This window comes from Dipteris shenzhenensis, chromosome 20 (assembly GCF_047967505.1).
Source record: "Dipteris shenzhenensis isolate YYH24624 ecotype China chromosome 20, Dip_SZ_1.0, whole genome shotgun sequence".
In the NCBI taxonomy this organism is placed as follows: Eukaryota; Viridiplantae; Streptophyta; class Polypodiopsida; order Gleicheniales; family Dipteridaceae; genus Dipteris; species Dipteris shenzhenensis.
The window spans coordinates 44527729-44599817 of NC_141615.1; the positions used below are offsets into that span (position 1 = coordinate 44527729).

At 41.7% G+C, this 72089-nt stretch overlaps 1 protein-coding gene across 3 annotated transcripts; it reads right to left on the bottom strand.

Moving 5' to 3' along the window:
* Nucleotides 1-18557: 18557 nt before the first annotated feature.
* Nucleotides 18558-58560, bottom strand: LOC147889720 (G-protein coupled receptor). Of its 3 annotated transcripts, none has more exons than XM_087391608.1 (18): nucleotides 58343-58560; nucleotides 58139-58217; nucleotides 56750-56847; nucleotides 56610-56648; nucleotides 56235-56291; nucleotides 55943-56017; nucleotides 52394-52462; nucleotides 52244-52289; nucleotides 34743-34791; nucleotides 31380-31473; nucleotides 31091-31143; nucleotides 30909-31008; nucleotides 30641-30743; nucleotides 30433-30525; nucleotides 19607-19673; nucleotides 19462-19528; nucleotides 19321-19374; nucleotides 18558-19140 (listed from the first exon to the last, which is right to left on the bottom strand). In XM_087391608.1, the coding sequence occupies exons 1-18, from the start codon at nucleotides 58385-58387 to the stop codon at nucleotides 19018-19020; spliced, it is 1311 nt and encodes a 436-aa protein (XP_087247734.1). In that variant the 5' UTR covers nucleotides 58388-58560; the 3' UTR covers nucleotides 18558-19017. The 3 variants fall into 3 exon arrangements, with proteins under 3 accessions (XP_087247734.1, XP_087247733.1, XP_087247732.1); XM_087391607.1 differs by having other exon boundaries at nucleotides 30909-30993; nucleotides 56235-56306; XM_087391606.1 differs by having other exon boundaries at nucleotides 56235-56306.
* Nucleotides 58561-72089: the final 13529 nt, after the last annotated feature.

Below are 72089 nucleotides of genomic sequence, written 5' to 3' on the forward strand. Positions count from 1 at the left end.
GAAACCTCCATCTATTTCCACAAAGAGATAACATATGGTGTGGGATATGCAATGGAAATCATCCCACTAAGGAATGCCCTCGTCTTAGAGCCAGGCCAACACTCTACTATGCCCATTGTGTTCATTGGGAAAATCATGACACGTCCTAATGTCATTATCCTAGGGTGATATCTCAACCCATTTATCAACAAAGGCCGCATCTACCATTGCCTACACTGCCCAATCCATCCAATTAGGTACAATTGGCAATACAAGGAGCCACATTAGCCAATCAAGGGCAATTTAGGACGCAAAACATTCCATTGCCCCTGCCATTACTGGGACCTCAACCACCACCATCACAAATTACTCCCCTAAATCAAGTATTGGTGGAAGAGTTACCTAGTGATTGGGGATACCCCAAACCTACCTTGAGTGGAAACAACTATTCCCAAAAATCCAGTGACCATGCAAATCGGTCCAACATTATAAGTCACTACATTATACAAGATGACCAATACATTCCGGTCTACCAAACAACATCGATTCCTCAAAAAAGGAGATATATGAACAACCTAGACAAGAAACCACCCATTCAATGCCATTTGTGTCAAGGGCCACACCCAACCAATGAATGTCCATATAAGGGGAAATCTAAGCAGCGAATCACATGTGCACCAGCATCTAATACACCACCGCCATTGTGCAGTGGGTGAGGTGTGGACCATCTTTTTAAGGATTTCTCGATGAGAAGTCCATCTAAGACCACATGCCTTAACTTGTTAAGCATTAAGAGAGGCCAAGTGTCATCAATATCCTTGAATGTAATCACGAGGTTGCAAGCTAAATCCCTTAATAAAGAGCTTTGCAAACAAGCCAAAAGGGATAAAGCTAGCATGCCGAAGCCTAGAGAGGCAACTGAATTAGCACGAGCAAGCACAAAGGGTGCAACAAAGATTGGGAAGGGACAAAATAAGGTCATCATCCAAGATGGGTCGGGCCAAGATGGGTCGGATGAAGACTAGCAATATCATCTTCCTCTGGTGATACTTTCTCAAACGGTACCAACAACAAGCACTTGCATGAGGCAAATGAAGGAACAACACGGGCTTCACATGACCAAGCCACAACACCTAAGGGTCACGATGAATATCCCAACCCATGGGTGGAGAAACAATGTCTCACCGAGGCACATAAATTTGTACGCAAGTGCCAAGAGGAATGGGAGCAGAGGCTCAAGGCAAGCAAAAGCACTGATACAATTCATCCGACATGAGATAAACACTTGAGCCTCAAAAGCCTTTCAAATACCTGAAATGGTAGATGAAGAACATGCCGATGGTAGATCCACAAGAACTTGCTCCTAAAAATGGAGTAGCTTCACAAGAACCTACTGCTGCAATCAAGGATCTTATAGAACTTCAAGCAACATTGGTGCCAATGGGATGACAATTGCTCGCCAACAAAGATCTCTATTAATGCCTTAGTGACTCTCCTTCAAAGTGTCTATCAGACTTACATGAGGTCCCGAATAGCTATACAATTCATATTCCTCTAGTAGTCTACAAAAAGATGTTCTTACTACGTCTGAGTCACAATTGGTCAATATGTCATTGCATTCACCTTCTAATATACTCATAGATACTAAGGCCATTAAGGTGAATAGGAACTCAGTTCCAAGTGCTAGGTCTAGGTGTGTCCATAAAGATCAATAAAGTTATAACATGTGGAAGTCCTATCTCTCTACTCACATGTGGATGTCCTAGGTGAAAATAGGACTAGATGAAAATAGGTGGTCCTCAGCACATCACACTCAGCAAATCACAACTACATCAGAGTCCAAGGGCTCCTTGGTCGAGAGGAGCTACGAACACTAGGGAACGTCAATACACCAATCAGCATCAACAACAAATCCCATCAACAAAGCCAAAACAGAACATGGCACGGACTTATGCCTAAGTCATCAGGGTCTTGAATTTGAGTTCAAAAATGGAACGACAAGTGGTTCTCCACAAGCATCTCTCGAGGATGCATTCAACTCCAAGGTGAAGGTGATTACACCAATATGGGTTTGGATGAGTTCCTCAAAGCTTTTTTCACATTCCTTTATTAACATCACCATTAACTATCTAACTTCTACTCATCCTCTCTTCTTTATTTTTATTTTCTTTTAGAAGCCTTTCCTAGAATCCCCCTTTTATAAACCTCTTCAACCATTGTCCTCATTTTAGGGGTTTGTATGGTGTATTATCAGACTCCTCTCGATTTGATGACTCATACAAATAAAGCTCCAGATAGTGCCACAACGTTATTGGGCTCAAATACTTTCAAGCAAAGCCCTCAATGAAATATAATCCATAAAATAGATTTAAAAGGAGCTTCAATGCAGAGCAGCAAGACAAAATATCATGCACAACTCCGGACATTCAAACATGGCATATCAAAGACATAGTCTAATGAGAATCCATTAGAAGTCCCACTCAAATCAAATATGGGACTTAAGAGGAGCATGAGAATGCACTTTACTAACTCTGCTAACACTAATACCACTAGGAGCTTACATCAATCCCTACTAACACCTTCTTCCTAATAACTTACCCCTTAGAATTTTCCTTTTCTTTTTCTTATTCCTTCTTTGAATGGTCACAAGTACTCAACTCGACCCACTCACACCCTAAGGTACTAGTTCCAGAAGAATCACTCACCCATACTTCTAGCAATCATTCCATAACAAGGAGCCACTACATCCCTCTATTGTAGTGGACCAAAAGAAGATTCAACTTAGTACACTAGAAAGACTACTTTGCATGATCTCCATTAACAACACTCCAATAACCATGAACGTTGCACAATCTAGAGGACTAGATCGAGATAAGAAAGGAGGGCATGTTAACCAATTGGTTAACAATATGCCACTGCTAGTTAGTGATGTGATTTGATGGACATTGGCAAGTCCATAGAGCCAGGATTGTGTCTTGGAGCTAGATGGGCCCAAGAGGATGGTAAAAGAATGAGAAGAGAGTGTGATATAAAGAGATTAGGATTAGCCCTTCCTTCAAAAGATGAATTGTATAAAAGGCCAAATGATTGACTTTGGTCTTCATTGTTGTATGCACAACTTTGGAATACAAGCTCCCTCTTCTCTTCAAGAGTGTCTTTAGGCATTCTCTTGTTTCCCTTGTAGTGCCTTTGTGTTTGCCACTCCATCCCCCTTCACTCTCTCCTTCCTTCCTCATCCCTCCCCTCTCCCCCCTCTTCTCCTCTTCTCCCTCTCCTCTCCCTTCTCCCCCTTTCCTCTTTCTCTCGTGGAAACACATTGCAACAATCCAAGAGCCGCTTGAGTGACACATGCGGATGGCTCATGATTCGAATTACTCTCACAAGGAGTAGCTTGGAGTGCAGGTTCCATCGGCATTCCTTCAAGATCCCCACGACACGTGAGTCATCGTTGAGACTACACATTATTTCAAATGGTGCTCTTCTAGTCACCAAATGAGGTAGACAAACTATAAGAAATGAAGATATTTGTCCGAAGTCTCAAGTTGACTTCCCAACATAAGCTTTTTGCATTTCCTTTATAGGAATATTTGTAAGTTTAATTTATCCATTAGGTTTTGGACAAAAAGTCTAACCTAGTTCCAAGATTCTGAAATAATGCAACCCAAATGCTACCATAAATTTAGAATCTAGATCAGATTCTATATCTTTAGCAAGCCATGATGCACAAAAATCTGCTTGATTCGAATATGTATAGCTTATTGACCTATTAGAGTCTTTTTACATGGTACAAAGTATGCATGTTTACTAAGGTGGTCAGCTATAGACCAATCATATCATTTTAACTTGTAATAGTAGGCATTCTAATAATAAGGTCCATGGATATTTGCTCCCAGAAATTCCTAAGAAATATATTGGAAAAGTCAAATGAAGAGAGAGATTGAGTAAGAATAGATAAACAAAACACAACCAAAGTTATATTCAAAAAGTCAAACGAAGAGAGAGATTAGTCCTCTACTTTTATTCTCATACCAAGAGAGCAATTAGAGAGCAAGTGATACATTTGAGTACTAGACATTGGAATTTAGGCTAGGGTAGATATAGGAACTCAAGCATGGCATTTCTCTTGCCTTCAAGAGTGGGTGCACTCATGTTCTTGAGATAAATTAATAACCCCTAATGTATTGGGACACCAAATGTGTGCTTGTAGGTTTTTCTTTTGAAGAAAAAAAGTTTTTATAGTATGTCTCCAAAAACATGAGATGATCCTTTTACATTGATACATTTCAGAAATCTATCCACCAATACATTTCAGAAATGAAAACAACTATAGACTAAGGGTTTGTTATTTAGCTTTGAAGTCTTGATTATGCCTTGCCATCTCAATAGATAGCCCATTTGCCTTCTTTTCTAGCCACCTTCACCTTTACAAGTTTGAGGCTTTGCTCTTAGCTGAGTTTTTGTGAGCTCCTCTACAATCCAAACTAGAAGTACTTTCAACATGTTGAGTTGTCTAAAAATCTGTGCTCTTTCCTCACTTGTGTTGAAAGTGAGAATTTGTGAGCTCCTTCCTAAATAATGTCAAAATTTGCTTCTCCCCACTTAATTCACAGTAGAGCTGTGCTGAGTTTTTCAAAGGTCTCACTACCATTCGAGTTATTTGGTAGTCCTCCAATCTTGATTTTCTTTGAGTTGAGCTGCCTTTCAGCTTGCTCCTCTACTTCTTTATGAACCTGTGTGCCTTCATTTCTCCTTCAAATTTCTCTTTAATCTCCCCTTAATCTCTTTATGCAACTTTTCCATCTAAGTAGGGACTAGCTCCTCATCTAAAACTATGTTAGGAGTTGGATTGTGGAGTTTGAACTCCTCAGTCTTCACTCTCTCTTCTTATTGTTGAAGTCTATCTTTCAACGCACTATTATCCTTCCTGAGAAGGAGAATGTGTTGTTGGAGAAGAAGTATGACTTCATTCTTCCTAGTTTTAGGCAGAGGTGATGCTACTATTGCAGCATAGGAAGGCTATTTCTATGATTTTCTATTACTCATGCAAAACAAATAATTATATGCTGCCAAAGAGCACCCCTTTTGTAATGCTAAATGTCGCACAAATAGAGCAAAGTCTCACATTGACATGGAAAACAAAATTGTAGCCTATCTTCTAAGGAATAAAATTTCTTGTTATTATGAGGTGATCTGAGAAAACCTTAAAAGGCTATGCTTGTGAAAAAGCCACTCTAGAGCAACAGGCTTGGTAGAACTTTGTGTGAATGACATGCATAGCCCTACAAACAAAAAAGGTAACATTCATAGAAGACCTATAGAGCATTTCCCTCTCTTCATTGGTAAAACTTTGTGTGAATGACATGCATAGCTCTACCAGGCAGCCTGCTCTAAATGACATGCATAGCCCTATAGACAAAAAATGTGAGATGGTAATCGAAAGGATTGAGGGCTATCAAGAAAGAAAAGTCAAGGTACTTAAGAAGATGTGAAAAAAATGAAGCATGTGAATAAAGAGGAGGGAGCATATGGCAAGAGACTCTACAATGACAAATCTAGACATAGTTAAATGAGAAAACATGAACCTCAAGTTTTGAGTCCAAATTCTAGAAGCCTAATTGATCAAGCCTCAAACAAGGTCTCATATCTAGAGAAAAACTAATAGAAGTCTAGGCCAAGTTTTCAAATAAAATGTCTACAATCTTTGAAGGCAGTTGTTATAAAGGAATAGATTGCAAGTGGAGTTGGAGGAGCTTTTACAACCCTTGACAAAGCCGACAAAGCCCTCTGGCCCAACCTGCTGCACCTCCTCATCCTCCTGCTTCAACACATCTGGGATGCGACCCCCCCTCTGTGGGAGACGGGGCTGCTCCAAATGAAGCACAATCGGCAAGTGGTCTGAGAGGGTAGTCCCTGTAAGAATGCCCTTGGAACCACCTCTATGCATGGCCCAATCTCCAACGTAGAACCTATCCAGCCTCTCAAGGAATCCATCATGCCATTGCTGGCCAAAGGAGAAACTAAGACTACCAGGGGTCTTAGAGAACTCAGCCTCCCTCCAAGGGTCCCTGCCGTAGACCAAAAAGATAAACTGCTCCCAAGTACTCTTCTCCGCCATGGGCATCTTGGAGAAAGAAGCACCCCCTTGTTTATCTTCTCCAAACTCAATATTATTGAAGTCCCCTCCAATAATCCACAAGCCTACATCCGAGAGACAATCGGTCAAGCGCCTCCAGAAGGCCGGACGCTGCTGTCTACAAGCTGGGGCATACACGTTCAAGATCCCAATCCTGGAATCTCCTATCAATAATCCCATCCAAACTGCTCTACCTGTAATGAGCTCCCCCTAGTCATACACCTCTGATGCAACCGCCTGCAAGACTGAAATGCAAACCCTCCCACTCCTTCCCACTGCGGGAGACCAGATCTCCGGACCTCTCCAAGGAAGGAGCTGGCGTCTACGTCTGATGTCCGAGGCAGAAAACATATGCTCCTGTACCAATATGAAATCCATTGCCCTGCCAACCACTGCTCTCTGTAACTCCTGGCAAAGTAACAAGTTCTAGAGTTACTGACATGCCCGATCATGGAGTCCGTGCACGTTCTAACTCACCATATTCTAACTCATGGGGAGGCGCGTGGAGGGGGAGGGGGGGGAGGGGAGGGGGAACAAGGTTCTCCAGTGCGAAGGAGCCTACACTACAACCTCTGACTTCTGTGACTTCGCTAGTGGTTTGGGAGGGGAGTAGTCCAAATCCACTCGGCACCGAACTAGTGGCATAACTGGCTCGATGCCTACCTTGATGGCCCACTGCATCAAGGAGGCCTCGACTCCAAGCATATCCGTGCACTGCTATGGCGTCTAGTTTGATGCCTACTTAAGTTGAACCTCAGGACCTAGGCGAAGCACACAAATAGTTGCTCCCAAATCCCATTTGTCTGCAGAAAAACCCAACTGAAAAGTGGCGGTCTTCCCATGGGAGATCCACAATTCCCTCCCCTGCGAGCCTAGCCACTCCTCCATCATGCTGAACATCTGCTGCCCCATCATCAGATCAAATAGAAATCCCCAGAAGGGACAAGTGCGAGAGTCGTACACTCCTATGGAAACCCTTTTTGGGACTGTAAAATCAGGTTTGCCACCTCCAAAGCAAGTGGGTATCTGTCTGGAATGTCTAGGTAGTTCCACGGTCCTAGCCTCCACAACTCTCTAGAGAGAGAATGACCAGGGCGAAGCTTAGGACCTAAAAGCTGAGAAAAGGGCCCTGATGACCCTGACTATGAGGAGGCTGAGCCAGGGCTGGGCCGCGTCGAAGAGTGCGCAGGCATCCCCTTGCCTGTAGGGCCGAGACGAGGAAGGACGGGAGACAGACAAGGGGGAGGAGGCTGCTATAAGGGGATGGCAAGAAGGAGAGGCGGGGGGATGGGAGGTGAGAGTAATAGCAGCTGGGGGGAGGGGGGGTAGGGAGGCAGGATCAGGGGGGGCGGTGGGAGGAGCGACCTCAGGAGGACGGGACGGGGGAGACAGAGGAACCTTCAGAGCCGACTCTGCTGGGACTCCAGACTCCTGTTGAACGGGAACCTGGGTACTCTGCTCTGCTGTAACCTGCGAGTCCGAGAGGAGATCGAAAAAGGTCTCCTCCTCCATTTGTGTCCGGTTCGAGGACTCCGTTGGCACCTTCCCCTTCCCCTTCCATGTGTCCTGGAAAGAAGAAGTCTACGCCTTCTTGCGCTCTTTAAGTCTAGCTCTCCTTCTTTTGGTTTTTCGAGCTGATTTGAAGGGCTTCTTTTTCTCCACCTTGGTCCAAGTCCCTTGGGAGGGCTCGACCCAAGGTGTCTGAGTCTGTTGCTGCCTCGCCTGCTACTGGGGCCTAGCCGATGGCAGCGCTAAGCCTCCCTATGCTCCTGTCTCTAGTGAGAAGCCCAGCCCACTAAAAAAACCCGTACTAGGTGACCCATCTGTCTGCACTGAAGACACTACTCGGGCAAGCCAGAGATCTCCACACGCTGTCGAACTTGCCTCCATCTAACGTCTTCAAGAGGATCTCCTTTGGGAGGGACTCTAGATGCGCTCTGCGATAACTTAGAGGCATGAGACCCCGTCGTCTGCCAGTACTGAAGCTGTTGTCTGTGGCGGAGATGCTAGAACTGTGCCAAAACAATTCCCGATGGAAGGAAGAATAGATCGGAAGCCTCAAGAAGCAAAGCATCATTGGAAATCATGGCACGTGATGAGTCGAATCCATGTCCTCGACTATGAAGCCAAAGGAGGATATGAGGGCCTAGTAGGATAGGGCTCTGCTCGACAAGGGAAGCCGTGGTGTTGGGGAGTTCAGCTGCATGAGGAAGACTCCTCTCCCATAGATTGTGACCTCCTGAATGTGGTCTGCCCCTGGGGCCAAGCTCTCCTGAAGCCAATTCCTAACTTGTTTCCTTGACGAGGTGAGCCCAACACTGCGACCCACCAAGGCCCTATCTTGCAAAGCCTCTTGACCTGTTGCTTCTCTTCTGGAGAGAGCATAATCCTAACCACAGTGGGGGTCGAAGGTGCTGCCATGTGAGCCCTTCTTGCCAAACCAAGGGTCACTGTGAAGGTCAGTTCTCCCGAGAAACAAACAGCTGCCTGAAAAGGAAGAAAGGCTCCAAGTAGTGCTGGAGCTGTGAAGCATAAGCTGCACCAAGGTCTTCGTTGGGCTGCTCCTAAAAAGAACACCAAATTGGAGCCTTGTACTTAGGCAAGCAGTTTCTTTCCCTTCCTATCTCACTGCTCTGTAGCGATGTGAGCTTTACTGTGCTTCCCTGGATGCACAAAAGAAATCAATCAATCAAAGCTTCTTTCCTTGTGTCTGTCTGCCTGGCTGTGTCATCGGAGTCTCTTCTTCCAGGATGGATTTTATTCTGTGAGACAGATTGCGCATCTTTCCTTCTGCTCTCCTCTGCAGGTCGCTAAGCCTTCTTCTTGCTAGCTGCTGTTTCCTTTTGCCCCATGGGCCTCGCCTCGACTTCACAACACCCTTGCCTGAGCTCTTTTTATGACCCTTTCCTCTTGCCAGATGGTACCTTGTGTGAAGGGCGCGTGCATCGCCTGCACTTCTGTTCTGGTAATCAAATTTTCATCGTTTGTCCAACGGGGGAGTAGAGACAGCGATAGCCCCCACAGTTGTCGAGAGGAAAATACGATTCAAGATTCGCCAGCCACACTCCCATCGGATGTAGCTCGGGTTCCTTCCCGCTTTTGCGAAGTCTTGATTCGATCTCCCGACTCTCTTCAATCCGTAGACACGGAGCAGCAGGGCACCCCGGCGCAGCAGCCTGAGTACGATCGGGGCATGATTCAAGTAAATCAGAACAGCAAGACGCCGGGCCGTATGAAGAGGGACGAATGGAGCAAGGGCGTTGTGGTGACGTTGTGCGTTCGAGACTACCAGCACAGAATTGTCATGTGCGATCAAGATCTGTGTCCACTAACAACGAAAAATAGAAAGCAGTATAAAGTAGGCATTCTTGGGAGAGTCCATACAAGAGTACTATCTTAATAGATGATGACCCATATAATGGTTGTGTAAACCATCCTAGATATTGCATAGTTCCAAACACATTCGCATATGCCAACCCCATGCCAACTAGAACATTCTTGGGAATCTAGTTACTCAAACGTAGAAGCGTGCTCGAACCTCTAGGAGGGTTTGTCAAGCATTTAGAAGGCATTGCACTGAGAAGAGTAATATCTTAATAGATGATGACCCATATAATGGTTGTGTAAACCATCCTAGAAATTGCATACTTCCAAACACATCACATATGCCAACTAGAATAATAATGTCTTGCACTTTGATCGCTTGCCTTTCTTACACGGATTACTTGACATCAATATGCACAAGGAATCACCCACAATACCAACCATCTAGCATGGCAAAACACAAGTTCAATTAGGTGTCCCCAACTAAACCACACAATATATCCTCTAGACTAAACCATCTAGCATGACAAAACAAAAGTTCCATTAACTGTCCCTAACTAAAACCGCACAACATATCCCCACAGAACATATCCACTAGAACTTATGTTAGTTCTATGGAGTACTTTTCCATAGTAGAAGACTATAACACCCTAACCAAGTCATGTAAGAAATATAGTTTTCATAACAGTCCCTCAGTCAAAAACAATTTTGCATAGGCCTTCTTGAAAATCAATGTTATAGCAATCTTCCCATAATTTTTATTGATGGATTTAGCTTCTACTTAATTTTTATAGTAATTCATGGCTCTTATGATGCACTCTTGTGGGAGTGTAGTGAAAAATTGGACCAAACAGTCTACACTCTAGTTCTCAAATGGGAAAATCACCATGGTGGGTAAATGGGCCCTTCTAACTATGTTGTGACTCTTTGGAAGGTGTCACACTTCTTGATAAATTAGAAATAATCAAAATATAGATAATTTTTTAAATGTTCGATTGTGATTTTGCAAACTTCTCTTATTGATATGATAGAGAACTAGTTAAATCTAGAAAATCAATGGAATTCCATCCATTAAAAAAAACATGAAACAAAAATTGATTTATATGTACCTATTCTCAAAGTTGTTGGGTAACAAATCACTAGGTTCTCCTCCAAGGTAATGTGTCCTACTTCTGTCCTCAAGAAGATGAGGCCTTGCCATAACATCTCAAGCCCTTTCATCAAGGCCTTCTTACCTTGGCAAGACCATGACCTACATTTACAAATTGCTTCTGTTGTTGATCATATGCCTCTAAAATGGATTGGCCTAACTATTCTCTAGCTATATCACATGTGCTCTATTATTTTGTCATATTTTTTGCAAGTGAACACCATCTTGACAAGTTTAAATTTTGTCAAAAGCAATTTATATTGGTAATTATTTTACTCTTTTGAATATCGTAATCAATCTACTCTTTATTATCTTTCTAGCTTTTGGATTCCATACTAGTTTTTCTTATATGTACAACATACCTTACAAAATAATTTGTAATCTTTGTAGTGGTTTATAGTACGGATTGTAGAATCCCGTAGGATAGAATAGATGCATCTTGTAAGAGGTGTGAGAGCACAATGAAAGAAAGATGTAGTTCTCTATTATAGATTGTGAGAGAGAGGTCTCTCTCTTATAGAAAGGGGGAGAAGGTAATACCTTCCCTACATAAGTGGCAATCAGCCCCTACATCAGTGGGAATCATTCCTACATCAGTGGGATTGCCTTTGTCTTACATCATCACTTAGGTCACACACTAGACACATCATAGCACTTGATGTGCCTTTACAACACACATGTGACTCCCCTAGATGCACACATGCACCATAGAGCAAGCCCTTGATCATACTTATCCCAACATACCCCCCCTCAAGGTGTTGCCTCTTGCAGTGTCAAGGATACATCTAGTCTCATAGTTTCACATGCCATCTCATGGTGGTCAAGGATAAATCTATGGCTAGGATCTCATGCTAGCAAGGGTTCCCAAGGGTGTGAGGATCACAGAAATGGGATAGACATATCACATGGTCTACATCATATGGTGACCAGAGGTGATTTACAAAAGACATAACATATTCTTTTTGGAGTACTACTCCAGGCAGAGAACTTCAAAATTTGACCAAGTGATGATAAACAAAAAAGACAAAGTGCCTAAAAAGCATGGTCTTCATTTTCTTCATTTGCTAATGGAGTTCTTCCTTCATCCAGATTTGGTTTGTTGTTGAAGTAGTCCTTCTTCATAAGAAATGCTTGATTCTCTTTGTTGTTCTTCATGGAATAACACATTCCCTTTTCCAATTGTAGGCAAAGGAACAATATATATGTGAAGCACTTCCCTTTATCAATGTGGTGAAAGTATGAGCCACTTAATCCCAAAGCTATGATAGCAAGAGCCTTCTTGTCTTTGATCAACCAATTAGCTTTTTCTTTTGTAGACTTCTTTCCATTCACAACATTCCATATCTTCTTTTTCATAAGCATAAACTCAGCTTTTGTTTGCCAAGTATGGAAACTTGTTCATTAAACTTATCAGAAAAGGTCTTAGCTTCCATGGCAAGGTCTTACCTGAGGGCAGTTTCTAGTGCCTTACAAGTGAAAATATGAGCAATAAAAAATATTCCTTCAAAGTACAAGCATTTAGTGTAGCAAATGCTTGCAACCAAATTCCATACTATAAAACATAATGGAAATGATGCTTTCACTTGCATGCTTCATAGAGGTGGCTAAATGAAAGTATTCCATGCAAATCCAGGTATAACAACTTGAAGGAAAGCTATAGCCATAGTTGTACTGATGCTATTCAACACTTTAAAACATCAGAAATGCTAAAGTAGCATCTAATGTAGCATCAAACTCACAACATTGTCAAAACTGTCCAAAACAAAGAGACCAAAACTTGGAGGGTGCAATTCTCACACTTCATAGCTCTATTCAAGGGGATTTTTATGCAGGAAGAAGGGCCTTATACCAGAGAAGGGCTACTAGTAAGGAGGGGTGAAATGTTGTGCCAGGTCGCCCTATAGATACTTGAGAAAACCGACTAGTTTTTTGGTGTTTTCTCCTCCATCTCTTGTCCAAACGAGCTCAGATTTCAACAGCAGCTTGCCCTCAGTGTTGTCCAGCACGAGCTCAAAGGAATTTGCAGATAGGTAAGTACAGAGGCGACATTGCATGAAAGTTCGTCAAGGAGTGTGAGTGTTAGCGTTGCATGTACAGTTGAAATTTCTCTAAATGCTTGCAGCTGGAAGTTTGCCCATATGTGAGGAGTTTGCAACTCAAAGGGTTTGGGCAATGGTCGCTTGAATGCAGAGAACAGAGCTCTCAAAGATTTGGGAAAGGAGGAGGAAAATGGAGGAGATGAAGAAGTTTTGAGAAACTAGTAGTTTTATGCTAGAGATAGCATCTAATGCTAGACTAGGTTAGATCTAGAACCTAAAGCTGTGATACCAAGTGTAGAATCCCGTAGGATAGAATAGATGCATCTTGCAAGAGGTGTGAGAGCACAATGAAAGAGAGATGCAGTTCTCTATTATAGATTATGAGAGAGAGGTCTCTCTCTTATAGAAAGGGGGAGAAGGTAATACCTTCCCTACATAAGTGGCAATCAGCCCCTACATCAGTGGGAATCAATCCCTACATCAGTGGGATTGCCTTTGTCTTACATCATCACTTAGGTCACACACTAGACACATCATAGCACTTGATGTGCCTTTACAACACACACAAACACACATGTGACTCCCCTAGATGCACACATGCACCATAGAGCAAGCCCTTGATCATACTTATCCCAACATGGATGTCTATTTACAAATCTTGATCTCTCCTATTAGTAAAGACAATTATAATTGTATGACAAAGTAGAGGTCAAAATGCCTTGGTAAAGATATCATCCACATTCACATACGTTAGCAAGAAGTGTGGCCTAATGTGTTATGCACATGCTTGGGGTCTAAGTTTCTCTTAATGCATTTTTCATTGGGAGCCCATGTAGGCCAATAATTGTATTATATGTTGTTATATGTTTCTTTTTTCGAAGCAAAAGCCTAGAATAAAGGATATGCCTACACATAAATGTTATCAATGAAATTATACATTTAGGTGTCTTAGATTAAGTACCAAAATCCTCCCTAATGAATATCAATAGCCCTCCTCAGTATATTTTTGCAAAGAAGATTGCACGATATACATAGTAAATGCGACAAATATCTCATTATCTATGAAAGAGTCATCACATGTACACAATGTTCTTCACCAAATACCTACATGTAGATTTGGCACTTGTCCGTCACTTCATATTGGTGGAATATATATCACTCTGATAAGAGCTTGTGGCCATGAGAATTCAAAGAGGCATTTTGCTTAGTGATGTCAACTACAACCCATTAACTTGACAACGCATATTTCAATTTACATCAAGCAATTGAAAAAGACAAGTTTAAAATTTTTCATAACCATGCTACATGTGAGACAATGCTAGAAATGGATACTTAATTTGAAGCATGGTACTTGGGCTAGCTCATTTATAGCTCCACTGTGCTCATAATGAATTCACCAAGTCTATTTTGGTAAGATCCAATTCATCCTAAAGGGAGGGCTTAAACATCCCATAGATTGCACTATGTCACTTAGAATCCCCATTACACCTCAGTTATAGTAATATTATATTGACTAGATTATTGTATATCCATGGGACATTTTACTCTAGAAGGCAACCTATGGTGAAACATGGTGGTTCAGCTACTCCAACTCTTCGTCTCCTAAGAGAGATGCTTGTTAAAAGTAGACTTCACTTCAATGTCTCTGGGAGCACCCTTACTAAGCCAATGCTCATTGACAACTTAGGATCTTCTCATGGCATACATTTAATATGTTATTCCAAGAGTTCCTAGCTCAAAAGTACTAGCAAATTATGGCTTTTGCTAAACTATGGTCTTGTATGATTATCATAAGTTACTACTAGTAAACCATTAATTTTGAAAAAGCTCTAGATGTGCATTTTTGCATAGGGTTTCCTCATGTTTCCACTCTTAAACTCAAGGATTCAAATATGCTGAGTGCTCACATAGAAGTTATTCGTAAACATAAGCTATAAAAAAAATATAGTCGCTTAAAGAAGTAAATTTCAACTTACTCAAAGATAAAGAGAAGCTCGACTAACTTATATTTATTTATGAAGAAAAGAAACAACTATGAAAAATCAAATATTTATGCAAATGTATTGAAAGACAACAACAAAGCGTGGGTTTGAAGGTGAGGAATGGCATATCACTTGTCCCCTCTCCTCTACTTGACTCTAAAGCCATGCCTAAGGGATCATAGTGTTGATCTCTATCACCACATGCTCTACATGTGCCATTGGAAAGCACCCTTACACATTGTCTTCCTAAGCACCTACACGCGTTGAATGGAGCCTTTAACTTGATCAATGATTGTGGAATATCATCCTATATCATCTCCTATCTATGGATGGAATAGAATAGGATGTCAATGCTTTATCTAGATGGAACCTTTATCTTAACTTGATCAATGAATATGGAATACCATCCTATGCCATCTCGTATCTTTGAACAGAGTTGAGTAGGATGTCATCTTCTATATTTTGTTAGGCCCAAGGCCTTGGTGAACTCTTTGAATCTCTTAGATCTCGGAAAGAGTCTATGCATAAATATAGGCGTGTTGTGAACATCGAGGTCGCCCTGGCTATTTGGATCTTCAACAAATATATGGGTTCTTTAAAACCCATCTACCTAAGTCTATGAAGAGGCATGGTGGTGATCAAATATTAAGATTGTGTCTTGACCTCTTTATCTAAAGTGTCCTTGTGATGTGTTGACTTGAGGATTCTCTTGTGCTGACAGCAAGCTTATATAGTTGGCATTTTGTCACCAATCTCTTTGAGCGCAATCGATTATTCAAGTCTATGTAGCTTTGTAGTGTGTGAGTCATACAAACCCGGTTTGCTTGACGTATGCAGTTTATTTTTCATATTTGCTTCATAAAATGCATCTAGTTTATTTGAGCTTTCGCTTCATTTGAATACATCAATCAGTGCTCGAATTCTCCCAGCGACTATGATTTCTACAAGTGGGATCAAAGTAGTGTCGATTAGAGCCCATGAGAATATGGAGTCTGTGTTAGACTCAAACAATCTAGATGCCGAGAAGTTCACGAGTAAAAACTTTCCAACCTGGCAATTGGCAGTTCCTTCAGTCTACATGGAATGTGGATTGTGGGGTATTATGCCAAGAACGGAGAAGAAACTCCAGCAACCAAGGGAGTGATAAAATTCATATCTATGATCAGAAGAATGAGAAAGCAATTGGTATTCTTAGTCAAGCCTTAGGTAAGGATCGGACTAATTTCATTGCAATTTGTTTCGAAGAAGATGTTTGGTTCAAAGACGAAGAATTACAAAGTCAAGTTAAAGCTAGAGTTGTTTGCTTTAAAATGAGGAAGACATTTGAATCAAATGCCTTGTGGCGACAACTAGGAGTCAAAGTAGGAGATGATGATTTAAAGTCTATCCTTATATTTAGTTTACTCACAGAACACACAGACACTGTAAAGAAGTTCTATGAAGTTCTATGAGTAATATGTTGTCAACTCTTCTTGACGAGGAATGTAGACAGAAGATGAAAGACAAGGAGGCCCTTCTAGCTAAAACTTAACCAAGCATCATATCGCTATAAGAAGGTCTATGATGAAATGCTAAAGAAGAATGTCAGGATGGTTCATCAACATGAGTTCGTCATGGAGCAAGCCTTTCTAGCAAGAGACGTCTTGGAGCACATCAATGAAGCATAAGAGATTGTGCTCTTCAGTGATGATGATCATTATGACCATACCATTTTGTTTAAACTTGTCCATTGTGATCGAGTTAGAGTCCGCTCTCTAAGTTTCCTTTAAATACGGAGGGTCTACACTTGAGGTGGCGCCGTATGTGGGCAACTTGCTATTTCTACAAATTTCAACCCCTTCCTCATTTTAGTAGGGGGTTGTTATGGGTAGTTACACTTTGAATCTTGTAGGGGTTGGAGGCCACTTGAGTGACCATGCAACTAGACCTACATGGCAAGAATCCATGTATAGTAATAGGCATGTTGTGGAGAACTTGAGATCATCCTAGCTATTATGATTTCAATGAAATATATAGGTTCTTTTGGAGATGTCTACTCTAGTCTATGGAAAGGGAAGCTGATGATTAGAGGTTAGCAGCTACATATCATTGGCTATAACAAGATATTGATTCTTCTCTACATCTAGAATGCCCTAGTGATTGTGTGGACAAAAGGATTCAATTGTGCTGGTAGTAGGATTATATACTCGGCATTTTGTTGTTGGCAGGGTGAGCACAATAGATTATTCAACTATGTGTAGCTTTGTATAGTGTGAGTCTTGTAATAGCTCAACAAAGCCTCAAATAATGTTAAAAAAATTTGGGGTTTTCATATTTACATAATCACATGTTCTCTTTGGTATTATCGGTATGATCAATCTTTTGAGTTTGAAGCTCTACATCTACTTCCCAATAGTCGAACCTATGTTGCATCATCATGATAATCGTGTGTGTTTGTGAGTCTCCTCAACAGCTTCAAGAGTTTGTTAGCTCCAAAACGGTGGACCTACATTAGTCCCACATTGCCATGGGGCTCAATCTCGCCCCTTACAAGAAGCTTTAAGAAATAGATTATGAAGCTCAACTGTGAAATAGTGATTCTATGCTCATAACCTAGAGATAACCATACAACTTATGGACGTATATGGCCTTCTCATTCTGTAGTGCTTTATTTAGTCTACTTTTCCACATTCTTGGGATTTTTATTCCATAGGTTGCTTTGGCAATTTTGTTTTAGTTGTGAATAAAATCAAGTTTTGCTTAGGTTAGGTGGCTTTGGACTTGAGACTAAGATTCATGAACCAAGGTGTTTCTGTTACACTTAAAGAACTCTTTTTCACAAAGAAAAAACAATTGGAACTACAAAGGAATTAATATACACCACAAACAAGCAAGAGCTTGATGCTTTGAAATGAAGATGCAAACTAAGTGCTATGACAACTCATTTCTTGCAAAATGCAAGTCTTATTGTAGCAAAATATCTTCATCGTGCTTTGATTTGACTAGGCTTGGAAGGCATCTATTTCTGTATGCTCCATGAGTATGATTGTACAAAGGATATTCTATTTCACTATCTTTAGTAGACCGAGCACATGCAATCTAAAATCATTAAGAATTTATTTTTCTGTCCACATGAGAAAGAGGAATGCAGCTTCTATGTCGTGTTTAAGTCTAAACATCTCTTAAATGAGTGCTTGTCTTATATTACGACAATGTGCTACCATACAACAATGAAGACCAAAGCCAACCATTTGGTCTTTTATACAAGTCACCTTTTGAAGGGAGGGCCAATTTTCCTCTTAGCACTCTCTCTTTCTTTACATTTAAAAGCCTCTTAGGCCAGTAGGGTACCAAGGCATCTTTGCTATCCTTTCCATCTCTCCCCTACTGTTCCACTCTTGTGTGTCGGGAATAGCACTTATGTTAACCATATAAGAGTGCTAAATAGTGGTTGTGTTAGCCTCGAGTCTCCGAGGCCAAAGCTATTTGGGGCTCAAACCCCATGTGTAAGGCTCAAAACTTGGAGTGACGAGGCCGATCTTGAGCTACTTGCGGCTTGACCCCCGTGAGGCAAATAACCACTCGATGTATCATGACTTCTCTTTGTAGCATTCTACATTATAGAAACTGTTTATTGTATTCCTTAGCTTCCTCTGCCTCCAAACAATGTTTATAAGATAATCTCATATCAGTTACTATTTGAATCGGGCACTTCAACACCGAAGTATCCCCTGAACCTTTGTGTGCCTTTGATAGTAACTATTAACGCTGAACTCAAGAGAAGACGATTTACAAATGAGAAGGTACAAGTTGCAACAGAATGAATTACATTCAGAATCTTTAGAGAGTTCTCTATTCAACGGGGAGAAAGAAAGATGCATTTATTATAACTCGCAACTTCTATGGCAACTAATAGATAACAGCAACCCCAACATTTCTCATCCAAGAACATGTGGTAAGTGCTTGCCTGATTGAAAAGTAAATACAAAACCGCAGTGTGCAATAAAGATTTTTGTCTTTTGCCAAAACACACACCCCTTGATATGTACACCTCATCATGGTTGTAACCTTCAACTGCCATTAAGATAACTGGTCATCTTACATAAACAATAAAGTACAACAAAGGAGTATGATTGGAAGTCTCCTTTTCTTAATTTGAAGGACATTGACGATAGGATTTGAAATGATAGGCATTTTGGCGCTCACACTTCATAGATTCTTCCCTAGGTTTCCATACTGCTTTAGGAGAAACTACCATGTCCCTTACATAAACTTAGAAACTTGTCAAACCCTTCTGTATTAACCTGTCTTTCAGATGGACGAGAAAAACCTACATGAGTTCAGAGAATGTAAACTTTGAACTCAGATGAGTCCTGTTATGCTTCTGGATCTATCATTCAGGAATTACCCAGGTCATACTTACAGTGTGCCTTACTTGAGAAGAAATTTGGCTGACCCATGATTGGAACCGGAAGCTCCATCACAGGTCGGATGGCTTCCAACTAAATCAATGCCATCGTTAAGTAAATGATAGGAGATTCCATTACCGCGAACCTGCAGGTATTAAACATGTAGTGTAGAACAATATTGCTTTATTTCTGTCTCATTGGCACTAAGCATATTCCAGTTTAAAAAGAAAGGCCAATTTTGCTATCTGATGGACAGGCAATGCCCCTTGAGGAGCACTACTACAAAAGAAAGAAAAGAGCATTAAAAACTTTTCTTGCAACTCACTTTCATAACGCAGGCAGTCAAAATGCCCAGTCCAGGAAGCATTTGTAAACCATGCTGCACAAGCAACAGACGTTATTTCAATTTTCATCCTTATATCATGCGAGTTTCAATCTTTCATGAGACTTCCATGGCCTTATTTACCTTATGCTGAACCTTTTTGTTGTAGAAAATTCCAGCACAGTAAACTGTGGTTACTAGAACCATTGTACTGCAAAAGCAATTTTGAAAATTTAAGGACAGAAACAATTTGCATTTTAAACTTTTCAAACGAACCTATAATGCTTACATGCAACTAAGGAGACCGAGGTTTTTCCAACCACTTGATGCATTGTTCTTTGCTTTCCCTTCATCTTCTGCATAAGCCCACACATTTAAGTAAGATTAGTAAATCTCTAATAGCACAGAAACAGCTTATTACCTAAATATCTATTGGAGTATGATGTTGGAACATGAAGTCAAAGTGAGTGTTCTAGGTGTGTTTTTCTAGTCTAGTGAGTCCTAGACATGCCACGTGTCATATTGGGAGTTATCCCATATACAATTTGGCTTTCTAGAGTCTAGTGTCATGTGAGTATTTTGGTTATCATTGCTTTGTACTTTACATTTCCTTTCATTGCTTTCTAGTTCTTCCATTCCGTTCCTCCTACCATGTGCCTTCATGTGGTATCAGAGCCATGCTCCTAGCCCTGTCTCTCCTTCCCCTTCCAAGAGGTTGAGGTGAGGGAAGCCAATGAAGTTACTCTCTCTCCTCCTTGTTGGAAAGCTGCCTCTTCTCTTCTCCTCCACCCGAGCCTCATCATGAAGATCGAGATGCCGACTTGGAGGAGCTGTCCAAGAGGTTCATGGGCTGCTCATCACCATTGACTGCTTGAAGATATCTCAGAAAGCTGATTCTTGCTCGTAATTTGCTGGTGCTGTTTATAAGACCTCAGAGCGGTGCGACGTTCATATTCGACTCTGAAGGCGGAATTTTGACTTGAATCTTCAGCAAAGTTGTAGAGGACTTTGAACTCTATATTTTAGCCTTTATTTAATCCCAGTTTTCTGTCAAACGTTATGGCTTCTTCAAGTTCTGACAAAATTTGAGTTCGTGACGGAATTCATGCTGCTTGTTGCTATTATAAGTGACGTATCTTTTGAAGAAGTTCTATTCCAGTTCTCAGATGTTGCTGCAGCCCCATTTGATATAGAGTGACTCTCATGTATCATCAATCTCTTCGCATTGCTGGAATCCTTCTCTGCCTGCTACCTTTTCTCTGCCCGCCATCTGCCTCAAATTCCGCCGCCATTCTCTGTCCCAACCTGCTCCCCGACAACTGAAGTTGCTACCCCAAGGCCCGAGGTATTCCACTACGCTCTTCAACTTGCTGGTCTTGCACTGGTATGGCATCTTCCAAATCAAGTGTTACCATTGAGAAGTTCTCCAGGAAGAACTTTGCAACATGGCAAGCCAAAATGCGGCTTCTACTTATGAGAGATAATCTATGGCCGATTGTGAATGGGAAACAAGGGAGCCCGACGATGATGAAGAGAAGCTTCTCCGATGACAAGCTCAAAATGAGAGGGACCTTATTGAGACAGATCAAACAGGAGCCATAGGAGACAAAGATAGATTGATCACGACGACATGTCACAGATTTCTACGCATTTTAGCCAACCCAAGGACATAGTGATGTGGAGGAGGAGCTAGGTGATATGAGGACAGAGCAGATCAGTAGGAAGAGACGATCCAGATCTGTGGAGCCACAGATATAGAGACCACACACAGTGTAGAGGTCGACCGAAGCATGCACAATGGAGGTCCATCCTATCTCATAGGAGACCATTAGAATTGAGGTGTCACTCTTGATATGGCTCACCAGATACAGAGATCACAACGACCACACCCACCACTGAAGCGAGAGACAACTTGACATAGATAGATACGTGATATCTTCGCATCCCACTACAGAGCTGCCATGGCACTAGGATCGTAGATGACACTCGATCACATCTCCTGTCATCTCAAGATTTTTGAATTTTTATTCAGAGTACTAGCTTTAAGCTTCTTAGTATAGCACTCAGTAAAGGCCCTAGCAAGCCCTTTGCCTCACCCATACTACAGAGTCGCTTGTATGAGTTGCTTTTTTTGTTTTACCTTATCTCATAGGCCTGCAAGGCCTCCCAAAGATGTTGATACATTTTTCTTTCTTCTCTCTTAATGCAGTACTGAAAGAAAGGCATTTGCTACCGTGGACCATCTCTGGCTACAAACAACACATACAAATATGGGAGGTACAAGCAAACAGTTCACAGATATGGTATGCTAAAGGAGAACTATCAAATAGTCAAACTGTTAGAGGTAGAGCAGAATTATTTTGCATAATGCCTACACACGAATGTGTAGAAGACACGGGGGAAGCAGGCCCTGGAAACTGCTGTTATAGCTTATTTGACAGGATCACCACCTAAAGCTACCTCTGATGTTCTTACTCACCTCAATGAAATCTACTGGTTTTGATTGAGAAGATTGATAGCTTAGAGGCCACCAATGTGGCACTACTAGCTGAGAAAGCACTTGTGGATAAAAAAGTAGCTGAGATTAAGAAACAAGGGGGATGTATACATGATGAATGGAGGAAGGAAAAAAACAAGAGAGATGAATGGGAGAAGGAAAGGTTGAATGACAATCAGAAAAAACCAGTCTCCAAGACAAGATCCATGCTATGGGAGCTGAGTTGCAGCAGCTCAGAGACATGAAGGATGCACCGGAGGGGGGCTACATAGCAATGAATGATCTGAAATTGTAAAATGAACAACTCAAGAAAGAAATGGCAACCATGAAGGCCACCATGAAGGTTAAGCATGTTGAATTTATACACCACCTTACCGAGAGGAATGCAGAGATGTTGGAATGGAAACAAGTAGTCAAAAAGGGATCATCAGCCTCCAAGAAGGACTGTATCTCTGATTGTTGGGGTAAGTATGATCAAGGGCTTGCTCTATGGTGCATGTGTGCATCTAGGGGAGTCACATGTGTGTTTGTGTGTGTTATAAAGGCACATCAAGTGCTATGATGTGTCTAGTGTGTGACCTAAGTGATGATGTAAGACAAAGGCAATCCCACTGATGTAGGGATTGATTCCCACTGATGTAGGGGCTGATTGCCACTATGTAGAGAAGGTATTACCTTCTCCCCCTTTCTATAAGAGAGAGTCCTCTCTCTCACAATCATAATAGAGAACAACATATTGCTTTCATTGTGCTCTCACACCTCTTGCAAGATGCATCTATTCTATCCTACGGGATTCTACAATTGGTATCGGAGCTTTAGGTTCTAGATCTAGTCTAGCCTAGCATTAAATGCTTTCTCTAGCCTAAGCCCTAGTTAGGTGCCACATCATCATCTTCTTCCTCACCTCCATCTTCCACCTTCCCTTCCAAAATCGACTTTGGAAGTGAGAGTTCTCTTCAAGCTCGCATTCTCAGCTTCTCATCTTTCAGGAGAGTCTTCCCAAGGTCAGGGCGAATCTGCAGAACAAGCCATACGTGCTATCTTGCCATTTTCGGGGCGGCATTGTCTCAGGAAGCTGCGTCGACCTTCTTCCTGGTTCTCACTGTGGAGAGCAACATTGTCAAATTCCTTCCAGAGGGAGCTCGGCGATATCACGACCTTGCTGCTCATCAAGTCTGAGCTCATTTGGAGCAAGATTCAGGTCGATTTCGTCAAAAAAACAGTCCACGGTTCTTCTACAATGCTGGCCAACGTGCTTATCTTTTGCGCGATTCCTCTCTGAGGGTGAAGCTCTACATGTTTTCCTTCCTCTCCACTGCAAAACCCCTCTGAGTTTCGGCCTCTACATGACGAATTGGAGCAGATTTTCGAGCTGCCTCTTTAGCCATGAAAGCTTGACTATGCAAGTCTAAGTTTGACTTTGGGCAGTCAAAGTTTGATTGGTAGTTTGACCAAGATTTATTTTCAGTCTGCTATGCTCATTTTCTAGCATCTTCTTGGTCATCTTTTGTTTAGACATCTTGCATAAATGTTGTTCTGACTAATTGCCTCATGCTTTGACATTCACTTAAGTCACATAGAGAAACCCAAGTCAAAGTATTCAAGTTGTTACTCTTTGAAGGATTATTTTTATAGCTCATATTTCACTTGTAAGGCACTAGACACTGCCCTCGGGTAAGACCTTGCCATGGAAGCTAAGACCTTTTTTGAGAAGTTGGTTGGAACTAGTTTCCATACTTGGCAAACAAAAGCCAAGCTTATGCTTATGAAAAAGAAGATATGGAATGTTGTGAATGGAAAGAAGTCTACAAAAGAAAAAGCTAAAGACAAGAAGGACTACAACAACAACAAAGCAATTATGCCTGAAGGAAGAACTCCATCAGCATATAAAGAAAATGAAGACTATGCTTTTTAGGCACTTTGTCTTTTTTGTTTATCATCACTTGGTCAAATTTTGAGGTTCTTTGCCTGGAGTAGTACTCCAAAAAGAATATGTTATGTAAATCACCTCTGGTCACCATATGATGTAGGCCATGTGATATGTGTTTCGACTATCCCATTTCTGTGAACCTCACACCCTTGGGAACCCTTGCTAGCATGAGATCCTAGCCATAGATTAATTCTTGACCACCATGAGATGGCTTGAGAAACTATGAGACTAGATGTATCCTTGACACTGCAAGAGGCAACCCCTTGAAGGGGGGTTTGTTGGAGTAAGTATGATCAAGGGCTTGCTCTATGGTGCATGTGTGCATCTAGGGGAGTTACATGTGTGTTTGTGTGTGTTGTAAAGACACATCAAGTGCTATGATGTGTCTAGTGTGTGACCTAAGTGATGATGTAAGACAAAGGCAATCCCACTAATGTAGGGATTGATTCCCACTGATGTAGGGGCTGATTGCCACTATGTAGGGAAGGTATTACCTTCTCCCCCTTTCTATAAGAGAGAGTCCTCTCTCTCACAATCATAATAGAGAACAACATATTGCTTTCATTGTGCTCTCACACCTCTTGCAAGATGCATCTATTCTATCCTACGGGATTCTACACTGATGCCTTGGAGGAAGAAAAGAGACGAACAGCGAGTCTTTAAATGTCTTGGTTAGAGGCCTTATATGGGAGATACTCCAATGACAGATACTTAAGCTTTGTTCACCAAGATGGTTGTCAACCTCACATGTGAGATATCTTGGAGAGTGGGCAAGGTTGAGGTGCCGACAAGGCCATTGGTGATGAGACTCTGGTCCAAGTCCATCTTCATGAGTATGAGTGTAACATTGAAAGGATGATGATGACCTCACACTCCTACAACAAGAGCACCGGATGGAGGGGATGGTACGTGTGATGGCAGCTTGACAAGCAAGGAAATAAGCTGCCTACAGAGATGGTAAAGTAATTCGAGAGAGAGAGAGAGAGTAAAAAGGGAAAAAAGGAAACAAAGGAAAGAAAGAACCGGAGATAGAACCAGCACAGCTTGGGAAAGCAAGGAACTTGGAGGATGCACCATAGGTCACAAGATATCACTGACACCTACTAGAGATGAGAGCAGTGCATGATTTGATCATATATAACAATCTTCAAAGATGGCAATTATCCCGAGGGTTGACCTGCTTCCCACATGGAGGGGGAATGAGTACAGTGAATTACCTAATGGGCTCCCCAACCTTGGTCTCACATGTACATGATCTTGCTGTGCCTCCTCCCCCACTTGGCGCTAACCACTCCTATCTTGCATTCAGCATATCGACCACCACGCAAGCCATAGGACAGGACACGCTGGCCACTACCGGTGTTCAGATACACTTTGACCATGCCCTTGATGCGGGTTATATAAGCCACTTGTCTCGTGAGCTACTGATCTCCCTTAGAGATGATGTAAACCTCGCCCATGTCTTAGACACACTGGTATCACTGGTTCATGATGTCGTCTAGCCAGATCATTTCCCACGACTCAGTTTTTCCCCTAGCTAGGAAGATGCCCTAGAACCCATGGTTTGATGACGAGTGCCACGAGATGAGATCTCACCTCATACGTGAGCGGGCTTTGGAGCACCTAAAGATGCTAGAGACATAAGGGATATCATGTCTGTTGACATGCCGTAAGAGATGGGACTTTCTCTCACATAGGATGGATGAGATGATCAGATCTTTTGGAGGAGGGGATCCCACTATTGCTTGGGAAATTCTCTTTGAACGTAAGCCACCCATCCCTATCACAGATCCGGACATTTGGCACATGTATGCAATCTCGCTCTACGACCTCCTGATCCAGGCTCGCCACATCCATCTTATTCACTACAGAGAATATGCGAGCTTCGGCTCCACAACCAAAAAGCCCAAGAGCACGAGGGGCTGCGGACTGCGTATTTTGCACATGCAAGAGGTTTTGGCTCTTATCTTAGTGCAGATGTTCAATCATGCACTATGCCATGGCTTCCCCCCTTGCTTGGAGTACCACCGCCATTGTGCCGATACACAAAGTAGGGGATCCCATGGACATGGGGAACTACCACACCCTCATGATTGGCCACACACTGGCCAATATATATGGACCAATACTAAAGAGAGGATCAGTTCCTAAACAAACACGTATGGACAACGGGCTTTGGGACAGGCTGGTTTCTGGAGGCAGATTCTACCCTTGGCCACATCTTCACCTTACGGGCCAGTATTGAGGAGGCGAGATCGAGATCCCGAAAAAGTCTATGCTTGTTTTGTAGACTTTCGGAAGGCCTTTTTGACACAGTTCCACGAGTTCGCACGATTAGGAGACCATAGGAGATGTAGATCCCAAGAGACATGATTTGGGGGGTGATAAGCTTGTATGAGTCAGTCAGAGGAAGAAAAAGCGTCCCTGGAGGCCTGTTAGATTGGATTGAGAGCACGATTGGAGTGAAGCAAGAATGCCCCTCTCACGGACACTCTTTGGGCTGTACATTGATGAGATCACAACTTTCATTGATTGCCTAGGAGGGGAGGGATCCTTGCTTGCTGACCTGATGATATAGATATTGTTGTATGCAGATGACATAGTTCTCATTTCCTTTTCAGTGGCAAGCCTACAGAGACACCCAAAGGCTTAGAGGTGTTTTGTAGAGAGAGAGACCTACAGTCAACCTTGGCAAGACCAAGGTTATAATATTCAACACCTCACAAGTACTTCATCTACATAGCTTCACTTACTAAGAAGATCCAGTTGAGATCATGCAGTCATGCAACTATCTAGGAGTAGTCTTCGTGGGACCAGTTTTCATGATGACTCGTGTTATGAGACTCAAGTTTCCGAGACCCTAGACTGCACCATTTGGAACTGTAATGGTACCTTATGGTCACACCTCTTACACAGGACGAGACATAGTCTTTTACACGGAGACACACCAGAGCCCAGAGCGTCCACTACCGGGAGTAGGTATGACCAGGACCTCATCGGACCAACACGGGCTTGTTACACCATATGGATACGCGCTCCTTGATTTGGGCAGAATGCATGATCTCATCATCTATAACGGGCTCGACCTATGGCCCTCCTCAGGTGGTTTTACTTGCTTCCCACACGGGGGGGGCACTAGTGTAGTAGATTACATCATGGGATCCCCTACCTTCACTTCATGTATCACTAACTTCACCGTAGCACCACTCCCTCCAAGAGCTGATCACACATACATATTCTTCACTATCGCCACCCCACGCTTAGCCACACCACACACACCACATAAGAAGCACGACACCTACCACGACATACACTTTGATCACAGCCTCTCACCGGCCTACTCTAGACACCTAAACAGACTCCTAACCTACATCAATCACATACCACTCAAAGGACCGTGCTGCCCTGATTAGTCGCACACTCCACGAGGCTGCCCTCCAAATCTTTCCCCACACCACACGGTCCACTAGACCACCACCTCTTGGTTCTGTACCCTATAACAATTAGTACGATGCGGAGTGCAAGACTTATCGCCGATAGCTCCGACTTGAAACCAGATATCACCTCCCGAACAATCCAGACACGGTACGCAAGTACTGACGTCTCGTACGTCGGAAGAAGCAGGCATTTCTTCGTCAAAATGAGGAGGAGCTACTACACATCTTGTACAGCAACTACTCTAAGGATTTTTGGCGGAGATTCCTTGAGCGTAGGTCCCCATCACCCCTCACCGACACGAGAGTCTGGCACACGTATGCACACCATCTATATGATGTCCCACACCAGCCCCCACTCCAGACCTCATACACACACCTCGTCCCACCACTTACACATTGTTCACCAGAGGGGGAGTCAAGGATGCGACATTGGAACTGCACAATGGCCGAGCTAAGGATCACGAGGGGCTATGCACTGAGTTTATCGCATATGGGATCGACACGTTAGCCCCGATCCTAGCAAAGCTATTCAATGACGCTGTTTGCCTTGGCTTCCCCCGCACTTGGACACTCAACACCATCACCCCCATCCACAAGGTAGGGGATCCCATGGACCCGAGTAACTACAGGACTATCATGATTGGACATGTGATGTCCAAGATCTATGCAGCTGTATTGGATGCATCGGTCAGCATGTTCACAGAGATGAGAGGGCTCAGAGCAGAGGGTCAGGCCAGCTTCAGGCGAGACCATGGGACTATGGATCACATACTCACACTCAGGATTGTCACTGAGAAGGCCAGATCACGGAAGGAGAGAGTATACTGTTGCTTTGTGGATTTCCGCAAAGCCTTTGACACAGTATCTTGAGCTCGTCTTATCACACGCCTACAGACACTGGGATTTGATCAAGAGATCATCTTGGCAGTCATGGCACTGTATGAGAGTCTCAGGCCGAGTTCGTACAGGCGCAGGTTGGACAGATGAGATCCTGAGTACCATAGGGGTCAAACAGGGTTGTCCCTTATTACCGACCTTGTTTGGCCTCTACATCGATGAGCTTAAGACTTTCATGGGGACGTTCGGAGGGACCGGTTGCTCACTTGCCGGGATCATCATTAGGATTCTTCTTTATGCAGATGACGTGGCACTCTTGTCGTCCACACCCGAGGGGCTCCAGCGACACCTGGATGTACTGCAGGCTTTTTGTTTATCCCATGATTTGGAGGTCAACCTTCGCAAGACCAAGGTCATGATCTTTAACACCTCTCGAGCAAACATGCAACGGAAGCAGTTTACTTTTACTTTGGGTGGGTCACCAGTTGAGATCGTATCCTCATACACTTACTTGGGGGTCATCTTCTCCGGCCCGATCTTCACGATGAGACCAATGACGCAGGCCAGACTGAGCAGGGGATACGCTTCACTGGCTCGGCTAGAGAGATAGTGCTTTCACTTCCACTTCTAGGACCCTCGAACCAAGGTTCTTCTCTTCGACTCCTTGGTCCGACCAGCCGGTATGTATGGCAGCCCTTGTTGGAGGAATAACATGTCAGAGATAGAGTGGATACGAGTGGAGCGCTTGTAGATCCTCATGCTCTCACGGATGATCTGGGGGAAACCGTCTGTACCACATCACATCATTCAGGCCGAGCTTGGTGCAGCCTTTCAGACCATCACATATCTACACCGGGTTAGATCATATGGGGACTGCACATCAGGGAGACAGAGGTTGCCATGGTTGACTCTCGATTCCTCCATGAGATTGGCAGCAGAGAGAAACGAGCGATGCTGGTATGCACGGACTCAGAGATGGTTTGTGAGACTAGGGTTCCACATCGATAGGATACCTCATTTTCAGTACAGTTTAGATGCCCCTCCGGTACTCCCACCCACCATCCCGATTAGGCCACATACGAACCAGGTCATTCGAGAGGATCTCCTGCAGCTACACACCTTAAGGACCTGGTTAGAGCCGAGGGAGCTTCCAGTGAAGCTGAGTTTCTACAGAGATTACTGTCTTCGCATTTCGGAGGAGGGATTCATCACACCACCGAGGTACACTGAGCTTCATATGCCTCACTCACTACGGATCTCCATCGGACAATTTCGGGTATCATCACACCGCCTCCGCATAGAGAGCGGCAGAGCAGAGGGGATTCCTAGGGAGCATCGCTTATGCATATTGTGCAACTGTCAGGAGGTTGAGTCGGAGGAGCATTTTATTTTCAGGTGCCCAGTGTACTACGAGATCCGAGGTCGCTACCACTGCCTCTTTAGAGACGGCTCCGGGCTCCTTTCCAGATTCCTCGCCTACCCAGATCAAAGATGCCTCGCGCCCTTCATTCACGAGGGAGTCCAACATAGAGAGTACTTACTCAGGCGATGGGGCTTGGCCACATCATCAGACACCTCTCAGAGCAGGATCACAGAGTTCTTCCCATCGAGTGACATTGATCGTCCAGTCTCTAGCCGCAGACGTGACAGAGACCCCGACCCGACGATCGCAGCACGACACACGAGACATCGAGGAGACACACAGATCACTCTGGGGGGCCTCCCGTCATTGTTTAGACCTGGGATACGTCCCACGGGAGTCACGGTGGCTTTGGCCTTGCGTCGAGCCTCGTCCAGGAGACCGAGACGCATGGCACCCCTTGACGGGCACCAACGTCCCATCACCGGCTATGCACCAGCCAGGGCGACATGACATACGGAGGATTCCGCTCCGCTCCAGTCCTTTTCTTTTCATTGTTACATCCAGATGTATTTGATTATGTATGATTAGACTTAGGATTCAGCACGGGTGATAATGCTCGTTTCAGTAGCTCCACCCTTACTGTGATTTGTATTAGGTTTTCTTTCAGTCTCATAGACCCATCGGTCTTCCAAGGACTCTAATAAAATTTCTTTCTTTTCTTTCTTCTCAGCCTTTTTGTAGAGTTACAACTAGTGCCTTCAAACTAGTCAACCTTTCACTTTTGTCTCACGAAAAGACAGAGAGAGACGAATGAAAGAGTTCAAAAGAAAACTACATAAGGTCAGCTGACAGAAGAGGAAGCAACACGAGGGAATTTCAATCTTGCTCCCCTCCCTTTCACAAAGTAGCTTGATTCTGACAGTCCTGGTGTCAAACAGATCATAGACAAAGCAGAGAAAAGCATTTATGCAATCCTCTACTACTTCTTGACACAAGGTGTTGCAAAAGATGGTTAAGTCATGCAAATCTTAAGCTACAGTGTTTGACTTACCACACAACTTGCACAGGAAAAAAATGCTAGGATCAGAACCTTTGACTGGAATTAATATTTTCACTTCATATGGGTCTTCTCTTGCAACTTCACCTGCACGTAAGCAAAAGTGCAGCTTGAATCCACCAAAGATTCAATTTGGATATGCTTTCATTAAATACTTTTGACCAAATGACTAAGAAAATATTCTGATAAGCACTGGATATACATTTCCAATTCACTTCTAAAACCGATGGAGTCTCTGTCATTGGAGCAACACCACTGGCAGCCATGCCTGAAAGTGCCACAAATAGTCCCTTGGCTGGTTCTACCTAGGAAAGACCAAAGCAGTCCAACATATGTTCATCATCCAAATGTCAATATTCATTCTGTTAAGTGTTTTTATGGCAATTGCAATAGCTTGCACTTTACAGAATTTAGTTACAATGTAATAGCAATTTTGTATCCATTAGAGATATGGCAACAAGAAATCTAACTTGAAATAATGGTTTTCCAACATCGCTGGCCACAGCAGCAATGGTATTCATGTAAAGAGAGACACTTTTCTGGTTCGTTCCAAAGCTGCATGCACAGGAACTTGTACGGTGAAATGTCCACAGATCTTGAATGAAAATGTAAAATAGCAAAGCAGGATCCTCAGTATCTAGATGCAGGAAACCTGTAGTCATGGAAAGGTTTGTAATATCCTCTCTGTGTAATGCCATTGTCAACCTGCATGGCAAGTCAGAGCCCCTTTCATTTTTACTTCATGACTTTTACTACTCAAATCAGGCTCTGAAACAGAAGACATCGCCTATTGCAAATGACAGTATGTGTCTAAGATCATTATCTTCTTGACTTCAGGTACTATTAACCTCATAATGCGGAATTTGTAGATTTGAGCCTAAACTCATATCAACCATTGAAGATTTTCAGACCATGAATAGTTGTTCTACATAGGAAAGTACCACTGCCCCTTCTCTTGGACTGAAACCAACAGTGAAACCAGGAAGTATACGAGGACCACGGCTGCTGCAATTGATAGCAATCAGTGCCTCTGCCCTGCAGAAAAAAAATGGCTCATGAACTCAAACACAAGAGCATATTTGAAGATATGAATGAGGTCTAATTGAAGATTCAAGAGTTTAGACAGTGTTTGGGATGCAGTACACATTCTCATCAGAAAGAGACGAGCTCTGCAATGAAGGGTGTAAAACTCCATCCCTGTACTGCACAGGATTATTTAAGAGACAAAGTGATGGCCTCGTGGCTACCAGATCTTGACAAATATTTTGCCTACACTAAAACAATAAATTCATTCCCTCTCATTCTATGTGAACACTACACTAACTGTTGATATAAATATTCCACAGGATCCATGAATAAGGTGGACTGCTGGTAGCAAGAGGTTCCTGTTCAAGCTGTAATGAGGTGATATTCGACAACCTGAATGTACATAGACTTTGAAAGAAATTCACTGAATGCCATCACTTATCAAATTTGACTTATCAAATTTGATATTATAGTTGTTTATGAGGTCAAAAAAAAAACACTGCCCATATGTCCCTTGATATTCTTAAAATTTTGTAGTTTATGACTTTTCATCTTCTGTAGCCTTCCATATTCTGCAAATGAAAAACATTAGAGATTTAGAAATGCTTGCTTTGATAGATTAACAGCTTTGTGCCTCTCATAGCAGCATGTTTTGTCTCTCTATTACATAGTTCATACATACGTCTCAGAGAGGTTGGATTTTGGATCAATGTGACGAGGACACTCTAGATTCAGGGGGCTGATTTAAGGGTAAGGCCGCAAACATCCAATCTCTGGCTTGAAGTCTTGAAGGGTGAGAGCTATAGATGCGAGTGAAAAGTGTGGTGGAAGACTCAATTCCACATCCAATTGAAGCTACAACAACTTCTCTTTTAAAAATGTGCACATTCTAGCGGCCGGTGGAGGCGGACTGGGATTGATTGAATGCGCCATTCGTCAATCCTGGGTGGAACACTGACTCAAACTGAAAATTGAGCTCTGTCCGTCTCGAAGAGGTTGAGAGAGAGAGAGAGAGAGAGAGAGAGGGAGGAGCTGTGAGGAGAGCTGAGATATGTTGGATACATTGACACATAAAAAAGTTTCATTATAGGCAGATAACACTCTTCTATTGCAGTAGTTGTCAGCCTTGGAACGGATAGAAAAGCAAATAAGACACTCAAGAAATTAATGTAGACAGTGTCGTCCTCACCAATGTTGAACTGCAAGATATGAAAACTTAACTGATGCAGACAGGCCAAGAGATTTGGGATATTAAAACAAGGCTATTGTACATTGCACAACCCCATTACGAGGACTATGCAGCATAAGGGACTGATGCAGAGAACTTTAGGCAAAGATTGAGGAATGAAAGTATGAAATTCAACAGCTCACACAGACAGTCTTGCTTCTCACACAAATAATCGGATGCAACATCATCTTAAAAGCACTGATATCATAATAGGAGTTACAATTATTCATTATGAAAGTGACTACAAACATGCCTGAAGACATCAATTAAGTCACTCAACTATTGAATGCAAGACAAAACATCCAATCTTACAAGGATGTCAAGTTTAGTAGACTATGAGGAAGACCAAGTGTACTGAGTGACAAAACAGATGTGGACTGAGCCAACACCAAAAGTAATGTCAATTCTATCAGCAGAACCTAAGCCTCTTCAGTATACATTTTTAGTAGACCGGACCTTTTTTTTTGTACCATTTAGTGGGTTCAGGGCCATGATATTCAAATCCTGCCCACTGGGTGTGCTAGGTGTTAAGCTTGCGTCTAGCCTTAGTCCTCCAAAATATGGAAGGTATAGAAGATGAAAAGTCATAAGGTATCCAAATAAATCGCTGTGTCATCAGCCAACTCACTGTCAAGCAGCTCCTCTTCTCTTCTAATAGGAAGTCTCAGCCCAAAGATGTCAGCTTGAGATCTAACATAGATGCGTGTTGAAGAGCATCAGAAGGAAGCTTCTCTTTTGGAGCTCAGCCAAGCTGGATCTTGCCTCTAGAGTTGTGGTGGTCAACCACGTCCGCTTGGCCACGGCCTGGTTTATTTGTTCATGTTGGTGCCGTTCTAGGGACTGCATCATTCAGCTCAGAAGACCGATCAGGAACTTTCTCTGGAGTGGGCTTGATGGCACAGCAGATGCCTTAGCCAGAGTGGCTTGGGAGACCCTCATCCTCCCTACACAGGATGGGGGTCTCAATATTATTGATCCAGATTTACAGTGCAGAGCCTTACTTTGCAAGATAGTGGTGCGAGGACTTATGCCAGGACAGGAACCGTGGAAGGACTTTCTTATCAGCAGCATACAGAGGTGCACACCTTCCTCAGGAGGAGACTGGATGAGCAGTGTTAGATGGATCTTCACCTCAGCACACCTCAGATCACCTTCATCCCCTCTCATGGTTGCCATTCTGAAAGCTTGGGCTAGTTTCAGAAGCTCTCTTCGGAGGATTCCTCCTTCCTCCCGGGAAGAGATTGATAGGCAGCCCATCATGTGGAACGACAGTATTTTAGATGATCGTGGCAGAGGCAGGAGGAGGGGGAGCTGTAGGGAGCTGCAAGGCGGTAGGGGAGCAACAGATGATCGTGGGAGGGGCTAAGGCGGCAAGAAGAGCTGAAGATGGCGGAGGCGCATAAGAAAATCCACCATCAATAGCAAAAATTTAAAAACCTATTTGATAGAATAATGTGTGAGGTAGAACTACATGCCGCCTCATTGGTTGTTTTTTAATATATACTCTCGTAAGATTGGAATCAGCACTCTCTTGGTCAAGATACAAATCAAGATTAGGAGGCACATTTTTGGTCCTCTCACCTGCTGTAATTTTGTATTTCTTCTTTCTTCCTCAAGTTTGGGTCGTGCATATTTTAGTTCTCCGACATGAAGCATTTGTACTTTTCTTGCAAGATTGGAACCTGCTTTTGCTAGCTTTCCTACATGTTATAATTTATGTCTGGAGATGTTAAAAATTGACACTTTTAAGGAATACCCAAATTTTACAAGACATTCGCATCTATAAAGCCCCCCCCCCCCCCCAAAAAAAAAAAAAACCCAAAATGAAGGAAGAAGACATTGGAATTTTTTTGGCAAGTATGAGCTTTAAAATTTTGATCTACTAGCATCACAGAGCACTTATAAGTAACCCAATTACATTCATTTTTAGCCTCTTGTGTTATCACGAATGGATTTTTACATGGCATACTTGTATGGTAGAAATACTAAATGCCACTGCCTATACAAGGCTTCAAAAAAGACACCTCAACTAAGATCCTCAAAGTCTAACCTGCATAAACGATGATGGTAGGATACCTTGCAGATGCATCCAAAATCATCTGATAGAAGCAAGATTCAGTTTTAGACAGTGTTTAGTTGTTGTGAAAAGGAAATAGCAGATGACACAAAAGAATTAGATGAGCACGAAATTTTCCTTTGAAAAACTAGATGGCACAAAAGAACTAGATGAGCACAAAATTTGCCTTACAAAAACTTGAATGGTTCCTAATTAAGCAATTAATTCACTAAGCTAAAAGAATCCCAATTCACATCATAAGTTGCAAGCAACTGTCACATCATCTTGGAGACATTCTTTACAGGCACACAATTCTGCTTTCATCCCCTTTAATCGATACCTTGTTTTCAGATGGGAGGAGATGATTTTTCACACAAACACAAACTAGCTCTAATGCCCTAAGCCTGCCATTGTTTTGTACCGATAAGAACAAATACTATGGCTGGAAAGACACTCATGCCTCTGATGGTCTGAGAAAAAGGACAATCTCTCCCTCTTTGAGAAAAATCATCCTCCAAGCGAAACTAGACCTAGAAGATCCATGCATCCTCAACGAAATAGCAATCAAAGAGTGTACAATATCTATCCGAAAACCCGCCAAGGTATGAGCTGAGTGGATGTAGGTGCCACCAATAGCCTGTGTGCATCTAAATCTCCAAATGTGCCAGCTAGTGATGCTTGCTACAATCTCCCATCTAGTGTTCATTGATGCATGAGTAGGTCTGTACCGAGCAACCGGGATGGCATGAAGCTGACAGAATTGCTACACCATGGTGCTGAACCCTGATAGCCTAGGAGGAATCTGAATCTGATAGAATATACCTGAGACCTAGTAAGTGGAAGCCTACGTAATAAACAAGTGGAGAAAGGAAACCTACGCAATAGTTCTAGGATCCTGGTCCAAATGAGCCAGGCTTGTCTACAGTCACAGATAGTGCTGAATAGGCTCATTGGCCTATAAGCACTGAGGACAAGAGGGATCACTCCAAAAATACTCCTCCTTGATTCACTGCAATCGCTCATCTATTACAGAGTCTCCTCTAAAATCATCTCTGAATCTCCAAGGTGCTCTAAAAGCTCTCCCGATAGCGAGCTCTGAGGCAACCTCCAGCAATAATCTGAAATCTTTGGCATTGCTTGTTGTGGAGTCAAAGAAAGAAAAGCCCTTTGCATGGTTGTCTCCAATCCCACTCAGCTGGATCCCATTGAAGAACCTTTATGGGGACCACCCCAAAAATCCAAAGCCTCCAAATACCAAGTGGGATATCCTCCGGATGAGGGTCTATGTACCAGCCAAAAGCAAAATAACGCCACTCAACAAAGCCCACTTTTCTAATTGACTCCAGGTTCGCATCAAAAACCACGTCAGAATCAAAAGATCTAACAAATGTGCCTATAGACTATAAATAGAAGACCAAAGTATCCTCATCTCTATCCAACGAGAGACCTATGACCTAAAGAGCAACACATGTTCTTGAGAAGGCACCCATCCACTTGACAGGTCTATGTTGTCTCCCATCTCTAGAGGCCACTCCAAAGAGATAGCTGCATCTCTAGAGGCCCACTCCAAAGGCAAGTTGCATCTATCTGAGAAATCCTACTGCTCACTCTAAGGTAACTAGTCACCTGAAGTCTACATTCTTCAAGAAGGTCCTTGAGAACTCCTAACCTCGCATAAGTCCCATGACCACAAGCTTGCAAAGCAGAGCTCTACACTAAATATCAAGATCAATAATGTTTAGCCCTTCCTTTTAAGTGAAAAGAATCAAGTTCTCCCAAGCCACTCTGGCTCTCAAATCTGTGGACTCATCAAGTTTGCTCCAAAGAAAATTCATCATAGGCCTCTTAAGCTATGAAATGTAGTCTGTAGAGTGGCACCAACAAGAGCAAACAAACTAGGCAATGGCTAGCAACATATGGTTGACAATTGCTAGAGGCGAGATGAGACTCTCAATAATACCAGAGTTCTATATTCATTGCAGAGCTGAATATAATCACCAATGTCCTCCCCAAAGACAATGAAGAAAGAGGGGGTCAAACCATATGAACCTTGGCATTTACTCTTGTCAAGGGCAAGTAAAGAAGTCCTGAATTGCAAGTTGGTCCTTGTATCCTATTTTACCCATAGTGCGGCCATATGTCAAGCTCTCAATCTATATACATACCTTTGTAAAACAAATTTACAGTTTTTGTATCTAGCACGCTCTCTATCAATTGAGTCAGATACTGCAGTGAGCATGTTAGCCTAGTAATCTGAAGCAAGGAGTTGACTGCAAAATATCATCAGAGTCAATCAGTTGAGAAACAATTTCTCTACCATGTCTAGAACCAAGAGTATACAAAACGTGTTGATTGAATCTTCCCCCATTTGAATCCCATGCATGATAAGAGAGCTCATCTCTACTCTCCATAAGAGTTTGCTGGTAAGCCCTACATAGCAAGGTGCTCATGGGTGGATCCATACATCTGTGGGTCTTTTAAGTTCTTCCCATTGTAGACACCATCCACGGAGAAATAGAAACCACTCTACAGGTATAGAAACTGGTTTGCAGTTCTCAAACTGAAATCTGTATGAGAGCTGTCCAACATATTTGGACTAATCCATCATGATACCTCCCTCAACGTGAGCAGAAATGAATCTGGCCCAAATTCGTCAATACCAACATGAGCAAATTGAATGCCAAGATAGTAGTGAAGCTGGCCCAAATCTGTCATAGCAAATGACTGTTGCGAATCAGCCTTAAAGGCTGCAATATGCAGAGCCGAAGGTCTAGTCAAGAGCATATCATTAACATATTAATTAAAATTAGCAAGCTGGTATCACGCTTGTGGACATAGAGAGTGCTCTCCCTAGGGCTGTTCTAAAAACCAAGGCTGATAAGATGTGTATGAATCTTGGCATACTATGCCTGCTTCAAACCAGTAGTGCTTTGTGCAACTAATATAACTTATTTTTTAACCCTTTGACTTCCAAACCAAAAGGCTGAGAGACATACATGTCCTCTTGTAGATCTCCATCAAGGAAAGTAGCTTTGATGTCAAACTGACGCACATGTCACACAACCCCAAAGTGCCATTACGATTAATTAAGTCTAGCTCAGATTTCATAGAATGTGGCTAGAAATCACCTTCTTGTGGCTGAATTGGAGCCTCCATGGTCATCAAAATTTGATGCAGAGTTGAACAAGGGAGTTATGTGTACAAGACATCAGAAGCAACAATAGTGAGTGTTTTTTATAGTACAATAATGGCATGACAAAGTTTTCACCAAAGACGACATCTCTGCTAATGATAACTAGGATGGTATAACCGATAGCCTTTGCTTTTTGAGCTGTAACTAATAAAAATGCATTTACCTGCCTTGTCCTCAAGCTTATGCGATAGCTGAGATGGGACATCGGCATATGCAAGGAATCCAAACATTCTCATGTGTGAGATGGCTAGCTTATGATCTATTCAAGTCTCATAGGATGCATGAGACTTCAATGCCCTAGTGGTTGACCTGTTAATTGTGCACACATAATGGCGTCTGACGAAAATTTGTCGAGCAAAGACTTACCTTCATTAGACAACACTGTGCCATCTCCATCAAAGTCTATTCTTGCGCTCTGCAACACATTTTGGTGTGGTGTGTATGGCACAATACATTGATGATGTATCATAAAAGTTCAGTGGACTCTCGTAATATATACTCACCTCCCCTGTCAATGCGAAGTGCGAGAAGCTTGCGTCTCACCCACAGCAAGGAATTGCTTAAAGCAAGCAAAGACATCTAACTTGGATTTCAAAGGATAAACCCGAGTATGCTGCATGCATTAGGAGTGTATCCATGATTTTTGGACCTTTTTTTAGTCCAGTTCTGAAATAGGACTTTACAGAAGTCCAAAATTTTTGAATAGTATGTTCAACGGCGATTGTCTAAGTGGGAGATAGAAAATTGTCATTGGTGGCTTGATTATATTATGGGCAAACATCTAGAATGTGAGAGGGATCTTTATATTGTGGGTCTTACCATGGGAAGGTGGCAAGAAAAGAATAATTTGGGACATGGGCTGCAGTGACAGCTAGCAGAACACTCTTCCCTGAAGAAGAGGTTGCTGCTCTGTTGTCTACTCCTCAAGTGGATATTTCTTCTCAGGGGAGAAGCATTGACCCTGAGATAGAAATGCAGGGCTGACATCATGAAATTTGCTGTTGTACATAGTTGTTATATTGCTATAAGTATCTGTAAATATGACTGCTCATATCAAATGCTTTACACTCAATGTCTAGGGGATGTGTGACAATAGGAAATGGAAAACAGTGTGGCTGTACATCAATAGATTTCAGCATGACGTACAAGAACACAACCAACATGTCTATGCCGGAAAGACAGGACACTACTGTGGCTATGACATTTTCTATGCTGGAGAGCAATCTTTCTTAGAGGTGGTCATTTTGATCAAACATGAGCTTCAACCCGTTATTGCCCTAAATGACAACAAAGGCAGATGGCTTGTTCTTCAATGCATTATTCGAGGAGCGGTGTTTGAATTTGCCTCTGTTTATGCACCTCAATCCTCTAGAGAAAGAACTGAAATTTGGGATGCCATGCAACAATATCCATGGAGATATCATGCCTTTATATGTGGGGATTTCAATAATGCTCCTCAACAGGCTGACAATTACCTCCAAACATACTCATATGTTAATCCCTGAAAGGCATGCATGGTCTCAATTACTGATGCATCTAGATTTGGTGGACCTTTGAAAGGAATTGTAGCCTTTGTCACCTGGATACACATTCCAACATAATGCTCTTTCTTCTTATCAGGCACGTCTGGATCGATGGTATAGTGTAGCTCCGCAACAAAATGGGGATTTTACATGGCAAATGTGAATTGACTATGCCTCTGTGCATTCTGATCATGCACCTCTATGGTTGTGGTTATCCTTTCATGATATGCCAGATGATAGATTGCCACAAAGGCGACATCTGATCGTGAACAATAGCTACTTACAACATGATGCTTTCAAGGCCATGGTTACTGAAGCATCTCATTCTCTGTCTTCTCGCAACCATATTCATATTGATGATGCCTGGGATTCTTTTGTTTCCAAAATGCAAGTTGTAATAAGAGGTTATGGCAAGTCCTACATGAAGACTCTGAGGGAAAGTATTGCTCAGGCCAAACTCACTTGCCAGGATCTCACTGAACTCAGCCATCTTCATTCGTTGTCCCTGCATGAGCAAACAACACTATGCCAAGCCAGACATTGTCTTAAACTCAATGATCACAGAAAACTGACTAAACGGGAGACTAGAGCCAGACAAAGAGCCTTTACAGATAAAGGCTGCTCTTCCAAAGAATTTTTCAAAAGCTTGCATCAGAGGAGATTAAAAACAGAAATTTGCAGGGTGCTTATGCCTGATGGATCATGGAGCACCTCGCGGTCACAGCTTGCTTCTGTTTGTGTGCATCATTTCTCTCAACAATTTGGTTCTACAATTCCTCCCTCACAGCAAGCTTTGATTGCAAGAAATTTACTGTTGCAACATGTTTCTCCCATTATTTCCACTACTCAAGCTTTAAAATTGGAGGAACCTTTTACTGAGAGAGAACTATCAGATGCAATCAAATCTTGCGACAGATGGAAATCTCTAGGATGGGATGGTCTTACAATTGAGTTTTTTCTAGAATATTGGCCTCTTTTGAAGCATACATTGCTACATATGGTGAATGCTGCATGGCAAAATCAGAAAATGCCAGACACATGGAAGAGAGGTCTTGTTAAACTCCTTCCAAAAAAACAAATTTGTGAATCTTTGGCAGACTGGAGACCTATCACCCTTATGCCAGTCATTTACAAAGTCACTACAAAAATGATTGTCGATCGGCTAAAAGGGTCTTTACATGATGGGTTGCATCCTGCTCAATATGGTTTTGTCCCACGTAGGCATATCACAGATAACATTGCTAATGCCTATGTTGAAATTGAATATGCCAAATACACGCAGCAGGATGTTTTATTATTGCAAGTTGATATTGCCAAAGCCTTTGATACTGTTAAGTGGGATTTTATTTCATCGACTATTGAGGCATTGGGATTTGGCACAAAAATGCAGCAAGTCATCACTTGGTTATATCAAGATAGTCAAGCTGCCTGCATACTTTCAGGGGATATTTCTACATCCTGGACTCTTGGTTGTTCTGTTAGGCAAGGATGTCCCCTGAGTGCTTTACTTTTTGCCACAGCCACTCATCCAATGCTTCAATATCTGGACCACCTTTTGGACACTGACCAGTTGCATGGTTTGGAGATTGCTGGCAGTCGCAGCATGATCGCTCAGGCATATGCTGATGATTCATTCTTTACTCCAAAAAATACTCGGAGTGATCTATCCATGATTATGCAGGCTCTTTCTACATATGGATTGGCTGCTGGTCTTCGAGTAAATTTTCAGAAATCAAAATTGTTGCCGTTGCATGAACAGGAATGGCACAGTCTTACTGAAAAGTCTTGTGATCAATCAAAGAATTTCAATATTAGACCCTTATTCATGACATACTTAAGTTGTTGTGAAAAGTCTCTTGTTGCTCCACACTCAATTAAAAGGAATCTCCTTTTCTTATCAATAAGTTCCTTGGATGCACTATTTCTGAAATCATCACAGAAGCGTTGATAGTACTTGCTCTTTTTTAGAATTCTACAAACACCAATTACACTATCAAGAGCTAGAAATGACGTGATTGCTTGTACCTTGTCTCGATCCATTTTGCACGCCTTCTACAAACATAATATGTCCCAATGTTTGAGCCAAATGAAAATTGATGGGATTTAGACATCCTTTATCAATTCTGACTAAGGCTATCTCTAACTTCTTCATATAATATACACGTTGAGAATAATGCAAAAATCATCCCAAAAAATCCTTATGAACTTTCCTAAGTAAGGCTTAAACGCTTGACTTATGAATCTTTGAAATGTAACCAATGCATCGGTCATCCCAAAAGGCATCACCCTATAAGAAAGAACTCCCCAAGATGTGATAAATGAAGTTCTCTTTTGATCTTCCTCTTGAATGCAAATTTGAAAGTAGCCAGAATACCAATCACATATAGAATACATTTCGTGTCCTACTACTTGGTCCGGTATTTTATCTTGGAATGACAAAGAAAAATGATCCCTCTTTATGCATGCATTCAAAGAAAGGAATTCTGCGTAAACGCACTATTTATTTATTTTCTTTGGTATGACAACTATTGAAGATATCCATTCTGAATTATCAAAGGAAATATGTATCCAACCTCAAGTAATTGTATTACCTCTTTCTTTAATACCTCATCTTAGATCATACCCAATCGCTGAAGTGTTGTACAACTCACTTGCTTTTTCGGCTTCAACTCAATCATGTGCTCCAAGAGTAGAACTTGTCTGACTTGTAAATAGATGTTGTTACAAAGAGATGAGAAATTATCTAATAGTTACGTATTAAAGCTTTGATACTTGCTAGAGAGTCACAAGGAATCTTTTAATTGCATTGGCATTGGCGTTGTTCAATGTACTCCACATTATTTACCTAAAGTGTCATTGCAGAATTCTCTTGTACCATCACATTGTTGCCTTTTGACTCCTGATGATTAGCACTAAGACAAAGATCAAAGGCCACTCCTTTCACCTCGCCGTTTGAGCTGGACTTCTTGAAGCTATATCATGTCTCTTATTCTTTTTAGAATGCGGCTCTATGATGTTAAAGACTTTTTGCAGCTTCTAATGTTGTAGCGCATCTTCTCATCTTTCCCTTGCAAGATAAATCCTCTAATATTCCATGTTTCACCTTGTGTAATCACATTTTTTAGAATCAACTAAATAAGCTGTTGCATCTGACTTAATAGGGATCAACTGAAAAGTCATTGGTATAGAAATTCCACATACATCCACTTTTAATTCTTTACAACTCGTAAGGTTTTTACTCTAATATTGTCAGACACTTCAATACGAGTAGTACTAGAGTATTTTAAATCAACATTTTTCTTGGTCCACCCAGCAGGGATGTATGCCGTCCATGCTGAGGGCCAGACTTGTCGAATATAGAGTGGGCCAGGGTGGAGCGGCTACAGGTTCTCATGTTATCACAGATGATCCGTGGTAAGCCATCCGTCTCTCACCAGATCATTCGAGCGGAGTTTGGGCGACCCCCGTTACAGCTTTTGTTGCATTTCAGGTCATTACATATCTGTACCGAGTCAGGGAGTATGGGGATTACACATCCGGGCGTAGCAGGATACCATGGCTAGCACTGTCCTCCTCTATGGTACTTGCAGCAGGGGGAGATCAGAGGTGCTGGTATGCACGCACAGAGAGATGATTTACAGGACTAGGGCTCCACATGGACAAACTACCTCCTTTCCAATACAGTATGGATGCTCCTTTCTCTCCCCTCCTATCACACGAGGTCAACCAGGTTATCCATGAGGATCTACTATAGCTAACCACATTCCGGAATTGGTTGGGCCTGAGTGATCTTCCAGTGAAGCTGGGCTTCTACAAAGATCACTTCTTACATATCACAGCGGAGGGTTTTATTGATCCACCAGGATACACACAGATTCACCTACCCCACTCGCTGAGGATCTCCCTTGGGCAATTCCAGGTCTGTTCACACAGACTTCATATCGAGAGCAACAGAGCAGAGCGATTACCCAGGGAGAGGCGCATATGCACACTATGTGACATGTAGAAGGTTGAGACAGAGGTGCATTTCATCTTCAGGTATCCTGTTTACTATGAGATCTGAGAGCATTTCTACTACCTCTTCAGAGATAGTTATGGGGTGTTGGCCCGTTTCCTCTCCTACCCAGACCAGCGATGTTTGGCTAGTTTCATTCATGAGGTATAAAGACACCGTGATAGGATACTCAAAGCATGGAGACAGGAGCAGACTTCTCCCTCGACTGATAAGCTCTATCACAGAGTTCTTTCAGCCAGATAACATAGACCCCCATGAGGCGAGACCTCGACATGACCGTGACCCGACAGCTCAGACAGAGGGTTGACTCATAGATCATAATTGGAGACATCCCCTCCTTGTTTAGGATCGGAGCCCGACCGACGCGGGTCACAGTGGCCTTGGTTAGACGCAGAGCTACGACCAAGAGACGTACCAAGACTGCACCCTTGAGGGGACAACAACGTTCTATTGTTGACCTCATGCCTCCACTTCCACAGCCTCATCCATCCTGATGTCCTGCTGCTGACGATGATGATGATGATGGTTATGATGGTGCCGACGATGATGCTGAGATTAATATATATAGTCGAGATATGACTATGTTTGTACTTAGGACTTAGTACTGCCATTTTGCTTTTTTTTGCATTCTGCATTGGTGTGGATGCTCGTTTAGTAGCTCCACTACCACAACTCATTGTATCAGGTTTTTCACAGTCTCATAGACCCATTAATCTTCCAAAGGCTTTAATAAATTTTCTTTCTTTCTTTCTTTCACTCCATAACATTAATTGATACACCTCTATCAATGTAAACATTAGAAGTTACGTGACCATCAATGATTACATCTACCACAGACACATCATCACCAACATCTATGTCTACTTTTTGAGCAAGTAGAATGGCACCTTTCATTTTTGACTTCTTTGATACCTTGTACTTGATAGCTTTCTCCGTTCTTTTTGCAACTATGAAGAAAACTTTAAGAGACATGGCTCGTAGAGCTTCTTTTTATATTTTGTCCACAAAGCTTCATATCGGATTGCCAATGTGGAGACTGTCTTACCCTCACCTTGACTGAACTAGTCAAACTTCAATAACAAAGCATTGGGCTACTTCACTATTTCAAATCTTAGCTTCATAGCAAACACTACATAGTCCTCATAGAGTCCCGTCAAGACGCATGCCACTACACCTTCTAAAAAAGCAAGCAAGTCCTCAACCCAATTCTTCTTGGACCATCCAAAAAGACAGCATTTCTCAAACAAAATCTCGAAGATAAGACTTTGGGTCTTCCCTTAGATACCTCCATAACACAAGAGTCTTCACCATGATAAAATAAATATAGAAGATATCAAGATTCAAAATTAATCTCCCATAAAGCTTTAGTAAATCAATACTAACTTATTATGCATAATCACTTCTTTAAAAACTTTCACAATATGATCTTCATATCATTAATAATAATGGATCAACTAGGGTCATGCAACCACTGTATATGCATACAATTAAGAAACAATCTTCTTATAATTAAAAGTACACATAAAGGCTTCAAGATATTATAAGCTTCATCAGTTGCACAGCAAAAGAAATTGAAGCCATTAAGAATTACCACCTCAGTCTTATAATAAAAAACACTCAAATATTCGACTCTTCTTCACATCAAGCTACCAAAGCTTGAACCAAATCCTAACTTGTCATTCAGTTCGATGTCATTATTAATTGATCAACATGCTCAATAATGTAAACATAAAAGAATTGATTATAACAATAATGAGAATATCTTGGGCATAATCTGTGAGAATGTGTGTGTGTGAGCAAGAGAGCAAGAGAGCTGGAGAGAGCTGGAGCAAACACTATACTGAAAAATAGGAAACAACATACAAGCCTTGGGTCTAATTACTTTGACAAAACCCTATCCTAATTACTAACCACTAACTGTAGTTAGGGATCCTAAATGTGGTTAGAGGGAAAAACCTCTAAAGAGAAAAAAGTGTCTCTAACCCACTTATTAGTCATAAATTATTCACTGCCATGAATTATGACGATAATTCCAACACCCCCGTGTAGTGCCAATGTGATTATGTACAAGGAAAAGATCAATCACCAAAAGGAGATAAGTTTAGGGCATTGCGAAATGTCTCAAACTTCTCACGTGGAAGTGCTTGGTGAAGATGTATGCAGCATTGTCATGTGTGGAGACATAGATCATACTGATCTCCCCTGCATGCAACTCAGAATGCCACCAGTGGAGAATGGCAGTGGTGCCAATCTCACATGTGCATTGGCACTTTTGCCATTATCCTACTGCCATTCTCCGCTAGTGGTAATGTGCATTCTTCTATGTAGTGGAATGTCAATCTATAGGTTTAGTTTGTCTAGACAACCACTAGTGGAAAATGGCAGTGATGCCAAACTCATGGTGGCACCTACATAATGACACTGAGATCATCAGACTCACATGTGGGTTGGAATCGGACACCACTCTCTTATGATGATTGGAATACCCCTCCTAGAATAGTAGGGTAAACATTTGTGCAAGTGGAGAATGGCAGTGGTGCCAATCTCTTATTAGGGCCTAAGAAATGGCATTGAGAAGACTAAAATCACATGTGCATCCTTCTATGTAGTCATCACTGTCTCCGATGTGTAGAGATCATATGGAATTGCGTCAATCTCTTTGGAGAATGCCACCAGTTGAGAATGGCAGTGGTGCCAATCTCATACCATGACCTGAAAACATGCACAAGGAATCCTAATGAGTAAATTTGGGATGACTTTGCAGCATTGTCTTTGCCCGAAAGTGATGAGTAAAGATTCAACATCATATACATGAAGGCACTTTGCATCACAAGCTAGAAAGAGAGGCTTTACAAATTGAATCCTCATTCATGTCTACTCCTACATCATCAACTTCGGTCTCTCAGGTGGAAATAATGAAAATTTATAATGTATCAAAGTCCTTTCAGTTAGATTATGATATCTCGCACTTGATGGCTGAGTTTGTCGATTTGAAATTGCATTTGATTAATGCATAGCCTCCTAGAGTACCTAGGAGCCAGAAGAGGAGTTGAGATAGGAGTGGAGTCACAGGAGTGGAGTCACTTGCTATGAATTAATAAAAAACGATACAATTGTCCTAGTGTCCTAGATTGAGAAAGAAAGAGAAGAGAAATATCCATGATAGAAGCCTCTTCAGGAAAGGCAAAAGAAGAAAAAGGAGTAAGGAAGCGATAGATCAGAGTGAGGAAGTGATAGATCAGAGACATTAAGAAGAGAAATGCCGCAATTAGGAAAAAAAGACATTTGGAAGGAAAATTTTAGCTAGGACTTTCCTTTAGGAAAGGCATTGAAAGTTATGCTTGTTGGCATATCTTAAAGAAAAGGAAGCTCATATTACCTTTGACTAGCTACTTGCTTTATCTTCTGACATAATGATAATGAGCTTCGATGTGCTTAATACTAGCATAAAAACGCACGATTCTTTGCAACTGCTATAGTGCTTTGACTATCAGTGAGAATTGGAGAAGGACCCTCCAATGATAGGTGAAGATTTGCAAAAAGGCCTAGCCACACACACTCAACTGTTGCTATGAAAGCTGCCCTGTACTCAGCTTCACATGAGAAAGTAGCCACAGTAGATTGTTTCTTACTTAGCCAAGAAATGCAAGCATGTCCCAAAAAGAAACAATTACCACTTGTGGACTGCCTAGTGTCAAAATCTCCAAACCAATCTGAGTCACTTACTTAGCCAAGAAATGCAAGCATGTCCCAAAAAGAAACAATTACCACTTGTGGACTGCCTAGTGTCGAAATCTCCAGCCCAATCTGAGTCACTGTATGCATGCATCTACAAGTCACCCCCCCTAGGAAACATCAAGCCATAAGACTTTGTGCCTTGCAAGTAACGAAAGATGCGTTTTGCAACTTGCCAATGTGCTATCTTTGGGCTGTGCATATACCTGCTCACCTAAGATACTGCAAGCTGAATATCGGGCCGTGTAGTGCACAAATAAATGAGGCATCCAACAGCCTGGCTGTAGAGTGTGGCATCTACTAATTCACCTGCATCATACATAGTAAGCTTCAGCCCTAGCTCCATGGGAGTGGCTGTAGGCTTGCAATCTTGCATGTTGAACCGATCCAAGAACTTTTGCACATGCTTGGATTGAGACATAATAATCTCACGTCTCTCTTGTATAAACTAGATCCCCAAATAAAAATGTAACATGCCCAAATCTGACATGTCAAATGTAGCTTTCAATTCATCTTTGAAATCTACAATGTTTTCTTCATGTGACCCTGTGAGCAGCATGTCATCTACATAAAGAATGATGACCAAAATATCCCCCCCAGCCTTCTTGATGTAGAGGGTACTTTTAGTTGGACTCCTATGAAGTCCCTTGTTGGTCAAACAAGCATCAATCTTGGAGTACCATGCACGTGGGGCTTGTTTCAGCCCGTACAAAGCTTTATTCAGCTTGCAAACTTTATGTGCGTTACCCGAGATTTCAAAGCTAGGAGGTCGTTTGACATAAACCTCTTCCAACAAGTCTCCATTAAGAAAAGTTGTTTTTATATCCAACTGATGAACATTCCAATCAAAATGTGCAGCCATAGCAATAATTAATCTGATAGTGGTCATCCTAGAAGTAGGAGTAAATGTCTCCTCATAATCAATGCCCTTCTTCTTAGCATAGCCGTTTGCAACCAGGCGAGCCTTATACCTATCAATGGACCCATCTGACTTTTTTAACTTTGAAAACCCACCTGGTACCTATGGCATTCTTTCCTGATGGCAAATCCACAAGATTCCAGGTCTAATTTTTCTCAATGGGCTGCAACTCATCTTGCATGGTGCAACTCATCTTGCATGGCTTGCATCCAATGCACATTATCCTTGGCTTCTTCAAAAGTATCAGGCTCTTCCTCATCAAGAAGAGTACTTGCAATAGTTGAATCACAAAAATGCAACCCCTCATCATGTCTAGATGCATTGCGAGTTCTGCCAGGCAAAGGGGCATCCATCTTACTCTCCTTGAGAGTTTGGAGCAGCCACTACGGAACTAATTTTGCTGCGTGTATTTCTGTCCTTCCCTGTATGATGGCATCTTCCACTGCCTGTGGGGGAAGAAAACCAGCTGGTGGCTGAATCGGGACATGTGGAACAAGAGGAGCTTGCTGTAAAATCTGAATTTCAGTAGAGATTTCAGCTCCAGAACCCAATGCAATGGGTAGTAATTCCTCAAAAACATCCAACTATGTACTCAATAGAGTACCCACCCGGGCATTGAAGATTATCATACCCTATGAGACATGGACCAGCCGAAAGCCTGTTATTTCACATATGCGGGTGTTTGGGTCATTGGCATATGTGCATGTTCCATCTCAACTGAGGCATAAGCTTGAGGGCAAGGCTATCAAGTGCATATTTAGTGGCTACAACTCAGAGAGAAAGGGATAGAGGGTCTATCAGCCTAGCACAGTCAAGGTTATCATCAGCAAGGATGTTGTTTTTGCTGAGAATGTGCCTTTACCTTGGCTGGACTGCAAAAAATAGCCATCCATTGAGGCCTCAGAAGTCTTTAATTCTTTGCTGCCCCTCTTCCAATCACCTACAGATTCAGAACAGTCAGTGCAGAGCACAATGCACAGCCCACAAGCAGCTCAGATCCTCCTCCCGTCCCTCATTGGCTTTTGGACACCCTCAGGGATAGCAAGCAGACTGAGCCTTTACCTACCCACACTAGACATGTGAACAAACAACTGCAGGGTAATTTCTTGGCTGTAGCTTAATTGCCACTGCGTGTAATGAAGAACCTGTATGTCACAAGGATGCTTTTGACAGCAAAGAATGGATGGATGCCATGAGAGTTGAACTTGAGTCCATTCATGCAAATGGCACTTGGGGGAGTTGTATGACTTGCCTGCAAGCAAGCATGCTATTGGCACAAAATGGTTTATAAGGTCAAACGGAAAGTTGATGGCAGCGTTGACTACTCCAAAGTCCGCCTGGTTGCAAAGGGATATGCATAGTAACATGGCATTGACTTTGAGGAGACCTTTGTTCCCACCTAACAGATTACGACCATACGGTGCATCATTGCTCTTGTGTCCCACAGACATTGGGGAGGTTCATCAATTGGGGTGATTTACAGGAAGAGATCTATGTCACTCAGCCACCTGGCTTTGAGCAAAAAGGTTTTGAAAACAGGTTTGCTGGCTGAAAAGGCCCTTTATGGATTGAAGCAGGCACCCCAGCCATGGTATGCCAAGATACAAGCATATTTGACAGCCCATGGCCTTCAGAACAACCCTACAAAGGCCACTCTTTATGTCCGACAGAGTGCTGCATAATTTTTAATTCTCATTCTTTATGTGGATGACATGCTTGTCACTGGACCAGATATGGAAAAAATTGCAGATTTTAAGACTGATTTGCAGAAATCCTTCGCAATGACAGACATGGGCTCATTGCATTATTACGTGGGCATCCAGTTTGCATATGTTGAGGGGGGTATAATGATGAGTCAGCCCAAGTACATTGGACAGCTCTTAGACCGCTTCCAATTTGAGGATTGCAAGCCAATTTCTACATCATTGGAGCCTGGCTTCCATTTGTCCTCTGAAAATGGGAGTGCCCCATATGATGCCACCCTTTATCAGTAGACTGTGAGCTGCCTCATTTATTTATGTTTTACTTGCCCTGATCTTCAATATGCTATCTCCCAATTGAGCAGATATATTTATCCATGCCATACTCGCTCTTATCTTCAGTATGCTATCTCCCAATTGAGCACAACCCAGCACACAGCATTGACAAGCAGTGAAGTGGGTGTTCCATTACTTAAAGGCCACACAAAATTTGGGACTATTCTATGGTGATGAGTCTCCAGGGGTCTTGCATGCTTTCACGGACAGTGATTGGGCAAGTTGTTATGACATGAGAGTGTTATCACATTGGCAATTGTTTCATGCTTGGATCATCATGCATCTCATGGTTCAGCAAGAAGCAACCTATGGGTGCCACTGAAGCTGAGTACAAGGCAGCTTTCACAGCTACAATAGAGTGCATATGGCTCCACAAGTTGCTCACAGATCTTGACATCAGCCAGCCAGCTTCTACTACCATCTAGCTTGACAACCAGAGTGCTTTGGCGGTTGCGCGTAACCCAATGTTTCATGCACGTACAAAGCACATTGAGGTTCATTATCATTATGTTCAAGAGCGACTATCAGCTAGAGACATACCAGTTGTCCTATGTTCCCACGGAGGACAACCTCATCGCGATGATGATCTCCATGTACTATCATAGGTTGTTATATCCATCTTGGACGAACATGTGCAACCATGATATAGATCCAAGTATTCTTGAGACGTTTCCAGGATACTCTAGCCATACCATGGAAGGGTCTTGTTAGCACTTAGCCCTGGTATGTGCCTTGTAGGTCAAGTCAACTCGTTTGCTTTTTCTTGTTGTTAGCTCCTTTGCACTCCAGTCCCATTCCATTGCTTCCCACACCAAACAACCTCATAGGTCTCTTCTTCCTCCCTCTCTCCAAGCTTTCACTCTTCGTGTTTTCTGCTGTACAAGTATGCAAAGGCCCACTGATTTTTAAGTAAAGGACAAGTCAAAGAATTTCAGATTTGGCGGCTTAGCATGGTAGAGGTGAGTGGTGGTGACTAGAATGTTGTGATCCGTTTGACTCCACTATGATTGATGATTGCAAATGTGTAGGCTTCAAGCGCTTGAATCACCCCTTCTAGTTGGAGATGCATCTAAATGTATCACTGTCTACAATCCACTCTTCCCTATGGCAAGCTGTAAGAGCTTCCAAGTTCCCTATCACAAGAAGAGACTTCCAGAAGATTGACTATGTTGAGTCTTCCTTGGGCTTCCTTTCATCTCTCTTTGGATATGATTTTTCTTTCTATGGTCCTTTACAGAATTTCCTGGAAAGCCTTTCTTCTTCGTCTTGCTGTCACCACTACGTGAAGACTCGTCTCCTTTGAAATATTTCTCTCTTTGGAATTGCCCTTGTTGGAGATCACTCTGTGGGTGTGTTACACTAGCTGCTAGTCTTGAGAAGCTTCATAGAAAAATGTCCAACAAGGGATGGCAAGTGCATCGTTGTCTGCCTTGCGTCTTTCTGCAACAAAATGGTCTCTAGTGACCTTGATGTTTGTGATAAAGTTGTGAGTAGATCGGGAGATCTTGTGGCATTGATTCCAAAGCGTTTTACGAGTCTACAAAGCAACGATGTACTCTCTCATTTCAATGTCTTGCCTCCAAAATAAGGGCTTGAAGGGTGAAAATGTGCCAAAGCGGAATGACCCCACCAAAAGCCTACCTAGCCAACCGTCCACATACCTTCCCACTCTCCGTACTCATTGATGTGCATCGATAGTGTTGATCCATACACCTTGGCCATTAAGTGGCTACGAGGTCTGAGAGTTTGCATGTGTTCATGGGCACAAAGGACAAGCACACAAAGAAGCTAGACAAATGAAAAGCATATTGAGGTTAGCTCTAGGGTAATTGCTTTCATGGATTTTACTTTGAGTAGCTCCTCTAGAAGAACTTTCAAAAGTAGTTTTGCACTGACCTACCTCTCCAAATTGGATTTGTACTAGGTCATAAATTCTTTCCTTTATGCTGCCAGTTTGCAGAACTTTTTTGTGCTCTAATCAAAAAATGTTTGTCTAAAACATACATCTTAGGTTTAGGGAAAGGGAATTGCATCTAGAGATATATGAATCAGTCTTATAGAATGATGGGTTCACCTTCACAAGAGGCTCCATAAGGACAACTTCCACAAATTATGTTAATCTGCAGCAGTAAGTGGAATGTATTAATGTTAGCACATGCATTAATAATTACTGACCTCTCTGAAATTCATGGAACAAACAATAATAGCATGGTAAGGGTCATACCTGTGCCTCACGCCCCATCAACTCATAGCCGTTGAGCTCACAATGTCTTAGATCACCGTATCTGTACTCCTGAAAAGATACATGTGAAATGACATCTTTAACAATTTCCATATGCAGGAAAGCTCAAGCTACAATAAAAATTGATATTGCTCAAAAAGAGATGAGAACTAAATTGCTTCCGTATACTGAAAAGGGTAGTAAATGTGTGAAGTTTGTTTGTGTGCGCCATGCATACTCTTAAGAGGGAAGTTGAATGCATAAGCAGAATCTATCTTTAAGGAGAAATAAAAATACCAGACTGAAGTACTGTGGATTGAGCAAAAATAAATGCAGAGCACTCATAACTCAAAGTATGCCATGAAGGTAAGTCAAGTTAGTATGGCTGCTGTACACTTATTTCACATGCACGATGCTTTTTTTTATTACATGCAAGTAATTTTGGTAATTCTAATTTGTTTTTCGGGTTTCTTTGTATTAAAACTAAAAATATAGTACATCTCAAGAGAGAAACACAAAGTGATACACAATACTTAAAATCCTCTTCAAGTTTCTTTGTAGAATCTAGTTTTAGAAAGTTGATAGAAATGCATGGGAGCACACATGATAGGAGATGAAAATACACACACAAAGTCTCTTTTTTTTGTGAAAATCCATTTGTCATTATATTACAAAGAGCAGTCCCCAAGAAAGGGACATGCAACTACAACATTAGGAAATCACATTATGTGACAAGAAAGCAAGATAATCAAGATCTAGTTCATGCATGCAGTCAAAGAAGGATTGCCATAGAGATTCCAAAAGAAGTGACACTTAACCAGGGACGGATCACCAAAGACCCTATGGTTTAGATCCTTCCATAGAGTTCATAGTGCCCAATAGCGAAATCAATGAAAGAAAAGATCATAGCCCTGCCTGATAGGATGAACCCTAAGTAGCCAAAGCAAGCAGTAGGGAAACAGGCCTAAGGACAATGTTATAGCAAAAAGGAGTAACGAGAATCAGGGCAACGCCGAAATAGATGAGGCATAGACTCCAGCAAGGACGGACATCGGCAACAAGTACCAAGAGAAATATGTTTGGCAAGCCAAAATCTGTCCAAATGGAAGGCCCAAGCAGAACTTGCTATAAGAAAATTTGTTGACTAAGGGGATTTTGCAAGCATAGTTACCAGGGAACGGGGACATTTCAGGAACGTTGGGGATCGGAACAGAAACGTATTAGGAAGAGGAAACGGGTGAACGGGAATGAGAACGCCACGTCATATGACACGTCATCAAATCACATGGAAACATACCAAAATATGCTAAGAATAACCAGATGTAGCAGCTCTAAGCTTTCCATTTTAGACTTTTACAGACACAAAATCCTTAGAAAACTGAAATACACATCAACACAAATTGCAATGTGCATAGTGCAATGGGCAAAGTGCATAAACTTTAAAGCTTTAAGCCTTGAGGCCCGAGAGCTTAGAGAGTGGGCTGAGTGCTTGAGATAGGGGGCTGAGAGGCTGAGTGGCTGAGTGGAAGGGGGTGGAGAGTGGTTGGAGAGGGATCTGGGAATGTTCCCACGCATTCCTAGACGTTCCCGCACTGTCATCCACCTGGGAACAGCATTCCCACGTTCCAGGGAGACGGAATGGCATTCCCTGGTAACTATGTTTGCAAGCCCAAATTTCCTGCAACCTTTTCCTCCACCACCAAGAAGCATGTTTCATGGACCAGATGTGATTCACATGAACAAAAGCCCGAGGAGGGGGCAACAAAACCTCATACAATGATGCAACTATGTCATCACCTAAGAGCAACGAATGACAAACAAGTTCATCCGAGTGAAGAGCCCAGTCTTTGAGATGGTCCATAATCTCAAGGACAAGCACTGGCTGAACGTCATGAAGCATCTATGACAATAAGCGCTATAGGGCTCTATAATGTTGTCCCAAGACAAACTGTCTGACTACTATAGGAAAAAATAACACCATATCAACATCATCGAGCACACCCACAAGGCATATGCCCTTGGACCGAATAAAGTAAGAGCGGTGGGGCTTTGAGCCAATAGATGTGCAAACACCTTTGACCAATGTAGGCATGCAGCACACAAAGAGTTTCTAGCAAGAGAATCCCTTCCATTCCATTTAAGATGAGAGAGTATGTGCTCCAGTCAAAAAACAAGCCAGTGAGACAAAAGGGAATCCCTTAATCCTGCCATCAATGTGACCCAGGAGAAAATCCCAATGAGTTAGATATCAATGAACAAATACTAGAGTAGAAAAATGCAAAGCCAGTGTCGGATCATGTACACCCATGGCTGACCACACTGCATAAACTGAAGCATTATTTTCCCCTTATGAGCTAGAACATGCATATGAATATTTAGAACAGAAAGTAGCCTGAGGGCTTTGCGTCAATGATGTGACTACCAAAAAAGCTCCATGATAGCGACCATGAAACTTGAGATATCTTGCTTAGCCAACATCATGAGAGAAAAATAAAAACTGCATATAAGCAACCAAGAATTATTGGACTATGGGAAACGGACATGTAACGGCTAGGTAGCCAACTTTCAGTATTCCAATTTATTTTTCAACTTGTCTAGCACCCAGTCTAATTGTCTACGGCGAGTGACTGTCCACTTTAAAGGGTGAACCAAGATGACGCACAAGCTGCATAGAAGACAATTTGCCCAAGCCATAAAATATGGTGCCAATCTTTCACATGCAGTGGAAGAAGCTTCGACTTTTGAAAATTCACTTGTAGGCCAGCTGCCAAACCATATAAAAGATAATGCATGCATAAGGCACGAAAGATCCGTTTCAGTATTCTGGGAAATGAAGAAACAATCATCAGCATGTGCTTGCACAATCAGTGACCTTCTTCCGTGTATCCATACAGTGTACCTATAGCTACTATGTGATCCATGTATTGAAGCATCGGATGAGTAGCTATTGCATAAAACAATGCACTAAGCAAACAAACTTGATGTACTTAACAATGAGGAGCCCATTCATCAATAAGATCACCTGCCAAAATGCAGCAGCATTTACTATCTTAATACAGCCAATAAATGAGATGCTGCATTCTTTTCCCAAATCCCAAAGATCGCATGGTCTATGAGATAAAATCCCATTGTACAATATCTATCAAATGCTTCTGCAATATCCACTTGCAACAAGAGAACATCCTGCTCAGTGTACTTTGCATATTCAATCCCTACAAAAGCATTGGCAATATAATCTGTAATACGTTGGCAGGGAATGAATCCATACTGGGCAAGCTGTAACACCTCATGCAATAAATTTTTAATACGGCTGATTTCATCATCCACAAGTTACTTAAATTTAATCGAAGCAGCAGCAGCTAGAGATGCGGAGCATTCTTGGCACGAGTAAATTGCCCCAAAACTTTAAAGATTCATCACCATGCCATGTAGAAGCTCAACATCAAGGGCATGAGAAACTGTACTTTCAGTTTTAGTAAAGGCATTGCTGTCTACATCTAGCTTTAAAAGGGTAGTCCCCACAATTAAATGCCATGGATTTTGATTTGTCACCTGAAGAAAATCCATTTCACCAGAACCTTTTGTGAAAATATTTTGAGGAGCAAATCTTCCAAAATTTACATACCCCTGAATCACAAAGAATGTCCAAAGCACCCAAAATCTCAGGATTTTGTATTCTAGTAATCTCATTTTACTCAAAAACATTTGAATCAACTAATCTAGCCCTTCAAGCCCACAATCGAACCTGATGGGAGAAATTTTAGTGGTACTGCTTCAATGTATTAACTCTCTCTATTTCAGGTAGTTATTTCTTTCACTCAAGAAGCAACTAAACGAATCTTACATCTTGTGATCGATTTTGTACATCTTGACAAAATCGTACAACAAAATCAGAGCCGTCCTGCATCAAGAATTGCTGTCATGTCAAACAAAAAAAAAAAACATTGAAATTCTCCATTTTTGCGCAAAAAAATTAGTGGGAATGTTTGAAGACCAGCTTATGAAGATGTCAACAACCTTCCATTGCAATGAAGTCTAAAAGATACGTGGGCCAGCTTCTTATAACAAATAAACGTTTCAAAATAATGAAACAGAGTAACACTGGTTTATACATCTATTCAAAGTCTGCATAACCACATCTGCCAGTGTAGGGACAAAAGAATAACTTAAGACCCACTTTTATGTATAGTTATAACACATTGGTGCCAGTACATAGTACCTGTCCGTGGAATTCCAGCACCTTTCCAATCTTATCCGTCTGGTCTCAGTGATCAGAAACACTTACATAATACTATCATTGCAAATAACAATCCAAAATAATAAAAATTGTGATTCAAAGCAGGTAACAAGCAGGGATACGAAGTCATAAAGGTAGTTGTCTCTGTCCAAGGCATAACACTGGGATAAAGGTGGTGCAGCTGCTGCTTTGATAATAGAGGACCAAAACATTGCCAGAACTGCAAAAATTATGAAAGAAAACCTAGGTTATTATGCATCATACAAGGTAAGTATCCAATGATAATCAATTGTTTAATTGTTATCAACTTGCCACTCTTTTGGTCTCAATGTCAGAAGGAACTTCAGGTAAAGTCAATTACTGTCAGTAGGAAACAAAACAACTATACATTAGACGTCACAAAATGAGGTTATTAAGGATAGTTGAGTTGCAAATGGTTAATTAAAGCCTCATGCAAAGAAAGATAAAACTCCTTTTTAAGAGCAAACTGGTCAAACTCAAGAAAAGCTAAATAACTGCATGAGGAACATCCAACAACAGTGGATCCCTATCGTGATGAATATCCAGAAAGAGCCTGTGTGCAGACAGATGCCATAGGCTGATTCTTGGATAGTTGGAGGGGAATCCAACATGACTGACATCCTCCGGGCTCCCTTCATAGAGAGCTGCACGTTTGAATTTGTCTCAAGGATCAGATAGTTGGTTCAAGGACAAGTTTCAGATACCATATTGATGCCAATCGTCCATACTCCTAGTCTAACAAAAAGGCTCAAGGGACCGGCCCACCATGCCAAGATTGATTTGTTGCTACATGTGATGATTGGGCTTGGTAAGTCCACCAGTAGTACGCATGGAAGGGATCATGCATTCTACTATCACAAAGGTAGGGCAGATTTACAGCTAGAGGATGTACCGGTGGAAGTGGTTGGACAGATAGACCACCGCAACAGCCTTCATGGTCCATGAGGTGGTAGAGGATTGTATATCCCCAAGGCAAGGCGAGCTCCAATTATAGAGGAAGAGGTGGACAAATAAGCGGCCATACCAATGGTCCAATGTGAATGGGGTTCGAGTCATTTGTGTAGTAATGTGTGAACCTTATCTATGTACGAGTGTGGTGTGAAGTGTAGAATGATGGAATGAAACCCATGTATTCCTATTCATTGGTGGTTAAGTGAACAGCCACATGGTGGTGGATAAGCTGATTTTCTGAACGGTTGGATTCTGAATCTTTGAACACCCCTCCCTCCAAAAATTTCTCGAGATGCTATAGCTATTTCATGATTTTTTTGTTTCCCAAAACCAAGAAAAGCAACTTTGAGATGTTCCCTTCCATCAGCCTCCCGAGCCAAAAAAACTGACTATCACTCTCTCGAAAAGGAAAACCCCTGCAGCGTAGATATCGTAATACAGCCACTGCAGAGCTACTTGACGACAACTGCGAGTCGATCAAAATTTAAGCAAGCACTCATACAATATTATGTTGTCCAATTTACAAATTGGGTGCATACCAGTAAAAATAAGTTTGTTGTTCGATCGGACGGAGTAAACCATGGCAGAAAATTTGACGCTTCCACTGCACGAACTCAGCTGCGTTCAAGTTACGAACTCAGCTGCGTTCAAGTTGTACAAGGATTCCAAGCCAGCTGAGTTAGAAAAGAAAAAGGAGATGATGTTCGAAGGAACAAATACACAATGATTGTCGCCGATAGTACCAAATGATAAAGCGAAGGACGTCCGTAAAGTTTTGTAATTCGCATGGCAGCTGTCGGAAGGATCGAAGAAGCGTGATTGGTTGAGCAACTCGACGTGGACGTACAAATCGGAAAAACAACGTACAACACAAGGTGGCAATTTCATATAATATAGAATCAATGGGTCATTGCACTACCCAATACTCCGTCCAGTTTTTGGCCCGCCTTGGAAGGCCTAAGTTAAGGCAACGACTAGGAGAAGCGAAATTAAGGTATTTTTAAAATTATGCATGGTCGCTAGCGTGTTTATTTTTTATTGGTAGATATTTTTATCCGCGGTTCACCGTTAATTGGTGTTGCGTTCAATGGGTGTTCTCCACTTGGTGTTGCGGCCAATGGGTTTCCTCCACGTGGCGAATCACGTGCTGTTTAGTTGGGGTTCCTCTCGCCTCCATTTCTCCTGCTCTCTGTTCTCTTTGTTTTCTCCCTCTGCTCCGCTTGCTTCTCGCAATACCATTACCTTCATCATGCGGGCTAAGAAATTGAAAGGAATGGCTCCTCCTGTCACCCCCTCACCTGCAACCCCCACTGTCATTCCAACTCCAGTCTTGTCCCCTGGGATGCGCGACAATGGCCAGCAAAGATCAATCAAGAGGTGTTGAGGTTTGACATTGATATTTGCATGCCAAGTTCGCACAACAAGCACTATTTCAGAGCAAGAGCTAGAGGTTGCAGAAGGTAAAACCAGACTTCCAAGACTTCTCCAACATTCTCTCTAATGCTAGTTGAAGCTCGCACTCCACTCTCTACCGTCCAATTTTCTCACCTGCTCGTGTTTGTACTAGATGCGCAATCAATCCAATCTGTTGCTGTGTATTTTGTCGGTTGAGTAATCGGATCATTCAAGTTTTGGCTCCATTGTGTTCGATCGAAATGTTTTCTTCATCTTGTGATCCAGGTGGATTAATCGCATAGAGAAGATCAAACAATCCAAATTCTCCGAAGATCTGTGGTGTGTTTCAAAAACCCTCTCTCTTTCCAAATCCTTCAAGTGTTGTACTCTATTTAGCCTCACCATATCCAAAATAAAGGATAGGAGAGTGAGACTTTGGAGATTGAGATTGAGGAAGAAAAAAAGGGGGATCAAAACGTGAGATCCTGAATCAAAGAAAGCGAGATAACTTCAAAGATAAATCCAAGACCTCGAACAAATACCAAGGAAGTGGACATCATATTTTTCTCTCTATTATAAAGCTTTCCACTTTATAGTTTCTCAATTAGGATCGTTTGCGAGTAAATACAATGCAATGGATTGGGCAATTCTAAACTTTGCAGACATTGAGGCTTAAGAATGTCTATTTTTTTGTGACTACGAAGTAACTTTGGGAGTTCGGGGTTGCAGGTACAGGCTTGTGGGTCTCTTGTAACGGAGGAGCAACCTCATTCTATGGTTGTTCCTACAGAATACTTCTTTATGGGTTATGGTTTCTACCGGCCCCCTCAATATTCCAATTACTGTCTCTCATCACCGACTAGTCCGCTGAGCCCACCGATTTTTGTTCAAATTTTCAAGTAGGCTGCTATCCATTCAAGGAACCTAGCCCCATTTTGTCATGATATTTTTTCTGCCCTCGATTGGGTACTGTTTCATCTTCCAGGAGGGAACCAGAGAGTATTTTCAGTTACATTTTCTGTAAGCCTAGTATAGTGGAATGATTTGCTGAGCTTGAAAGTTTAAAGCCATTCTTCAAGGATGGAAATGAGCTCACCAGGTTCAAAAGCTTTTTGTCTTGAGGTTTGGAACTGTTATGGTGCAGATGTTTTCCATGTCTATTTTTGAGTGTTTGCTGGTTGGAATTGAATCTAAATAGTGCTTACAAAGTGTTTCGAAAGTTTTCAGCCCTTTTAAAAGATTGCTTTGTTGTCATTAAACAGAGTCTAGCTCTTCAATTGTGAATTTAGATGTCCAAAGCTATCAGGATGTTTGATAGTTCAGTAGATTCTTCCCTTTTGAATGTTGTTTAAAGTTTTAATCCCATAAGAAGCACATATGTCAGTCAGTGTCAATGGCTCAAATGTTCCTATATAAATGCATACATTCTAGTAGAGGAAGCATTTATCAGAACTGTGAAAGATTGGCATTAGTAGTGAGATGCTCGATGTGGAGTACACGCCGCATTGCTACGAATGGTGGGCGATACACTTTTGAACTCAACACATTAGTCCTTCAAAGTGAGTTTGTCAAAGGAAGAGTGCAGCATATGTGATTTGTGTTGCCTGTGTTCTCACCTTTGAAAGGTGGTAGTTATGTCCAACTAGTCTAGTTGACCTTATAAGCTTTACAAACTTCGACTGAATGGGCTACTGCAGTAATGTCACGCAAATAGGAAAAAGCTGCCATCCTCCATAACTACAACATTTCTACGTGTTCAATATCCATTTTCAACTATCTCTTCGGAGGAAATTCCCACGGGAATTTAAAAGAATGGCATTTTGAGTGCAATGTAGCCGTAGCTAATTACCTATGCTATTTGATTTTCTTTTTTTACAAAGAAGAATGCATAGCACACTCTCTAGTGCTTCTTCTTATGTTTTCAATTGTGACACGAAGTATGTTGTAGTGTGTTCATTTCGTCTTAATGTTTGCAATTGTGATACATTTCTTTTCATGGAATTGCTTTAGGCTGGCTTCAAATGGTAGGCTTCTTAAGGGGAGGGCGCAAGATCAATCGTTACTGATAGGATGACTCTACAAAGATGTATCTGCACGACTAATTTAGTGAATCGTAATGTTTGATTATTGAGCTTTTGGCTTTTTTTATTGTGAAGCTAATTAGTTTTGAACGTGCATGGATCTATGGTAGCTGCCTCGCATGCCGTGTTTTGTGCCTAACCTATTTCTAGGTGCTTCTGTGTCTAGGATCTTCAATTAGTACCTAGACGCACGATAGGAAATGCTTGAGCGAGAGTAGTATGTCTTGCCATGCTCTTCCTAAATTGAGCCAATGCTTCTCTATTTATAAAACTACCTCTGCATCTCGCTTTTCTTTTGTTCATCATTTTTTGCTTTGCAAATCCTTCATATGGCAAACATACCTCCTCTCTGTGCTGGAGACAAACCACAACTATCTAGGGATTCTATGGATACCAGTAGTGGCACTTTCCAGTAAGATTAAGTTCTTTTCGCAATTTTGATTTGTATTTCCAAATTTCTATCTTCCTCCTTTGTTTCAAACCGCTCACAGTGTGTTTCATTTTAGGCCTTATGAGCATGGCCGAAAACAACCTTTGCTTAGCTCATCGAGGAGTTTGTTGACGAGGGCATTGTGATGTATGTGGCTAAGAACATCTCATACATGTGGGAGGACCAACATGCACTAGGAGTATTCGACTTTACCATTCTTGGGACCGTTCCACAATGCACCTTGCGAACAACTCTAGAAAATGCGTTTGCCCAACAACTCTCGCAATTAGGATATGGAAAGAAGGTACATGATTAACCTTGCAACAATCACACATATCTTTCCAGCTGCATCTAGATATAACTACATCAATATTGTTTTTCCCAGGTTGCTAGTGTGCTCCATTTTGTAGGCCTCAATAATCCATTGGTGGAGTACCATTGCGATGATATGGAGGAGCGCGAGTGAGCCGAGACCTCGCTAGGCCATACTGCTACAGCTATGATAGCATCCAAATAATTTTGCAGGTACCATGTCTGAAGGGATGCGTCACATTGTGCGGCGATAATCTACTGGCCCTGCAGCTCCGCGGCGCACATGTAGATGAGGTCCTGAGTTCGCACTATCCATTCCTTGAATGTCATAAGTGAAGTGTCGTTGCAATAAGGTCGATGTTGGTAGACAAGCACCCAGCGGGCAAGTTCACAGTCAATAGTTTGGGCTATGTGACAGTAAAGGCTGCTTAGCGGAGACACAGTGCGTAGTTTGCATCACTATGTACATACGCTTGCTTGGCTTGTTTTGATTCCTTGCTTGCCCTAGTTTTGTCTTGCTCTATTGTACATAGCCATTTCCAGAGGTTCCACAGACTACTCTTTGTACAAAGCTATGCATTCTCAAATTTAAAAAAAAAAAACTATGTACAGGTAACCAAAAAGTTTGTAGCTCGCAATGGTTGTTAATAAACCGTTTGGACACCAATGGATTTAAACATTGACATTGCATCTAAGAGCATTGATTGGGACCTAAACTTTCTTCCACGATGCGCGCAAAACACAAACGCATTAGCCTACCTCCACAGTTTCTACCCAGACACAGCATGTTGCAATTGCCAACACAGTGCAAGCAGCTTTCTCTGCATTATCTTCTGGACCGAGACTTAGAAAGATACAGTCCCTAGCTTAGCAAAAACTTTCTCAACGCAACTCAAGCAAATTAGCATTGGCTTAGTTATGCCATAGTGCATACTACATAGATTAAACTATCACCACCATATCAAATTAGTAGATCATTCCTCTATTGAGAATTGGATGATGAAAGCACCCATCCATGTGATTTTATGTATGTATTGAGTGGTATTGTCTAAGATTCTAGCTAGAGTGTTAGACTAGTAACATGTGTTGGCCCATGTGGCAGATCTAAGTGGCTATCTACTCCTTGAGATGATTGTAGGGAGGTAGGTGTGATTTAAAGATGATTTAGGATCTGAGTGAGTAATTAGTAGAAGGTTGGTGGATCCACCTTCATGCACCTATTTAAGGTAGTATGTGTGACACCTTTGTACGACAATCTTTGTGATCTCCTTAGTGAATATACAATAGTGGTACTTCGTGACATATTTGGTCTCTCTCTCGCCATGCTTCTTGTTGCTAATCTAAGTACTTCATCTTTGTGAGTTTCTTGAGAGTGATTTCTAGCTCCTTTTCTTCCAAAGTTTTAACATGGTTTCAGAACCCCTTTTCTTGGGTTTGGTCCATGTTCGTGTTGGCTTCCCCTGTTCTGGAACTCCGTCACAAAGAAGAAGTCTTGCACTTGGCCTAGTATGCTGTCATCCTAGTGCAGTAATGTTGTTAGAGCTTTGAATTTATGCACATAATATTGAGCTTTGGTGATTGGGTCAGACCTAGTCAGCTCATTTGCGTGTTGGGAAGATTGTTTGTTTGGGTCTTGTTGCCCTTGATCGCGCAACTGTTGCAGGTAGGCCTGGAGTGGTTGCCAGCATTTTTCTGCGGCAGATAATGTGATGAAGAATGTTGGTGCGCCTAGTTGTCTGACCATTGCGAAGACATTTCTCTTCAAACGTTGCTTGTAATCTGCTGATGTTCACAGGCAGATGAAATCCCAATACCCAGTAATTTCTCAATGTTTGTGTCTTGCACAACTATCTTTGCTTGTAGCTCTTGTCCTTGCGATTGTCCTCTTCTCATTCAGACCCAAGACGATGAAAGTCTTTGGTGGACGAGAATTTTCATAGTCTTGAAGAAAAGATTATCGACTGACATTGCGAGCCTTCTCTCTTTATTACGTAGCTCCCACTTGGCTATGTCCTGATAGCTTGTTCGAGGTGGAATCTTGTATGAGCGACGATGGCCATAAAACAATGTTGGAAATGCTAGCTCTTTGCAATGTGGGTCTTTGAAAATCCCTAAAGGTGAGAATCCTTAAGATGGTGCAACTACTATTGGGCATGCCTCATAGTCAATGACTTGCTAGCTTGAGTAAATTTCGTGTACCAAAGTGTTAGTTTCCAAAATGCAACGCGCGAATAGTTTTAGTGGGCCTGACCAATCCACTGATGTAGTTGTGGTTGTATTGTAGTCCTCGCTTAATTGCCACTGCTACTATCATGGCTTCACTCAAGAACCGTGGAAGAACTCGCTCGACCCTGTCAACGTCTGTGAAGACATTTACCATGCTGCCATGGATCCCAAGTTACCCTTCGTATGACAGTTGCCTTATTTGTGTGAACGATATCCTAATAGAAATTAGGCACTCCTCTATTTTATTAAGAGCGTTTGTGTGCTTTGTTTTAGGGGCCATTTGTGCATTGTTTCTTGAGAAAGTAGGTGTTCGCTTGTCTTGGATTTGTTTATGACATAAGGAGCATATGCAATGCTTGTCCTGGAGGATGTCTACTGCAACAATGTTTTCTGTAGTAGAGCAAAGTCTTGTGCGGTAGTGTTCAAGCACTTTAGTTTCTTTTCGAAGGTGAGCTACCCACAACATTTGCATGTGTGCTTGGGTGTGTCCTCAGTTTTGGCAAGGTATGCCTTGATTGCTTTGCTCATGGCCCTTTTTCTCTTTGGTCGATTGTGGGTTGTTGTTGTCCGGGCCTCGGTAACAGTTTTTTCACCTATAGCAATTGGCGACATTGTTGGTTGTTCTGCTTGCGTGTTCGTTGTCTTTGAAGTATTCCTTGTTCCGGAGCTTGTATATTTTGTTGCAAATTTGCGCCATCGAGTGTGTGCTAGTAGGTTGTTGTGCTTGGAAGAGCTTCGTTGTTTCTCTAGCTGAGTAGCTTTCTTGCCCATGCATAAGGCAAAGTAAGGAAGCCTCTTCATGCATGTCCCATGCTTGGTATGTATGCTTCTCCTTGTTGTTTAGCATTGGCAGAATTGTAGGTGGTGTTGTTACCTCATTCAATAGGAGAAAGCATGTCCTTTTCTTCTGTGTTCCTTGAGCTTCCATTGAAGTTGTTAGTGAGTTGCTGTTGTAGTAGGTAAAGACTGTGAAAGAGTGCGCTATTTCAGAATGCAAAATTAGAAGGCAGTTTCTTTATGATTGATCTATTAAATTGCACTAGAGGTGGTAATTGAGTCCAAGGACATGATATGCTCTATGTTAAAGCTGAAATCATAAGTGATGGATGTTGGAATGAAAGAATCTAAGGAGATGCATATAATATGGCATGTATCTCTGCATAATGCTGGAGATGTGAGAGTGTCATACAAAGAGCTTACCTACAAATCTCTAGGTGGCGGTTGAACTCTTGCTATGTATCCACATCATTTCAAGTGGCAAAAAATGGAGTGAAATCCATTCATATAGGTGATGTATGTACATCCTAGAATTACTATGTGGTGTTGATGTGGATGGAAGTGCCTTGTGCTAAGATATTACTTGTAAATGTATAGGATAATATGGAGGCTAATCCATGGAAGCATGCGATACATCTAATTTTGGTTTCTCAAGACCTATAAGATTTAAATCAAAGTTATACACTAAAACACAATCTTTGGAAGCAAAATGTCAACGTAGGTTGTCATTCCACTCATTGTTCTCATCCAAAGTCATGATTGAATTATCATCAGTATGACATGACTATGAATAGCTCCATGCTAGAGACTGTATGATGCTCTATTCTAGTGGCTTACCCATGTACTATGGATGATTTCTACCCATGAGAATAGTGCGAGTTGTTGTAGTGGGGCTTCTACGGGGCTTATGATGAACCTATCAATTTTTGTGATGATGCTTCTCAAAACAAAGCGTTTTGTAAGCATAATCCAACTTGCATGGATGTGAGAGGATTACTCCATAAATCTTTGATCCAGATCATGATTAAATAACTATGTGCCAAAAATCAAGCATGTAATAACGTGATGACCACAATCTAGAAATAGCCAAGAGACTCTACAAGGATGATGTGTGTGTGCAGGAACCAATGCCAAAAAATAGATAGCAACATGAGTTTAATGGGTGGCCTGTATGGTGCGAATATGTTCAACTATCCAAAATCAAAAGAGAGATCACTCTATCTAGTGTATCATTGATGTGATGAGATTCCAACTACCATGAATTGACATAGTATGCTAGGTGTATGAATGTGAGCATCGATAATAGGTCCATGGGGATCAGAACTAAATGGTGTTTGAGACCATCGCTCACTTGGATTGGTGGAGTTCAATCTTCTCCAAGGCTTTAATAGTCTACAACAAGACTACACATCCACAACTTTGAAGCATTCGACATCAAAGATGAATACTTTGAATTCTCTAGAATTCACATGGAGAATGTCTTATATGATTTCATGAGATTTGTATCCTTGGCACTAGCTTGATTTCTTGTGAAATGAATTCATTTTATTCAATCTTCTTTACTAGATAGTGATTACCATTGCACACATATTGCATTGAATGATAATGATACTAATGGTAAAGGATATGAGCACTTTGTTAATAGTGGATCACTAGAAGTAGTATAGTAACTTTCATATTTGTTACACCATTCTCGCTCTATGCAAACTTGATTATAACACATTTGGTAGTGCATGTACTGAGCATTGCAAATAACTCTAGGGGGGAAAGCATATCCCTACTTTCTTTTCTTGAGAGACTTCATCATCTAATTATATTTTTCCCCCCTCATACCTTCCAATCCATTTCTTTGAAATTGTACAAATAGAACAAGTTGATTATCAATTCCAAATAGAAGTTGTGGACTTTCAATTCCAAACAAACTATGTTGTGTAAATAGAATGTGTTGACTTTTAATTTCCAATTTCTCCCCCAGCCCTTGTGGAAGGTCTCCCTTAACCATTGGATGGTCTCTTTTCCCCCAAATTTTGGACATGGATGGATTTCATATTGGTAACATCTTAGCAACACAAAATGTTGACTCTTGAATTAGCCATGTCCTTCTTCCTTGCTATCCTAATCTAGTTTTTCATTTTGACTTAGATATCCTTTCAATACTTCATTAACATTTCCAAAATAGACATGCATCAACTATGCACAGACTCTACATAAGCATCTCATGTACTAGATGCACAATTACATGCGATTGGATATCTTGGGAATGCTTTCTCAATTAAACATGCAACTTTGAATGCTTGGATCCTCATAATTTGAATCTATGGCATATTTGTATATCTTTTAAGGATATCCACTTGCATACAAAGAAACTTTATTACCTAATGCAATATTTGCAAAAGTCCTCTACATGGAGAATATTATGTGCTCACATAACTATGATATCATAACTCACAAAAACAGTCACAAATATCGTTGCACAACAATTGGGATAAAGTATTGTTGTACATGAACACTATAGTTAATAACAATAATTATGAGCCACATATTAATTTCAATGCAATGAAATATGAAACAAAATATTGAAATCTACAATATCTTGTGCCAGTCATGCAACTTGAAACCACTATATTTCTCCTCTACTTTGGTAAGCACCCATGCCTCATTAAAGTTTGGTAACACCACCAAGGTTGCCATGCTCTACTCTTGGTCATAAGCTCCCCTTCATTCTGATCTCCTTCAAGTATTCACAAAAGAGGATTACCAAAAAGCGAGCGAGGCCAAATAAGCGAGCGTGGACAAACAACAATGCAAGGTGTTATCTGTTTAATAACAACCACATCATATTCATCCAGGACAGCCAATTACCACAATTTATGCTCCAAGAAAGCTTACCCACTCGCCTGCATCTTGGCTAGCATGTTTCTAGAAGTACATGTTCAAATCATGTTTCCTTTGCTGTGAAAAAGTAATGATAAAATAAAACATTGAATGCTTTCAATAATGAGAATAGTAACATATTACATTAATTGCTCTTCATGTTGTCAGAAGACACCTTTTTTCTAAAAGTTATTAACTCCATAGCACAAAAAGCATATGACATACAAAAAAAAATTAATATAAAAATTTGATGGTTCAAAATATCTTCCAACCTTTGGAATGATTGTACAAAATGTTTTTTCGTGCATTGCCAAAACATGGAAGCACACCTATGTATATCATCTACTTCCAAAGGAAATATAAAAAAGGGACATCTAGGCTGCCTACTAAATGCTTGATGGGTTTCTTCCACCGTCAAAAAATACAACTTAGTGCAGCTTCATGTAAGGAAGCACACCTACATATAAGAGCTTGAAACAATTCAACTTTTGTCAATGCAGCCTGATGCATAAACTGATGCACCATTTCAGTTAAGCCCAAGACAACAATAAACACGAAGTATATGTGCTTGCAAGGCATGTAGGGACTTTTTCTTGCTTCCCTTTCTGTGAAATCAAGGCATGTGCAATGTGGAAACTCTGAAATCAAGACACTATATGTTAGCCCCTTGGACATTGATCCTATTGTACGAACATGGAATACATGCACCTCATGTGGAATAATGATGTTCTCTCTCACCACCTCCCCATTTTCTATAACTGCCTTGTGTATCCTTTCCTTGAAATCTTTATTCAACTTACTTCTCCATGAAACAAGCTTTCCATCACGATGAGAAGGGTGCACATGACTAGGTGTATGGATCTGCTGTGCATAAGGAGGTCCCCTTGTTGTCACTGTCATGTATTCTGGTCAATGACTATCATTTCCATGGACCGATGTTGAACATTTTGAACCCCTCTTTCTTCTTATGCTCACCGGCTCTGTTATTGGCCTATTCATCTCAGGAGATTGTATCCCAGCCTCTTCAATCACTGTGTGTGATAAATCCACAAGCCTATTTCTGTCCCCTTTACCAGACCCACTACCATCAAGTATTCTTTGCCGGAGAGCATCCAAATTTGGTCCTATACCCAAGTGTCTTCCATTCATAAAGGCATTGTAGTGGGCACTCTGAAGGACACTCATTGCAAGATCTGCTGCACAAGCATCATACAATGTTATGTGTTTTGCATATCCATGTGCTGCTCTCATGCTAGAATGTTTTGTCTCTAAAAGGTTCACTGTAGGAACAAATCTAGAGTGCTCTTCTTGCCGCAAGAACATTCCCCCCCACTGGTTGACTCTAACATCCCATCAAGCAAGCCACATATGCAATGTTGGTAGCTCACCCTCCTTCACATGAATCGGGGACCAATACAAATTTAATGTTTGTTTGCATTGGTTTGCAGAAGTTGAAGTTGTTGCCTCTCTCCACTTCTGACATAGAACTTTATTCTCCTCCTAAAATTGTGGCTTAATGCATCGTCTGGTGTGCTCAACCATGCTCATCTCCCAATGGAAAACACAAGTTCTTTCTCTACCATCCATCACATTTTCAGGTCCACCATTGTAAACAGTGCGGACAGCCAGCCAATTTGCTCCTGCTCCATCTGCCATGAATCCACAAAATTCAAGTTTTTTAAAACCATTCTTCTCCATTGTATTGTTCAGTAGCTCCCAGAATCGAACTCCTCCACCTTGAATTCACATATTGCTATAGTTAATAGTTCCCTTATGAATGGGTCATACACATGAGCACCCATTGTTGACCATCCCCTCACTCGATGCACATCATCAAAATGAACCCATTGTGATCCCAAGCTTCCACCAGGCCGCATGCGATTCACTAGATCAACTCCTGATCTTGGACCAATGGTCGACATTTTGAAGATATGTGGTTGTTGTTCATCTTGCAATTGTTCAGGAAATAGGATACTTTGTAGGTATGGATATTTGCATCTCCTCTTTAAATCAAGTATTGAATCTATTCCACCATCCCCTCCTCTAGCCTATGAAGTAGACATGAATATAGAGTCATAAGCCTTCATCAAGAACACATACAGAGGCACAAGCCTTCACAAGTAGACATGAATCTAGAGGCACAAGCCTTCATCATGCACACACAATATGTGGGCTTGCCTTCTTTTGTTATCCATCAAGAGTGAAAATAGTAGACATGGTTATCGAGATATAATCCTTTATCAAGCACATACACAAGGTGTGGGAACTCCTTTTTCTTTTTTTCCTTCTATCTTGATGGACACTGTTTGTGAAGAGTCAATGGAGTAGTAAGGTCGTTGCAGTATTAGGTGGACCAAATAGTACTATCTAGGACAATGTGTACTACTTTTTAAACATATAGCACAATTTACTTCAAACTATAAAAATGGATTTCAATGATAAATCTTATCAACAAGGAAGTTGTGTGTAATCACAAGAGAAAGTAGCCTACACCCCTTTTGTCCCTACAAAGGGTAAAACCCTAGCCCTTCTATAGTAGCTCAACTGTGGGAGATCTTTTCCAATATGATGGGAATGCTTGGGTTCTATGAACTATCAAACATGGTAAATCCCTTTACTAGATAGACTAGGGTGCTAAACAAGCCATAGGTAAACCCATCTACCTGTATTAGAAGCAATAGATAGGGAACCAAGTCCCACCATGTTGATAGGCAACTAGTCAATGGCAAAGTCAATTTTATGAAGGCGGCTAGTCATTCAATAGTGAGTTTGGCCCTAGACTTACATAGTACTACCTAGTGCCTTACCAAGGAGGAAAAATGGTTTAACTAAAAATTAACCTAGCACAAGAGATATATTTGGCATTTTGATGGTTCAACCATTGAACCAAGCAAGACCAAATGAAGGCACTAGCAATGAGGATAAGACCTTAGAAAAGGTAGAAGGCCAAATATTTTCAAAAAATATTTCACATAAATATCCTTTTGGGAAACTTTGCACATTCTTGATTCGAGTGACATTGTGTGATTGTGCTCTTGGTTAATATGTATAACGATTAATTAACAAGGTTCATTACAACAAGTACTTAGTGTGCTAGTTTACAAATAAGCCTCATGTGGTTAATATGATAGCAAACTTGGTACCATATGATGTCAAAACAAAAAAAATGTTAAGGAAGGATGGGATACTTGAGAGTAGCATATTTTCTTATAGATATTATTTTTAGCTCTGTACCACTCTCTGAAGCCTCCTTCTCTGGGTCATTGGTGTAATGGTTTCAAGCACTTCTTCAAACTTTTGATCATCTAGCGACTCCACAACAACCCCATCCTTTGCTAGCATCATCTCCATCACAAGGTCTTGTGCCACAGACACCTTGATATTTTTGCAAGAGGAATTTCCATTCAACCTAGCACGCATTGAAATGAGATCCTCTACTTGCATTTCCTTTGCTTGACTTCTACCTTTTTCAACTGCATGGTCATGGAAACCCACATGCACTGCGCATCTCTTTGTCTTCACTCGTTCATGGGGAAAGCAATAATATATAATAGCATTGCATAGGTAAACACACTCTGGTATTGCATTACAATGCTTGCACACAAGTGACCCCAAGGCTGGATCAATGGGACTAGGTAGAGGAGGTCTCCTAAGCTTTCCTTTCCATTGTGTATCATTTAAAATTCCCATTCATTCAAGGAAAGGACAATCCAAATTACAACATCTCAAATAACCTGAACATCTACTCATTCTCACAACACCATTGAAGCAGTCTTGTGAACATGTGGAATATTTTGTCCAAACATGACCATCAGCATTCTGTTCCATTCCAGACATTGGTGAACCCTTAGGCATAGGTGGAAGTTTGAAGACAATATATCCATCATAAGTTAGAGGAAGCTCAGTAACCTTCTCCACCCAAACTGCAGATTTGAGCACAACATGAAGAGAACTATTCAAAGGCATCCTCTCTATAAGTGAAACCACACTATTCAGTCATGATTCATAAAGTCACCATGAGTACCTCTCTTATAGGACATGTGAACTCTTAAGGTTGATTGTTGGCCACCACTAATCTTGAACCCTTTCTGACCATCCTCTAAGTTCACCACTGGAAGTACAATGGCAAGCTCATCTATTCCGATTTCTTGATGCAGCTCAATATCCTCGTTCTCAATGTGAAAGTGTTCCTTAAGCTCCACCAATGAAACCTCCAGGAAAGGAGTGTCAAAACGAATGGTCAATGATTCATGTTCTCCAAAGCGAATGAAAACTGAGAAAGGCATGATTCAAATGCTAGAGACAAGATGTAGCAGCAGACAACACCAACCAAAGAACAAGAGAAAAGCTAGCTACACAAAGGGTCTGAAAGCAGGGAGGCAAAAGAAGAAATGG

What these genes read in the sequence shown, in the direction of transcription:
- LOC147889720 (XM_087391606.1), bottom strand. Translation starts at nt 58,387, where the DNA reads ATGCGAATTACAAAACTTTACGGACGTCCTTCGCTTTATCATTTG. An exon ending in TGCTGGAATTCCACGGACAG is followed by an intron (nt 56,307 to 56,609) that starts GTACTATGTACT and finishes TTGACATGACAG; the next exon opens with CAATTCTTGATGCAGGACGG. An exon ending in ACAAAAAGGTTCAGCATAAG is followed by an intron (nt 19,375 to 19,461) that starts GTAAATAAGGCC and finishes TTGCTTGTGCAG; the next exon opens with CATGGTTTACAAATGCTTCC.